Genomic DNA, 72089 nt, shown 5'->3' with positions numbered 1-72089 from the left:
GCATAAAAAGAACGCCCAAATCTGACTTCGTATGAGGAAGTTATGATTTTTCTAAGTTTCAGATCGGCAGTGCACAACCCGGAGTTCGAATATTAGATCGAGCGGTTATTAGCCGAAACAACCTAAAAGAGAGTTGAAGGTCTCGATAGTAGTAGTACAACGGTAAAAAGACAGACGAAAACGGATGTCGGATGAAGAAGCTATGGGTTTTAACGGACTAATCTTGTCCCGGTTTGTTAAGGAATATAAATTTAAAATCGGTTGAGAAATAGCCAACAAAGTCTAAACGAAAGTTGTAGAGTACGGTCCCGTCTACCCATGGATATAAAGAAGGTCGAAAACAGAGCTCGTACGTGAAAGATATGAATTTTTGAAGTTGGAGTGGGAAATTACGAAGGCTGTGCGAGGGGGTACGCCCAACGTTCGCACTACGCTCCGCGTACGAAGCTCGGAACGCCCAGCGTACTTCTGTCTTCTGCGGTCCGAGATGAGCCACGCACCACCACCAAAACATCGCCATGTGTGTACGGCCGAGCTGTACGCCTCGCGTACAGTGAGGGCTACGCCCCACGTTCGTCCGAGACCTCGCCTATAAAAGGAGGCCGGTAGCAGCCACTTTCTTCACTCCAAAATCTTCTCTCTCTCTCACTACTTTCTCTCTCTATGCTGTATGAAAGATTTAAACTTTGTTTTCCAGATCTGAACTGTATATGCATTGTATATCTACAAATATGTTGGGGTAAAACATGGGTAGATGAAATAGTTGGTGTGTGGTGAAATAAAATGATGAGAGGCCTCGATGTTGACATTGATCCAGTCATCTAACGGAGTATGGATGACGACCACGGACTTTTCTAGGAAGTCCAGTGGAACGCTAGCAGGCTCGCAACCTGTAGGTGTTTGTGAACGATATGTTCACCGGTGTACTCCATCCCCCCATGGTTGCCTTACGGACGCATATGGCTGAGGAATCCCCTTAGCAGTAGTGTCCATCCCGATGAAATTCCTTAGGATAGGTCCCTTATGATAGATGCTTTAGGGACGTAAGGTGAGGATAACGGGAACGGGTAATCGGGTTTAATGATTGTTGAAAATAATAAACTTATTTATTGTGGGTTGAAAACCCTATATTCTCACCAGGCTCCCCAGCCTGACCCACTCAGTTTCTTGTATTACAGGTAGTGACAAAAGCATAGTTGGATGATCTGACGAGGGATTATGGATTTATAGGCCAATATAAAATAAATAGAACGTTGTAAGGCCTATATTTTTTTAAGGCCAATTTTGGTTTATGGCATATGATGTTTTGTTTATGCTTTTGATCTGTATTGACGATGACATCCCAGGTTTTGTAATGTAATGAAAATACATTTCCATTAAGAAATGCTTTGATAAATTTTTATCATATTTTGTTTTGGGAACAAATTCCGCAACACTTTCTTTGAAAGATTACTCTGATTTTATTATAAAAGCATAAACGAAATTGGTTTTTTATGGTCGTAAAAATGGGGATGTCACAGATGGTGATTGTTTATGGAAGGACTTTTGGGCCCGATCGCTACCATTAGGAAGGAGCGGTAGCAAGAGGATGATGATGGCAGTCGCATGAGCTTGTTCAGACAATTGGAAGTGTCAAAGAAATTTCAAAGTCGTATCGGTTAAAGATGGTTAGAATGCATAAATACTCCAGTGAATGGGATGTAGAGTGGTAATCCATCAGTTCCGGTAATGGGATTCATTATTGTTTCTTCCAGTGAGTTTGGCAGTGTTTAGCTAAATCCAAATGGGGGAGAACCGTTTGGATGTCCGAGGATAGAATTAGGTACGGTCCGCTCGGAACCAGGGAGAGTTTCACCTCCTAGTCGAGAGGGAATTTAGCTCAAGTGGAAGTCTGGATAGAGGTTGCGCAAGGTTGGGAGTTCAGAAGCTTTCAACATCAGATTGGCGCATTCATAGTAATTCATAGCATACACGTGGATGGATCCAGGTCGAGGGTTGTGTTAGAGCCTCTCTACAAGTTCTTGTATGATGAAGGCTTTGGGGTTCGTAACATGACCCAAACACCTGATTGGGATATAGTCAACGTGGGTTCAACTCATGATGATCATGGTTGGCTTGGTTGTTAGACAGTAAGACCATGGGGTGGGTCCATGGCAGTATGGAAGTATTCTAAGATTACGAGTCAACCATAGAATTCACAAGGTTGACAGGCAGTATGGAAGTGCTGTAAGATTATAGGGAAACCATAGCATTTACAAGCTATGGACTCCAAGCACACCTTCCAAGTTCTCATTCTTCACCAAAAATACACCAAAATATCACTTTAGGCTTCAAGGATCACACCAAAGGCTGGGGTTTCAAAGTTAGAGAAGGAAAGGGTGGAGGTTGAGCATGGGAGGGCTCTCAAGAGATTGTAGCTTTTAAATAGGACTCACAACCCCACAGTTAGAGTTTGAACTCTGCACACCTACACCCTATGTAACCAAAAGTTACGCCCTGCATAGGGCGTAAAGTGCCCGCATGTCATAATTGATGGGTTTTGAGCATTCTAACACTTCCTAAGTGTACATGCAACCCTAATAACCTTGAATCTATGTTTTCTCTATATACATGCAAATTTCTTTTTCAAGGTTATTTCCTAACTAGCATGGCATGGGGATTACATAAAACATAAAACTAGTAGAAATACATACCTTTGTTGTTGCTTGGATTCCTTCAAGACTTTGTGAGCCTAGCACCCCAAATGTTGTACCTCAAATGCTTCACACAACACCACAAGACTTGGAATAACTTGAGAGAATACTTCTAGCACTCAAAATTGGTTATGCCCTCTCTAGTAACACTATGTCCACTAGGTCCACTTTTTGCTAGCCATAGGGTTCCTTTTATAGTGTTGTCACAATTAGGGTTTACACATGAATGCCCTTAATTGTCATGACTCTTGATTTCCCATGACCCATGGATTTGTAACTCCCATGGACTATCCATGGAGCTCCATATGGTTACATCCATAACCCATAAACCCTGGATCATTAATCCACCATAAAAGAATTGATGATTGTCATAATCAACCCTATATATTTAATTAGTCTCACTTTGATCACCAAATTAATACTAGATTAATACTTGATCAATACTAATTAAATAATACTATTATTAATATATTAGAACTTATAATATATTAATAATCATAAGTGCCTTATTCTCTCATTTAGTCTATCCAAGTATTGCAATGCCATGCAACCCAAATGGACCATGCCGGGTCGGGTCAAGTACATACCAAATAAAGTTATGGACTTAGACACTATATCCAACAGTCTCCCACTTGGATAAGTCTAATAACTATATTTGCAAATATGACTTCAAAATCCGACTAGCAATCGTAGCTCTTTCAAAGTCTCTCGGAACTGAGATGATGATGATACACCATTTAAGATAAGTGATCATATAATCCTCTGTTCTCATGATATCAGCCGGACAAACACATGGAACATGGTCTTACTTATTATCCAGCATTTGTTTCTCGATCTCTGATTTGTTTCGACATAGAACTAAATTGAACACATCAATTAGGTTCTGACCGGGCCCGGTACATAGGTCAAAACCAAATCATCGAGGGGCCCAGATATCGCTTCTATTTCGAGAAGGAACAGATAAACTTCGACTGATATGCTTGTACTAACTACTTGTTGAATTATTCACAAAGGCACGTTTTATGACATCGAGTTACCAATGCGTTTTCGTGCAATCAATGAATAACCAACTCATAGTCAACAACTCATATCTCTAGGTTTGAAGATTTATATGATATTACCATCTCACGATCACTCGAGATAAATTCCATGAAGTGATGCAAGTGAGCGTGGGTTGGATCCAATACTCAGCCCTTATGAGTACTCATGAATGTTGTAGCAACCATTGCATTGTCCAAAGCACTTTTAGACAAATCATACAAGCCAAATTCATGACAGTCTTAAATCAATACTTACTTCCAAAGTTTGACTGACTGTGGATGGTTTGAATAATTACATAATTATTCTGGAAGTAAAAACATGCAAAATTGAAACATAGTAAACAATCAACACAAGATAGTAACACCTTACTCATAAATAAATAACAACTTTTATTTATCATCAAATGTCAATTACATTTTACAAGTTTCAGGAATCTAATTATTGAAACTAATATCATCCCTCAGCCCAATGCGCCTCGCATGCTGTAAATGCTTAACCCTGCTCAGTCCCTTCGTGAGGGGATCTGCCGGGTTCTCATTTGATGATACCCTCTTAGCAACGAGGAGTCCTTCTTCTATTCGATGTCTGATGAAATGGTATTTTCTGTCAATGTGCCTAGATCTCCCGTGATCTCTTGGTTCCTTAGCCAAAGCAACCGCACTTTCATTGTCACAGAAAATTTCCATTGGCTCCTTTATAGCTGGTACAACTCCAAGATCTCCGATGAAGTTCTTTAGCCATATCGCCTCCTTAGCTGCTTCACTTGCTGCTATGTACTCTGATTCACAAGTAGAATCAGCTACTGTCTCCTGCTTGGAACTTTTCCAAGTAATTGCCCCTCCATTTAGGATAAAGACCCAGCCTGACTGAAAGCGGAAATTATCCCTATCAGTCTGGAAGCTAGCATCGCTATATCCTTCCACTCTCAAGTCATCACTGCCTCCGAGGGTAAGGACCCAATCCTTAGTCCTCCGCAGATACTTGAGAATGTTCTTTACCGCTGTCCAGTGTGCTTTGCCAGGGTTCCCTTGATATCTACCGACCATGCTCAAAGCAAAGGCCACATCAGGGCGAGTACAAGTCATAGCATACATGATCGAGCCCACAGCGGAAGCATATGGTATATGACTCATTTCAGCTATCTCAGCCTCTGTACTCGGACTCTGAGTCTTACTCAGCTTGGCATTACTCTGGATTGGTAATTCTCCTTTCTTGGATTCTTGCATGCTGAACCTCTTCAGCACCTTATCCAAGTAAGTACTTTGACTAAGTCCAATTAGTCTCTTACTCCTATCTCTCAATATCCTTATCCCTAGGATATAGGCAGCTTCCCCAAGGTCCTTCATAGCGAAACACTTCCCAAGCCAAGACTTAACCTCCTGCAAGGTTGGGATGTCGTTTCCTATGAGAAGTATGTCATCCACATACAACACCAAGAAGCTAACTATGCTCCCACTAGCCCTGACATACACACAAGACTCATCCTCACTCCTAGAAAAGCCAAACTCTTTGACTTTCTCATCAAAGCAAAGATTCCATCTGCGAGATGCTTGTTTCAATCCATAAATGGATTTATCAAGCTTACACACTCTATTAGGGTATCTTGTATCGACAAAACCCTCTGGTTGAGCCATATAAACATCCTCAGCCAACTTTCCATTAAGGAAAGCGGTTTTGACATCCATTTGCCATATTTCATAATCATGAAATGCAGCTATGGCTAACAATACTCTAATAGACTTAATCTTAGCTACTGGTGAGAAGGTCTCATCATAGTCAACTCCCGGAGTTTGAGTAAAGCCCTTCGCAACCAGTCGCGCTTTGTAAGTATGTACCTTCCCATCCATGTCGGTCTTCTTCTTGAAGATCCATTTGCACCCAACTGTCTTACGACCTGGTACATTGTCAACCAAGTTCCAAACTCGATTGTCATACATGGACTGAATCTCGCTGTCCATAGCCTCCTTCCATTTAGCAGACTCAGGGCCTGCCATGGCTTCCCTGTAATTATTAGGTTCATCCAAATCTATTAGTGTACTATCACTAATAAATGTATCACCTTCAGTGGTGATGTGATAACCATAATAAAAATCAGGTGTGTTCCTCACCCTAGTGGAACGTCTCGGAGGTACAGACTCATCTATCGGATCAACAGGAGTTTCCTCCTCAAGTTGGTCGATAGCATTTGAGGTTCCTTCACCACTTGACTCTTGAAGCTCTTCAAGGTCAATTTGCCTCCCACTGTCCCCTTGGCTTATGAATTCTCTCTCACGAAAGACTCCTCTTCTTGCTACAAAGACCACATTATCACTGGGTCTGTAGAAGAGGTAACCAAAGGATCTCTGTGGGTAGCCGATGAAAATACACCTCTCACTTCGAGGTTCAAGCTTGTCATGAGTCTCACGCCTCACGAAAGCTTCACAACCCCAAATCTTGATGTGGTCCAAATTGGGAACTTTCCCAGTCCACATCTCGTGAGGTGTTTTGGCAACCTTTTTAGTAGGGACTAGATTAAGGATATGGGCGGCAGTCTCTAAGGCATACCCCCAGAAAGAGATTGGTAACGAAGCTTGACTCATCATGGAACGAACCATATCCAACAAGGTTCGATTGCACCTCTCAGCTACACCATTCAACTGTGGTGTTCTGGGAGGTGTCAATTGTGAGACGATCCCACATTCCTTAAGATAGTCAAGGAACTCAATGCTAAGATACTCTCCTCCTCGATCGGATCGGAGCATCTTGATGTTCCTGCCCAATTGATTCTCCACTTCCTGCTTAAACTCTTTGAACTTTTCAAAGGTTTCTGACTTATGCTTGATTAAGTAAATATATCCATATCTACTGTAATCATCAGTAAAAGTCACATAATAGCGATTAGCATCCCTTGTAGCAACTCTGAAGGGCCCACACACATCCGTGTGTACAAGGTCCAACAAACCTTCACCCCTATCACAAGTACCTGTGAAGGGTGACTTTGTCATTTTTCCAAGTAAACAAGACTCGCAACTATCATCTGACTTGAGGTCAAATGATTCCAAGACTCCAGCCTTTTGGAGTTGGCCTATGCGCTTCTTGTTAACATGTCCAAGACGACAATGCCACAAGGATGCTTTATCCAAGCTATCTGAAGAATCAATATACAACACATTATTTCCTAGATTGTCTACAACATTCACGGCTTCATATACACCATCACAAGGTAATGCTTTAAAGTAAAATACATCATTGTAATAAACATTAATAGCACCATTTTTATTATCAAATGAAAATGTAAAACCTTGTTTGTACAAGCCATGAAAAGAAATAATATTTCTCGCCATTTCGGGCGAGTAACAACACTTATTCAAATCTAACATTAATCCATTATTAAGCAATAAAGAATAAACTCCTATCTTGGTAACAGGTGATGCTTTCCTGTTGCTCATGACTAAGTTTATCTTCCCGTGCTCCACTTGCTCACTTCTTCTTAGTGCCTGCAAATCAGTACAGATGTGAATACCACAACCTGTATCAAGCACCCAAGAATTAGCATTAGATGAGTTATTAGACAATATTGTGTAAATACCTGCATGGGTGGGTTTAACCTTCCCATCCTTTACATCTTGCAGATATTTAGGGCAGCTTCGCTTGAAGTGTCCCTTATCCTGGCAATAGAAGCACTGTGCTTCCTTTGGGTTTGAAGAAGGAGTAATGGGACCTTTCTTTGTCCCACTTGAAGAGGAACCATCAAGAGTCTTACCCTTGGTACCCTTCGAAGGGCTTTTCCTCTTCTTACCCTTTCCCTGCCCAATAGCCAGAACAGGGGCTGTTGAAGGAGTAGAAGTAGCAACCGCTTTACCCTTAAGGCCATTTTCAGCTGTCCTTAAGAGTCCTTGAAGTTTGCTAAGTGTGACTTCCTCCTTGTTCATGTGATAAGTCATACGAAACTGATCATAACTTGGAGGTAAGGAATGGAGAATGATGTCAATCGCCATTTCCTCAGGGAAGTCAACATTTAGCTTCAGCAACCGGTCAACGAACCTTTGCATCTTCTGCAAGTGACCGGTGATGGGTTCACCATCCTTCATCCTTGCGATTATCATGGAGGAGATGATTTCATACCTCTCCTGACGCGCGCTCTGATGGTACCTTTCCATCAGATCCAGGTGCATCTCATAGGGGTAGAAATCTTCATAGGATTTTTGAAGTTCAGGAGTCATGGTGGCCATCATGATGCATGCTACCTTAGTAGCATCCTTTTCATGTGCAACAAACTCCGCAAACTCTTCAGGAGTAGCAGTGGCTTCATTTACAACCTTAAGCTCCCTATCGAGGACATATTCCTTGTCCTCATAGCGGGTAATCATTCTGATGTTTCTGATCCACTCATTGAAATTGGATCCATCAAAGATGACCTTACCACACAAGTTCATAAGGGAAAAGGAGCCTGTTGGGTTTGAGCCAGAAGCATTGTTGGAAGACATCTGAAAGGAAAGAAAGACAAGTTTCATTAGATTAGGAATCCTTAATAATTCACCCAAATGAAATATTAAGGCTAGGATCCAACAAACTATTTATAGTTGGAAGAGGGATGCCGTAATCCATACTATAAAATATTTGAAGGTAGGTAAATGACGATTTACCAATTTCCACCGTAATAACGAAATATTTTATTATTAGGTTTTATTGGTTTTGAAACTCCTAGATCTTTTGAGATACATTGAACTTTTCAATGGCATGTTTGAATCTCGATTGTGCCCTCTCAAGTTTGTGACTGGGATGCCAAGGATCACAAACAAGGTGTGAATAACCATACAAATTGACTTGGTACCCTCAACAATATTACCTAATCGATGTGCCGGTTAACCACACACGCTCCACCGATCTATAATAAAGTCAAGTTACCCTTTGCCACTCTTACTAGTCCATGTTAGTGTGCCGGTTAACCACACACGCTCCACTAACGACTTGGTAAGGTACAAAGTGTAATTTTATGGGCTAGCACCAATTTCACATTTTCCTAAAGTAACTAAGATTGGGAATTTATAATGTATAGTTACTTTATAATTCATTATACTTTTAACAAGTATTTAAAGTCGTATCCTACCCGTTCGGCTAACGACTCTCCACCGACCAAGGAAGCGGTCGGTGAGAGTGGACACCCATTAAGTCACCATTTTATAGGCAACAACCTTATACCCCCCTTATAGACCGGCTTCGTGAATTAGGCCTACTAACGGTAAGAATGACATATTCTTATACATATCTATATAATAAAATTATAATAATAGTATAAGTGTTGATTTTTAAACCTTTTAAAAATCTAAGGTTTAATTTGGAATTAAAGTATTAGAGTGTAAGACTTTTCAAATTCCAAAACTTGAGGGCAAGAATTGAAACTATTCCAAGTCTCTTCAATTTGTAACTTATGAGTTTTAATGGTTCATAAAAATGAAGACTCTTCATTTTATGAAACCTCTTTAGTTCTTTAATCACAATTAAAAGAAGTGACTTTTGGTTATCCATAACTTGAGGACAAGTTATGGACACCATCATAGCCATTAAGATCATGAATTAAACACACATGGTGGTTACACATAATTCCTATGATCTTCTAAAAACTCATAAGAACACAAATTCATGTCAAGCAATTTCAAGAAATCATATAAACATATACAATACTTGAAAATTGATAAAAGTCATGTAAAATGGGTTAACATAATCATTATCATTTTGAAAAACAGATTTTACAAGTCCAAAACAGATTGGGATAATGATCTTAATCCATTTCCAGCAACAAAACTCGAAAAAACTGTCCAGCACGCTCCTACTCGCCGAGTGCACTATTCTACTCGGCGAGTAGAATGAATTTGTTCATGGACTCGGCGAGTCCTCCCCATGGACTCGGCGAGTCCAGTCGTCAGAATGCAGAATTTTTCGATTTTTAAACAGTTTTGCATCAAGTATACAGAAAACAATCCTAGGCTCTGATACCACTGATGGGTTTTGAGCATTCTAACACTTCCTAAGTGTACATGCAACCCTAATAACCTTGAATCTATGTTTTCTCTATATACATGCAAATTTCTTTTTCAAGGTTATTTCCTAACTAGCATGGCATGGGGATTATATAAAACATAAAACTAGTAGAAATACATACCTTGTTGTTGCTTGGATTCCTTCAAGACTTTGTGAGCCTAGCACCCCAAATGTTGTGCCTCAAATGCTTCACACAACACCACAAGACTTGGAATAACTTGAGAGAATACTTCTAGCACTCAAAATTGGTTATGCCCTCTCTAGTAACACTATGTCCACTAGGTCCACTTTTTGCTAGCCATAGGGTTCCTTTTATAGTGTTGTCACAATTAGGGTTTATACATGAATGCCCTTAATTGTCATGACTCTTGATTTCCCATGACCCATGGATTTGTAACTCCCATGGACTATCCATGGAGCTCCATATGGTTACATCCATAACCCATAAACCATGGATCATTAATCCACCATAAAAGAATTGATGATTGTCATAATCAACCCTATATATTTAATTAGTCTCACTTTGATCACCAAATTAATACTAGATTAATACTTGATCAATACTAATTAAATAATACTATTATTAATATATTAGAACTTATAATATATTAATAATCATAAGTGCCTTATTCTCTCATTTAGTCTATCCAAGTATTGCAATGTCATGCAACCCAAATGGACCATGCCGGGTCGGGTCAAGTACATACCAAATAAAGTTATGGACTTAGACACTATATCCAACAATAATGACTTACGCCCTGCGTAAGTTGTTATGTACACTCCGCGTAACCTTAAAACCATCACAAATTAAGCTTAAATAACTTAAAGAAATGTACCTAGGAACTAGGTGTTATATGTATGGAATCATTAACATATTAGCCCTACGCAATTAAACCTGTGCAATTACCGGGTTCACATCAACTTGAGTAGCATGTTCCTTTTTCCTCGCTACTACCGAAGCATAAGACTTTGAAAAACCCTCTTGCTTTACCTCATGTTCCTTTAAAATATAATCTTTACCAGGTTTATTCAAAGTACTCTCATTCATCTTGTTTGGATTATCATTCCTTTTAAATCTTGCATACGAAGCAAAAATGTGATGATTACCAATCCAAAATCTATTAATTTCCTCCACCACATTTGCACGCTCTTTGGATTTTAGAAACCGAACCAAAGCATATCTTATACCAGTTTTTGAAACTTTTCTGGCAATGTACACATCTGCCACATCACCGTGTCTTTCACATAGTCGCCACAAGTCATTATCCGTCATTGAATCCGGAAAATTAGTGACATATACATTAACTGACATGTCATCTAGGGTTTTTACATTGTCCTTATCATTCTTAACTTCATCAGAAGAATTATACAAATTCTCAATTCTAACTTCGTGTTTGCCAATACGCCATTTCCAATTATCCATGTTACTCCTCACTATTCTTCACGTTTCATAAGCATAGAATAGAAGAATCATCAACCAAACAGCAGCAACCTCGTCCTAACCACAATCGTAATAGAACAACCCTTAACCCCACTGGAAAATCTTCGGGAAACGATGGTCAACGTAATCGCCACACTTTTTTGGATTAGGTTGTAAATAGGAGTATGTTTATTTTATTCATTGCTAATTCTTATTTAAAACTAACTGTTATTTAAAACTAATTTGTACTTTTTATTCATTGTTAATTTTAAACTAAAACTAGGAGATCAGATAGGACATTAGAGTTGAGGAGGTTTAAACTTTAAAACAAAATCATATAAAAGTTTAATATTATGACGTATGAATAAATGTAAATAAGACAATTAATATAAAAGGTGCCCATGCTTCCAATTTCTATCGTGGTTTTCTAAAGTATCAAGTTTAGTCCCTAACTTTTTTCGGTCTTATGAAAGGTCCCCGTGGTTCCAATTTCAATCGTGACAAAATTATCATAATTAACAATGTAAACATTTTATAATTTGAATAAACTAAAACCATTTTAACCCACCAATGATCATTTTTCAAAGCTTAGAAAGATAAAACATAACTAAAGGAAAAAAGAAGTTTGCAACCTTTAAAGACTTTGGTTCCTTTTGACAATTAAGAAGTTGATGAATTTGGCATTATAACTCCAAGAAGAATCCATCTCTAATGTATCCACCAAAACAAGAATAAACTACCATAGATGCTAGTATTAACTTGTTTATTAGTTGTTCTTAAGCCTTAGAAGTTTATACCAAATATACCTTCAGAGGAGAAGTAACTAATGGTCTTTAATCTAGCACCAAATTCAATACATAGATGAGAGGAAGAAAAGGGAGAATCATGAAATTTGGCAGCCCTCTAAGGGAGAAATATATGATAAAAAAAACTAACTCAATGCACTTCTAGGGCTTCTTTTATGTACATATTATGTATACAAAAGTTAAGACCATAAAGCAAAAAGGTAAAAGCTTTTCTTACATGTATGGATGTTATAATAAACAATACAAAAGGAAATACCATGACATCCCCATATTTTCGGCCATATGTATGAAAGGATGGGATAAATAAGTGTTTTACACTCAAGCATGTAACTAGTACTTGGATTTCAACTAAAAGACTTATTCTAAGTGTCAAATATGTTGTACACAATATATATAATCATCCATTATGAATGTGAGTAGTTTTGTTCTCTTTTATTATTATTTTCTAGAAACAATAATTTTCAGTATGTTGGTAAAATAGCATTTTCACAAAATAATGTTTTTCCAATTAAATACAAGTGTTGATATTTATTAATAATCAAAATTACTCTAATAAATAATTAATTAGTAGTAACTTGCTATAAAGTGTGACCATATAGGATCATATGTTATTAGCAATATCATTCTATAATGACTTTTGGGCATATAAGATCTTTCAATCTCCCACTTGTACAAGACTCATCATAGATTAATATAGATAGTGGTGAACGTCTAGCAATATTTCACTGCCCCCAATAACACATGACGAAGAATTCCAGTCATTAAAATCCCATTCCCAAAAGCTCAAAGCTTAAATTGATGTATAAGGTAAGTTTATTAGTTATCCCTTTTTACAGACATCATGTAAAATATGAGACTTGGATCACAATAAATCTCATTTAGTGTTCAACTTTGGGTAACTCAGGTTAGATGTCTAACTCACAACACATAAGAAGAACAGATCCCATATTGACTAAATAATCCTCTTTCATAGTTCAGACGTACTATTCTTGAAAATGGATTTTATAACTACCCCGATTAAGGATCAACATTTGACCATATCAAAGCACAATACTCCCTACACTTAAGTACCGGCATATATCTGGTGTTAAGGATACAAATATAGTACTCCATCTGTCCCAAATTTATTGTCCACTTTTGACTTTTGAAGTCTTTTTTCTTCAACTTTGACCTTAAATATTTTTATTTGTTTTATATATTACTTGATGAAACGTATAACAATGAAAATACATTTAAAATAGAATCTATTAATATATTTTTCATCAAGTATTATCTATCAAAAAGAAAAATATTTAAGGTCAAAGTTGAAGAATAAAGACTTCAAAAGTCAAATGTGGACAATTAATTTGGGACGGAAGTAGTAACTTTTAATCAAGTATCAATCATAACAACAATATATGAGGTGACCTTGATGCGAGCCTGTTTAATACCAGTTCGCTGAAAAGTACCTATGAACCTTGTTACAACCACTTTCCTACTTTCATCTGGTGAGAGTCAACCAATCAAATTAATATTAGTCTTACTTCATAATTTCTCCCATAATTATAACCAACTATGAACTTTTAGAATAATAAGATTATTCATGGATTAAACATGTTAATATAGAGCACAACAAGTATTGATGAGATGATCATAGCCTAATATATCACAACAATATAATAGTTGTCTTAATGTTACAATATCTAAATATTAAATTCAAATCAAAATCACTTTTCTAGAATCATGAAGTATTATAGTTGAGGTGTAACCATTTATATCTAGCTTGAAAGAAGGACTTTATTAATGCGTCTGACTAAATTTAATTTGTGTGAATTCTGCAAATACTATCATCTTCATATTTGACTTTACTCTAAGAATAGTTAAATATCTTTGAGAATATGATTGGTGTTATGATGTGACATAGAGTTTCTTAGCTTGATTAAGTATACTTTATAAGTCACAAAATATTTATAATTTATGCCTGAATGGAAGGACTCAACCTAGTTTTTTAGTGATCTTGTTCATCCAATCATATTTGATTTCAACTTATGAAGTAGCAATGTATTCTTTTTTAATAGATTGTATAACTATGTTTTGATTGGACCTTATTCCCACAAAACTTACTCTTCATTCCATAATGAAGTCATAACCCAATTATAATTCATAATTATATCCATCTATTTTGAAGCCAACATCTTGTGCAGCTCTTTACACAAAGATCATCTTCTAAACTGATTATATCATGTACATTCTCTTAGTTCTTCTTAAGTACTCTTATAATGTTCTCATAGTAATCCTGTGACTTACCCATATATCCAATTGGTATCTAATGATATGTTCATAGCATGATCATATACCTAGTCTTGTGCATAATATGACATAAATGATGGATTAATTTTCCAAGAAAATAGAATGTAAATCATTTTATCTAGCTCAAACTTATGTGCTAGGTCCTTTTGAGGCGGGCTCAACATGGTGTCATGTGACAATACCAAGAGTCCTCCAAGTGAATCTTGTATCTTGATCTCTTTCAAGATATTGTCAACTTATGCATAAAGATTTCAAACTCTTAACATTCATCTTTATCTGTCTCCATAAATTTTATACGAAATTTGAATTTTGAGTATAGAAGGAAACAGATGAAATACGTGAATAGTCAAATACATGAATAGTCAAACTGGCTTTTTTGAATATAAAAATAATTGTGATATATGCGTGGCAAAGAGATATTGAAAGAAACTTGCCAATTTTGAATTATGTACATTAAAATAAATATACTAAAATTTGAAAATATAAGGAAAAAAAAATTAATGACACATTAATTATTTTCTATGATCTGTAAATTATAATACTTAATTAAAAAATCGAAAATTACTACAAAATGACAAGTGAGAATTAATTTCTATGAATTAACCACAAAATTACATGTGTTAAAATGCATGATAATGTGACAAGTGACAAAAATGATTTTAATTTGTTATAGTAGATACATAATAGCCATCGAACCTAATCTTCCATGAAAATATTACTCGTAAACGTTAATTGGAGCTTCGTTTTAACTGCATGCGCTATTAGCAACATTACACATAGAATAGATTAAAAATATTGTTTCCATCGATTGGATAATTGAATTGTTATACTGAATTAATAATTCTCAAAGTAAATAAAAGTTTTTATAAATTCAATGAAAGTGACAATCGAATTGAGGAACTAATATCAATCGAGGCTTCCTACTAATTGAAATATCTAGGATCAATCAATAACAGATCCAAAATTGAATAGGAATTAAAAATCGAATAAATCTTAACACGAAAGAATTAGAAATTGAGTTTGAATTCCAAAGATCCTAAAATATAAATTGTAATATAAAATGAATATGATTATAAAATCGAGTTTGAATTCTTAGAAATTAATTTACCAATTTTGAATTATGTACATGGAAACATATTAAAATCTAACAATATAAGGAAACAAATTGATGACACATTAATTACTTTCTATGAATTATAAATTAGAATAGTTAATTACAAAAATAAAAAAATTTCCACAAAATAACAAGTGGAAATTAATTTCTATGAATTAACCACAAAATTACATGTGTTAAAATGCATGGAAATGTGACAAGTGACAAAATGATTTTTATTTATTAGAGTAGAGGGTTGACATTTGATCATCCAAAATGGTCTTAATCTTCATCTTGTTATATTTTTATAAAAATAAATTACTTTTAAAACAAATCTGTTACTTACAAAAATAAACAAAATGAAAACTATTTATTTAATTATTACATACCATATAAATAAATAATTTATTACAACCATTTTAAACAAATCAACACATACAACAACAAAAGATGTCCATGACTAGTTTATGCACATCTTACACACACACACACACACACACACATATATATATATATATATATATATATATATATATATATATATATAGACACACACACACACACATACATACTCAAAATTATATAAAACAACACTTTGTTTTTCTAAAATAATTTTTGACTAAAAAGATACATGTAAACTTCTAGTTAAAAATAATAATTACAAACATTTTAAAGTGGTCATAAAAAAATATGTATGGATTTTCTAGAAAAAAGAAAACCATAAATGTTTTCCTAAAACAAATATAATATCAAAACTGTCACACCCCCAAACCAGACGGCGGAAACGTCCGGGGGTAGAGGACTTCATTTGTAGTATCACAACACATGCATCATAGTAATCAAAGTACAAACAACCATTGTATTTAAAAAGTATAAGTATTTGCATGTGTTCAATCTTTGTATATTGAAACCAAAATAGTTATACAAAAGAAGAAGATATGACTCAAAATAGCTCCGTCTTCTCAAAAAGCTCGGGGAGTACCAGTTTATTGTTTCCCTGAGAATAAAAGTAATTCGAAAAGAGAGTATCAACATAAAGTTGAGTGTGTGCATAAGTATTTATGTTTAAAAGGGTGTTTCTGTATCTTGAATATGTAAACTGTTCCAGAAAATCCTATATTTTCTGCTGTATATGAAAAGTAGTTTTATTCCCATACAATTGTTCTGTTTGTAAATGAATGTTCTGTAGTTGTATTTCTTTGTGTAAAACTTGTAACTGAGAGTGTGCGTGGTTCCACCAGCTGTTATTGAAAACTGTAATGTACTATGGTAGTTTGTATTTTGTAAACTGGTACTTTGAAGATGTACTTACGTTTAGTTGATTATACACTAACCTATTGTTAATATCTTTTAATGAGTTATTATAACCATACTGAGACTAGATGGCCTGAAACAAACGCTTTGTAGGCGTTTAAACTGTTGATAACAATTGTCACTCATTGGCGTGTATGCCTGACTGTAGCTAGCAGCCTGAGTGAGGGGTTGTCAATCCCATTATAGATCTACACACAACTTGTTTCGATCCCCTGACTGGAAACTCTGGTTATAATATCAGGACTTTAACTATGTTGTTTAAAGGAATTAAACAACCTGAATTGAATAACTCATAAAAAAACATATAAATGTTACATGTATAATAGTTATGAAAACCCAATCATCCTGAAATAATGATTGATTGTATATGCATGAATTAGTATTCTTAACATGTATTTGAAAATTGCAAACCTTTGATTTGTTTTTTCACCAAACCTTTGTTTCTTGTAAAACGGTATATTATAGTATACTTGAATCATGAATTATTTTTCTATGTAACATAAATTATACCTATTATAATTTATATGTACTTTCTGAATTTATTTTGAACCAAACCTTTGTCGAACAGATCGTCAATGCGAGGGAGAGGATATCGATTCTTGATAGTAAGTTTATTCAGCTCGCGGTAGTCTATGCACATGCGGAATGATCCATCCTTCTTCTTTATGAAGAAAACTGGTGCTCCCCAAGGTGAGAAGCTTGGTCTTATGAAACCTTTGCTTAGGAGTTCGTTAAGCTGGCTAGATAATTCCTGAATCTCAGAAGGTGCAAGACGATAGGGGGATTTGGCTACAGGGGTAGCTCCAGGGATTAAGTTGATTCGGAATTCGACTTGTCGTTCGGGAGGCACTCCTGGAAGATCATCGGGAAATATATCGGGAAAGTTGCAGACCTCGGGAATGCTTGTGATGTCTTTAACCTATTTCTTTTTGTCTACCACGTGAGCTAAGAAAGCACAGTACTCCTTGCGAAGGTATTTCTGTGCCTTGATGCAAGAAATGATCTGATGGTTCGTTCCGGGTTTGTCGTCGTAGATAATAAGAGTTTCATTAGTTGGCAAGTTCAAGCGAATAGCTCTTTCATAGCATAGGATGTCGGCATGGTTAGGGCACAACCAATCCATACCTATTATGACGTCAAAAATTTTGATAGAGACCGGCATAAGGTCAATTGGGAAAGCCAAATCATTCAAGGTAAGGATACATCCTATGTATATATCGTTGGTGGATTCGGATTTTCCGCTAGCCATTTCGACTGTGAAAGTTTCATTTAGTGGTTGGGAGTTTTGATTTAGTAGATGTTTAAAATTATGGCTCACGAAGCTCCTCTCAGCACCACAATCAAATAGAAGGCATGCATAAGTATTGTTGAGAAGGAACGTACCCGTGACCACTGCAGGGTCTGCCAGCGCTTCTTCGTGACCCAAGGCTAAAATTCTCCCAACTCCACTGGCATTTCCAACTTTTGGACAATCTCTCTTGAAATGCCCCACATCACCGCATTGGTAGCATGCTTGACCTACTCCAGCGGCAGGTACTTGGTTAATTGGTTGGGGTGGTGTTCTACAGAATCGGTCAGTATGCCCTTTCCTGTTGTAGTTACGGCACTGGATTTCTCGGTAATTTCCGTTGTGGTGAAAATTGCACTTGTTGCATTTAGGGAGGTTACCAGCATAGGGCTTAGTTGGTGCTGGGTTATTAGGGACAACAACATGTACAGTAGCAGGTATGGTATCAGGTACAGTAGCGGCATGGACTGCTACTACTTGTTGCTTCTTTGAAGGTTCCAGAGGAGATTTGCCCTTCCTTTTGCTCCAACCATTCTTGTTGTTGTTCTCCTTAGGTTGTTCTGGGGAGCAACCACAGAGTTTTGACGATTTCCGTGGTCAATAAGTGACTGTGCCAGCTCCTTGACACTGTCAAAGGTAACAGGCCTAGAGGCAATGACACTTGCCTGTATCTGGGGAGACAGTCCCCAAATATACCTTTCAATCTTTTTGCTTTCCAGAGCAAAAATTTCTGGACAAAGAATTGCCAGATCACAGAATCTACTGGTGTAGGTTGATATGTCAGAACCAACCATTGTAAGACGCCAGAGCTCTTGCTCAAGTTTTTGAATTTCCCCGCACGGACAGTATTCCCGCATTAGCATGGCTTTTAAGTTCTCCCAGCTTATCGTATTAGCCACTACCAAAGTCAGTGACTTAACATGTCCGTTCCACCATGTTAGGGCCTTATCTGAAAAAGTACAAGAAGCAAATTTAACTTTGCTACCTTCTGGACAGGAGCAAATTTCAAAAATTGATTCCGTCTTCTCAATCCATTGCCTTCAAACCATCACTCCTCCAGTTCCATTAAAGGTCATGGGTTTGGCATTCGAGAAGTCTTTATAAGTGCACTCTCGCGAGTGCTCATGACCCTTGCCATGGTTAGAAGGATGTGCACCAGCTCCCGACCCACTAGCACCAGGAGTATTGATATGAGACATGGCAGCCGCTACAGCCGCCGTGACCGCTGCTTGAAACATAGCAGCGTCGAATTGAGGAGGTGGCGTCGGTGCTTCATTGACATTGTTACGTCTTGGATTTCTACGAGGAGGCATCTTTTTCTATAAAAGTCAATAGATAAAAAGATAGTGAGATATCAAGAATGAATATGAATTTGATATCTCTGAACTAAACATTTAATTCAATATGAATCTTGTAAAGAATTGGAAATAGAAGTCCACTGCAAGTACAACTTGCAACAGGATAATATGAAATTGAGTGGTTATTTTTCAAAGAGTATGAATATACATGTCGATTGTATTGGTATATTAAGTATATGTAATCTGGAAAACTTGACCTTAAAGCAGGTCTATAATATACCACAATACTGAGAAAGTGTCGACATCAAACCGACCTACCGAAAATAAAATTTTCGCGGTCGTATTGAGAAACATGAAAAATAACACTAGACATATATGTATTATAACCAAAACTTTGAAACAGGATGTTTATGAAAATTGTAATAACTCTTGTTGAAGTAAAGTGCTTATTATTTTATTGATACACGGTTTTGTACATATCGTGAAAAGTAGTATATACATTCGATATATAGAAAGTAGAAGTATTGTAAACACTACTTGCGGCGGTTACTACGGTGGTTTCTGGGTCCCGCTTCATCTTGTGCTTTCCAGCGCCTTTCTTGGGCAGCTTGATGCTCTCTCAATTCTCTAATCTCAGATTGAGCAGCATTGACTTGCCTTTGAAGGGCTTCTGTATGATGCTGCGTGTCGTCCTTCATTTCATCAAGACGAAGGATATCTACAGTGTTAGCCTGCGCAACCGTATTTACTTGTCGGATTCGATTGATCGAAATCCTTGCTTGATCGGCTTGACGGGCTATTCGATTTACTATAACCGGAAGAGCTCTATCAGCTGATCCTCCTCTAGAGACATTATAGAAACCTCTTGCCATCCCGTAAGGAGGGCGTTGGCCATCTTGCCGACTCCAGTGGGTTATATACTGGCCCCATTTTGGTATAGGTTCTGCTTCGCCTTGTCGCAGGAGATATTCCCCTGGATTGCAGACTTATGGTTCTGTGTCGGTACCACTTGATTCACTCTCTTCAAAAGGTTCTTCATCTGAGTCTGAATTCCAACCCGCATCTTGTTGATTGTAGGGGTTCCCAGGTAAATTGTGTTCAGCCATATTGTTTGTATTAGAAGTAAGGATAGTAAAACACTCCCATAGTATTTTAATCTTTGTGTTCTGTTCTATAGTTCTTCTGAATATGTATGGTTGGTAAGTTTTAGACATGTCGCAACACTACTATCACTCCCAAACACATGTTGGTCATATCTCAAATCAATATAGTTGATCAGGCTATATTAATGCCACATATGATTACATAACTACCCAGGTTTGACTATAATGTTCAACATTTAAATACTTTTAAGCTCTTATGATTGTGATATTGTACTTGTAGGTATGAGTGTTAGTATACTTCTTGTAAAAATACTTAAAGTTTCAAAAAGTATACTTGTAGTCAGAGCTCTTAGCCCCGATGTATTTATAGTTTGTATATCTTTTATGGATTGATATACTGAGTTCACTATAAACAATGCTCTGATACCAATCTGTCACACCCCCAAACCAGACGGCGGAAACATCCGGGGGTGGAGGACTTCATTTGTAGTATCACAACACATGCATCATAGTAATCAAAGTACAAACAACCATTGTATTTAAAAAGTATAAGTATTTACATGTGTTCAATCTATGTATATTGAAACCAAAATAGTTATACAAAAGAAGAAGATATGACTCAAAATAGCTCCATCTTCTCAAAAAGCTCGGGGACGTACCTTTTATTGTTTCCCTAAGAATACAAGTAATTTGAAAAGAGAGTATCAACATAAAGTTGAGTGAGTGTATAAGTATTTATGTTTAAAAGGATGTTTCTGTATCTTGAATATGTAAACTGTTCCAGAAAATCCTGTATTTTCTGATGTATATGAAAAGTAGTTTTATTCCCATAAAACTGTTCTATTTGTAAACCAATGTTCTATAGTTGTATTTCTTTGTGTAAAACTTGTAACTGAGAGTGTGCCTGGTTCCACCAGCTGTTATTGAAAACTGTAATGTACTATTGTAGTTTGTATTTTGTAAACTGGTACTTTGAAGATGTACTTACGTTTAATTGATTATACACTAACGTATTGTTAATATCTTTTAATGAGTTATTATAACCATACTGAGACTAGATGGCCTGAAACAAATGCTTTGTAGGCATTTAAACTGTTGATAACAATTGTCACTCATTGGCGTGTATGCCTGACTGTAGCTAGCAGCCTGAGTGAGGGGTTGTCAATCCCAATATAGATCTACACACAACTTGTTTCGATCCCCTGAATGGAGACGCTAGTTATAATATCAAGACTTTAACTATGTTTTTTAAAGGAATTAAACAACCTGAATTGAATGACTCATAAAAAGCATATAAATGTTACATGTATAATAGTTATGAAAACTCAATCATCCTGAAATAATGATTGATTGTATATTCATGAATTAGTATTCTTAACATGTATTTGAAAATTGTAAACCCTTGATTTGTTTTGAACCAAACCTTTGTTTCTTGTAAAACGGTGTATTCTAGTATACTTGAATCATGAATTATTGTTCTATGTATCATAAATTATACATATTATAATTTATATGTACTTTCTGAATTGGTATTTAACTATTTTTGCATGTAACCCCTTGCTCAACATGTTACAAAGGGTATTTAAAATGATGAAATAACTTTTATATTTATATACATATACAATTATATATACGTAAAATTTAAACGACATTCGGACAAATAACCGGTACTATAAGCCCACATCCAAACAAGGAAAAGGACCCAGAATGAGTTATCAGTCCTAAGCCTTTTAAATCTTATTTATATAAATACATATATATAAATATGATTTTTGGGGAAAAATATAAGTTTATAACAGAGTTTAATATTTTGAGTATTTTTGATGACTTAATTTCATTTTATCACGATTTGAAATCATTTATTTGTAACACAAATATTCTTGTGTTAGAATTGTATTCTCCCCCTTAAAACAGTAAAAATTATGAAAATACGGGGGGTATGAACTCACATGATAGGTGGTGATTTGGATAGCGTTTCGTTTTCTGGAAAGGAGTTTATTTGAAGAAAAACCGGCTTTATTTGGACAAAGTTTTGACTGGAGAAGGTTGTTTTTTAAGGGGATCTCGGGGCTTCGAGGCTTGCTGGGTATTAGACTTCATACCGGGGCTTTGGGGGTTGTAGGTGAGGTTGTGGGAGTGAAAGATATGAAAGTGTGTGAAATTTGGGGTGAAAATGTGCTTAAAACCGGAGAGTCTCGCATGCCTTATATAGACCGAAGCCTCGGATCCGAAGCAAGGAGAAGGAGACGCGTGTCTCGGACAGGTGGCGAGGGGGAGGCTTCGCTTCGGACATCTGGCGAGGCGCATCAGATCATGAGTGGTCGCGACTTCAGTCGAATTGGAAGAGGACACGGGTCCGAGCTCGAAGGCTCCACCGTGCGAAGGGCGTGTCGGATGCGCACTAGACCGCGGCTTCGGTCCAATTAGAAGATGACACGAAGCGATACGCGGCAGCCTCGCATGCGAGGTGACGTGACCGGTTCTCAGGCTTGCGATTTTTCCCGGTTCTCAACATTTTTCGATTTTTGTGCCCAAAACTTGCGAAATTCATAACTTTCGCATACGAGCTCCGTTTTCAACGTTCTTTATATGCACGCGTAGGTAAAATTATACTCTATGACTTTCGTTTAGACTTCGTTGGCAAATTTTGACTTTATTTTTAATATTATTATTTTTAACAGACCGGGACAGAAAAATCCGTTAAAAATCATAACTTCTTCATCCGACGTCCGTTTTTGTCTGTCTTTTTACCGTTGTACTACTATTGACGAGACATTAAATTCTCGTTTAGGTTGTGTTGGCTAAAAATCACTCGATCTTTATTTCGAGTTTTTAGTTGTATACTGCTATACTATACTGAAACTTAGAAAAATCATAACTTCCTCATACGAAGTCAGATTTTGATGTTCTTTTTATGAAAGTTCTCGGTTTAACATATTTTACAACTTTTATTTAGATTGTTATGGTTAAAAAGCTTTTTATTGACAATTCACTTTTTACACTGAACAGTGTTTTGCCGGTTTTGTCGCGGATCTTCGATTGGTCATAACTTCTTCGTTATAACTCGGATTTTAGTGTTCTTTATATTTTTAGAAACCTTGTTACAATCTCTACCACTTTGTTCATCCCAATCGAGATTGTTTAATACTTTATTTTTTAGGGTCAATTATGTAAATGTACAAAGTATGCTAAAATTTCTCTTTATTATTTTAAAAAGAACTACAAATTGACCTATATTATTACATAGGTTTGAAATAATGGTTTGTTACAAAAACTTATCAAATAATCTAACAAAGCTTGCAAAAATAGCTCTAATATTAATTGTTGGGTTTTTATTACAAAAAAAGTCTAATTTTTATGACAAAATTGACGTAATTAACAGCGGAATCATTATAATTTGAATAAACTAAAATCGTTTTAACCCACCAATGATCATTTTGCACAGCTTAGAAACATTAAAACATAATCAAAGGAAAGAAGAAGTTTATAGCCTTTGAAGACTTTGGTTTTTTTTTTTGCAATTAGGAAGTTGATGAAGATGACATTATAACTCCAAGAAGAATCCCTTTTTAATGTGTACACCAAAGTAAGAATAAACTACCATAGATGCTAGTCTTCACTTATTTATTAGTTGTTCTTAAGCCTTAGAAGTATATGCCAAATATACCTTCAAAGGAGAAGCAACTAATGGTCTTTAATCTAGCACCAAATGCAAGACAAAGATGAGAGGAAGATAAGTGAGAATCACGAAATTTGGCAGCCTTCTAGGGGAGAAATATGTGATAAAAAAACTAACACAATTCACCTCTAAGGCTTTCTTTTATGTACATCTTATGTATACAAAATTTAAGACCATAAAGCAAAAAGGTAAAAGCTTTTCTTACATGCATGGATGTTATAATAAACAATACAAAAGGCAATCCCATGACATCCCCATATTTTCAACCATATGTAAGAAAGGATGGGACAAAGAAGTATTTTACACTCAATCATGTAACTAGTAGTTGGAGTTCAACTAAAGGACTTACTTTAAGTGTCCAATATGTTGTACACAACATATATAATCATCCATTATGAATATGACTAGTTTTGTTCTCTTTTATTATTATTTTCTAGAAACAATAATTTTCAATATGTTGGTAATATATTATTTTCACAATATAATGTTTTTTTCTAATTATATACAAATATTGATATTTATTAATAATCAAAATTACTCTAATAAATAATCAATTAGTAGTAACTTGCTCTAAGGTGTGATCCTATAAGATCATATGTTATTAACAATATCATTCTATAATGACTCTTGGGCATATAAGATCTTTCAGTTTGTGCATTAGCCATATAAAAAGACTTTAATACCTTTTTATTTTATTTTACATTTTTCTTTGTTGTTAATTTAGAATTTATATTTAAATTTATATTTATATTATTGTTAAATCATGGCTTCCACCATCACCACCGCCGTCCATCGTCCACCACCCTATCCGTGTGTTCATTAGACAACTTCTTCAAATCTTATTCAATAATTGAAGTAACAAGAATATATGCTATTGAAGGATTATGACAATTAAATTTAGTTTATGAAGTGAAACATGTGTATAAGAATATACCTGAACACTACCAGGAAATGATCTTTCCAGCAAAATTCAATAGATTGATATGGTGGGGTGAGTTTTGATCCTTCCGGTGGGAACCGTGTTAAAAAACTTATCTTTTTGGTCAAAATCAGTGGCTTTAAGGTCTCTTATGGTGGAAGCATGCTTCCCTACTGAATACATGATATACCCAACAAAATTTATGATGAATAAGGTGAAATGTGAAACAGATTGAAGAGGTTATTTATGGAATGATGACCGGATTATGTTTTTTTTACCTGATATACAATTGGAGATTGAGCATCAATTTGTAATTCTTATTCCCTTTTGATATCATATGGCTTGGCTTCTTTGCTTCGCCACCCCATCTTCTTCACCACCCATTCTCACTACCAGTAACTAGTAGAAAATTCGTCACCATGAAACCTTCTTCTCCTTTCTTTATCTCTTACCTGGAAAATGATAAAACATAAATACTTGTTAAAACTAATTGAAGTAGATTAAAACATATCAAAACTGAAATAAATCAAAACCTAAAGAATGAAGCATCTTCCTGATGAAATCATGAAATCCATGAAATCGAAACCTGAAAATCAAAACTTACATGGGAATCCAAGAATAAAAACGAATGAAATCGATGGATGGTGGTCACCGGACGTGAATGAGACATTGTTTGACGATGGCTGAAACTAAATGGTTGAGAGCTTTCCTCCAACGATGATAGATTTTCCAAAAGCCGAAGCGACGAGATGCGGTGGCTTTACAAAGGTTTTCGACGTAATATAAAATTGATGGTGGATGATCAGCGATTAAATTGATACTGAGGGTTGCGTCGAGATGATCTTGATGATAATGTTCTTAATTGATGATGGATTGGTTGGATTATATGAATGGTTTTGGATAGTATGGATAGAAGGCTCTGCTATTCAGAAATAGACAAACTATTTCAACAGAGGGCTCTGCTATTCAGAAATAGATAAACTATTTCAACAGAGGAAGAACGTTGAGAGTTAATTCAAGTCTTAAACACTCAAAACACCTTGTTCATTTCATATGGGCAAATGCCCTATTTATAGGCCCGAAAGAGCCGGTTACAATTATTGATTGCAATCGTATGATTGCAATACGACAAACTATATTTACATTTTAGAACCCTAGACTATGGAGGGTCTTACATACTTTATGTCACTATACTACCGACACTTTTTAATAATACAAACCTACCGACACGTAATAATAATTACATAACAAATAATTACAATCTCTTCCACACTGAAAGGACATGGATCTCGGATATCAAACCACAAATTAAACAAAACGTATCAAAATTAGATTAATCACCGCCCCATATTCGTTCAGTGGAGTTTGGACCTGGTTTCACCATCACTGCAATCAATCACCCCGCTCCACCTCTGACCTCTCACCAGTCACCACTGTTGGTCGCTGCAATCAGGAGAAAATTCGTCACCATGAAACCTTCTTCTCCTTTCTTTATCTCTTACCTGGAAAATGATAAAACATAAATACTTGTTAAAACTAATTGAAGCAGATTAAAACATATCAAAACTGAAATAAATCAAAACCTAAAGAATGAAGCATATTCCTGATGAAATCATGAAATCCATGAAATCGAAGCCTGAAAATTAAAACTTACATGGGAATCCAAGAATAAAAACGAATGAAATCGATGGATGGTGGTCACCGGATGTGAATGAGACATTGTTCGAAGATGGCTGAAACTCAATGGTTGAGAGCTTTCCTCCAACGATGATAGATTTTCCAAAAACCGAAGCGACGAGATGTGGTGGCTTTACAGAGGTTTTCGACGTAATAGAAAATTGACGGTGGATGATCATCGATTAATGGTGGTTTTGGAGAAGTATTTTGGTAGTGGCAGTGGTATATTGGGGTTCAGTTTAGATTTTGGTGAAGAAATAGGGGGGGTATATCACATGGGTGGTTGGGAAGAAGACGTGATGGGGGAAGAAATAGGTGATATTTATTTATTTATTTTTAAATAATTTTATTTAAAAATGTATATAAAATAAATAAAAATGGGTATAAAAGTCTTTTTATATGGGTGGAGGATCAACCATGATATAAATTAAAACCATATGGACCTTTTATGAGACCGAAAAAATAGAGAATAAACTTGATATTTTAAAAACCACAATGAATGTCCATTATATCACTAAATGTTACATAGTTTATCCTCTTAAACATGAAATGACTATATTGCTTTTTATCTTTTATTTTTTATTTTTTTAGTATTTGATTATTATTTATAATTTTAAAAAATTGAATCAATATGATTTATAGATTAGTGGTCCCACTACCTCACACACTCCCTTTTTCCCTTCCCCTCACCCTCCGTCCTTCAACACAATGTTTTAAAAAATCGATTTTTTAGTTGAACCGGGTATGATGATTGGTTTTCGGTTCAACCGACTCGACCGTCGGTTCAATTGGTTTCTATAATTTTCATCTTTTTTCCTATTTTCCTATACACACATAGACATCCACAAGTTTAAACATAAAAAATACACATAAATACAAGTTGAAGATCAATCTAAATACATTAAAAACACATAACTATGAGTTTTACATCAATCAACGTACATCAAAAATAAAATAAAGTATAATACATAAACAAAATATAGTTTTAGATAAATACAAACACATTAAAAAACTTTATAACATTACCATGTGTTTTTATTCAAAGAAATATAAATAGATGTTGAACAAACTAAAATTTGTTATAAAAATTATTCATTTTCATGTGGTTTTATTTAATTTAACCAGTTCAACCGGTTTAATTTAACAGGTTCAAGCGGATTTTTGTAAAAACTGGTAGGTTCATTCCGATTAAAAAATAAACATAAAACCGGTGCTAGTTGAACCGCTCACTTCTCTGATTCTCAGTCCAACCGGTTCGACCAGCCGGTTCAAATCAGTTTTTCAAACACAGCTTTAACATCACCACCACCCACATATTTTTGTAAATTCCACTAATAATAATAATAATTAATAGTAAAATACAATCATAATTTAACTTATGTTGCCTTACAAATTATATTTCAAATAATCATTATTGAAGTTTAAAAAAAATCAAATAAATAAATTTTAAATTAATTAAACATAACATTTTTTTAAATAACACTAAATCAAAAAGTATTTTAAATAATATATGTTATTAAGTGATGTAATTATATATACATATTAAACTTGGACAATGCTAAGGAATAGTGTCCTCATGCTAATTTGTTATAATATATATTTATATCATCAAAATTGTTCGAAATAATTTTTGGTAGGAAAGTAAGAAATTTTTTTTTCTATATATTTTTTTGACGAACAAAATAAATGAATCACTAGATGATTCATTTGTAAGATGATTCACAAGAAAAAAATTCCCAAAAAAACATCTTTATGATTCATTTTTAAGTAAATTAAGAAAAAATTCATTTTTATGACAATTTTAGTGAATAACAACAAAATCATTGTATAAATGAATCATCGAGATGTTTTTTTGAGAATTTTTTCTTGTGAATCATCTTACAAATGAATCATCTAATGATTCATTTTGTTTGTTCGCGAAAAAAATATGTAGAAAAAAAACTTCTTACCTTGCTACCAAAAATTTCCTTCTTATTTGATCTTGACTCTAGTGTCCTCATGCTAATTTGTTATAATATATATTTATATCATCAAAATTGTTCGAAATAATTTTAGTTTCATATATCAATTAGAGTAAAATTTTATTTTGGGATAATGACTTAAAATGGTAATATATTTTTCGTTTTGTACATATTTGGTCACTGAGTTTTTTTTTTCGTTCACATTTACCCTTCAACTTGTTAAACTGTACACATTCAGTCATTATGACCGGCTACTCTAGGTTAGCCGGTAAAAATGACTTAATAGGGTAATATATTTCTCACTTGGTACACATTTAGTCATTAATATTTTTGTACACATTTAGTCCTTAATATTTTTTTAGTTGCAAAATAAGTCATTTTTGTTTTTATACTTATTCAGTACTTACTTATGAATAATTTCTTTAAGTTTTTCTCATTACATCTTACATGAGACAATCATTAATGAGGTGTTTGGGGCTTTTGATGCTTATGTCCATTACCATATCGACTACTTGGTTGCTTAGGTCATGTGTTCTGAACGTTATAACTTCTTCATACGATCTCGGATTTTATCGATCTTTATATCCATGCGTTCGTATTTTAGTCTATTATATTTTTACTTACGATATTTATATCTATACGTTTTTTTATGAATGCATGTGTGGATGTTTTTTTTAATAAAATCGTAAGTAAAAATATATTATATTTTAACGGAAGTAGCTTAACGAAAGTTGTAGTAGACTCAAAAAACGAACACATGGATATAAAGATCGTTAAAATATGATATCGTATGAAGAAGTTACGATGTTCAGGACACAAAACCTAAGTCAAAGCACAAGACCTACGCAACCAAACAGTCGAGATCGCGATGAACATAAGCATCAACAACCCCAAACAACGCATCAATGATTCTCCCATGTAAAACGTCGTGAGAAAACCTAAAGAAATCATTCATAAGTAATGAATGAGTACAAAAACAAAAAGGACTGATTTTGAAACAAAAAAAATATTAAGGACTAAATATGTACACAAATATTAAGGACTTAATGTGTACAAAATGAGAAATATATTATCCTATTAAGTCATTTTTCCCGGCTAACCTGGAGTAACCGGTCATAAAGATTGAATATATACAGTTTAACAAGTTGAAGGGGTAAATGTGGACGAAAAAAATAAACTCAGTGACCAAATGTGTACAAATCGAAAAATATATTACTATTTCAAGTCATTATCCATTTTATTTTATATCTAAAGTCAATGACATAGTTTTGTCATTGATATATCAAAGTTTTAACTACCTAATTTTAATCTCAAAATACATGGATATTCTTCTCGTTTATAATATAAATGGTATAATAAATTAAACAAAATTAATGCAATTAACATTTTTGTATATGGATCGATAACTAAAATAACTAAAAAAATGAAGATCTCATGAAAAAGCCAGTATTAATTTCATGACTATAGAATATTATAGCTCCAATGTAAAGTTACATGTCTTCTATTTGTAATTTAAAAAGAATATATTACCTTAATTTCTAGTTGTGTAAAGTTATTTTTTTTTAAACTAAAAAAGCCAAAACAAAATTAAAAAAAAAGAAAATTGGGTTAGAGATCCACATAATTGGATAGCCTTAACCGGATGTGTGGTAATTGGATAGCCTTAACCGGATGTGTGGCAATTGGTAAGCCCGAAGGCCGTTCCCGTCCCTGTCAGGGGAGATGCCAACCATCTCTCCTTCTTACGAACACGTTTTTTCTCTCCAATCTTCCTTTAATAAACACCTCCACTTCTTATTCATCTTCCGATGTGGGATGCTTCCAAAATTCTATTTTTCTTTCTTCTTTCTCATTACTTATCCATAAGATTAAGTTTCATTATTGACAACAGATAAAAACCTACAACAAAACAAAATATAAGAGAATCTGCGTCTCACGATATCATAGTTTTATTTGAATAGTAAAATTAAATATTATACATTTTTAGGGTAAAAAATATAATACTGAACATTTTTACTATTTTGTGGTTTTAACCGTTTCGTTAATAAAGGACATACAAGTTTGACAATTTTTTTAGGAAAAGCTTTAGAAAAACTCAATATATTTTCATCAAATTTTAAAATAACCACTATATTATTTTTTAGTACATTAAACTCTTACTTTTTAAAACTATATTTTTTTTTAGCACAAGTGCTAGGTAATCGACTATCAAGTGTTTGTTGGTTACAATTGATTAGATTAAAAAGTTTTATAAAATATATGTGTTTTAATGCACTATAAAAATAATATAATGGTTTTTTAATGCTTTGATGAAAATAGATTGAGTTTTTCTAAAATAAAAAAAGTCTTAGATAAGAATTCATAGAATATAAAGGTTTTAATGCGTTAAAAAATATAGTGGTTTTTTAAAAATTAAATGAAAAAATGTTGAGTCTTTTTTTTTATGGTGATAATTTTGATGGTTAAAATGGATAAAATAGAATATTTTGTCTAATTTAGTAGTTCTAGTGAAAATTTTAACCAAATTTTTTTTTTTTTGTAACAAATTTAACCTGCAATATAACAGGTCAAAGTGGTGTGCATAGAAAAAATTATTAAATTTGGATGATTTTTAATGACGAAACTAAAGTAGTGTTTTAAACCACAAAAATTACCAAAATATACTGAAATTTATATTTTTTGTCCATCATTTTTATGATAAGTTTGATCTTGATTTTGATTACTCGATGAATCTTTCTTATATAAAAATGACTAAAACTTGATTCAAAAGTTCAAATAGTTGGAAAAAATATATACAAAATATACTCGATGAAGCAAATTCGATCCAAGATCTTGAAAATACTATTAGAATTTTGTTTGATAAAAAACAAATTTGAAAAACTTGATAATCAAATTCGTGTTTGTTCCATTAGCTTGTGTCTCTAAATAAAACAATTACAGAAAGGAAGATGTATTGTTGTCATACTTGACGTAAAATATTCTCTAAAGTCTACTTCCTCGAAACATTATTTAATCCAAATGCATGCAAAAGAATATCATTAAGGTAAAAAAAGACTTGGAAATTAATAAGTCGACATGGACAAACAAATACCAACTTAATTTTGGACTCTATATATCCTTCTAGAATTCAAATTTGCCTTTAATTAGTCAACTATGTCATCTTTCCAGAATCCAAACTACAAAAATAATATTTCTTTTCAACAAGAAAATCAAGCATCAACAGTGACCCTGACAAAAAAAAAGTAACGAAATACCCAAAATACCCTTGTGAGGTTATCCTTTTTTTCTTTAAACTATGGGATCAATGTGGTTATTCATTACCACCCTAAAGGAACACTAAATAACTATTTTACCCTTATCTCTAGATAAGTTTGGAATGAAAACTAACTATTTTTAAAGGAAATTCTAAATTACATTAAAAAAATAAATATAATAAATATTTTAATAAAAAAAATACTTGATATAACATGTACAAATCAAGAATAAACAATGTTAACTAATAACAATCAAGAACCAGAGAGTTGTTATAAAAGTATGGATGTAAAGAATTAGGAGACAAGTTGCCAAGGGTAAAAATGGGTTAATAGAAAAAAAATAATAATAATAACCCCATAACTTATCAAATTAAGACATGGTTTTTCCTATTAAGTCCATTGAGTCAACACAAAACGACACCTAAATAAAAGAGAGCCTAAAGTTGTCATTTCATGGAGGGCAAAATTGTCAAAAGTAACGACGACGACTTTACAGTACAAATGAAGTGTACGCCATAAGTTGAAATCTTCACAAAAAGACAGGGCCTACAACTTACAACTTACAAGGGCAATAATGTAATATACTAACAAAAAAAGAATAGCAATAAATAGTAATCAGCTTGCACCAATAATTTGAGAAACAAATGTTGCAATTGCTTGAACAGCAAGTCTTTCTACTTCTTCATGAGTGATTCCCGCCATTTCAAGATTCTTTTTTCCAATTTTGAAAGAGTGATCGCCATTTTCAACCACATAAACCGTATTCAAAGCTTTCATCTTCTTTCTAACAACTTCTAATGATGCCAATGGACATAGCCCATCTTTGGTACCCTTCAAAGAAAAAGCATTGATAAAAAGTTGAAGTGACAAAAATACCCTTTCTTAGTTAAATCCTAACTTTTACAAATTTGCCCTTATTTATTATGAATCGACACTCACTAGTCACCTGTACAAACATGGTAGGAATTGAAAGTTGCATTAGGGGTTCATCTCGAATGGCTCCTTTTGTGCCCTGCAAAATAATATATTTAACAAATTTATTATCACAAGACAAAACTGTGTACTGCGTACTGTGTACTATGTATACTGTGTATTGATGTCAACAGGACAAATCTTTCTCCCACTCTAAAAATGTAAAACAAGATGTAACAGAGGCTTGTTCCTGATTTATTGTTAGAGGAAAAGACGTAAATGCCCTCATATTTACCTTTAAAGGGTACCCAAGGCAAACCACAGCAGAAGCCTTGATATCAGTCTCAGCAGCCACCATACAACTCACTCTGCATGTAACAATGAAGCCTTTTAGTTTTGTTTGATGTTGTGATTTCAAAAAAAAAAAAAAAAAATCCTCAAGATTTTATTGGTTTATTAAGTTTGATCTTTTATGCGAATCTATTGAAATACTGAATTTCCTTGAACTGCATATCAGCTTCGTTGAATAACTTTTACCTTGAACCCATGGATTTTCCGATCAAAATAAGAGGATGTTTTGGGTATTTGGCAGCAGTCTTTTTGACAACATCTGTGTGAAATTCAACTAGCTTTTCTGCTTTGGGAGGAGGCTTTCTTCCAGCAATGTCTGAGAATAGCTATTTTTAGACAACCTCATAATTTCATAAGCATTCAAAGTTGTAAAAAGCCCTAAATGAATTTGATTTATGAGGAAACTCACATGGATAATCGAAAGTTAAAACTTCGATAGCTTTTAGTGCATCAGCCAATAAGTTCTTCCATCTGCATAAAACCAAACATCTGATTATTGTAGCCTGCATAAACAATTTTCCCTCGTTAGGGTTTGTGGCATTCTAATTTGTTCCTAATCGGATTGAATCTTATACTAATTTGTTCCTAATAAGACTCAGATTTTAAACCGAAAATTGGCAATGATGTGAGAATGCATCAAAAACTAACACACAATCAACAACAATAGAAGATTTGATAGCTCTTATTCAACCTATATTCACGAAGGATAACATGAATGTGCATAGAGAGAGAGAGAGAGAGAGAGAGAGAGAGTTAAAAATTGTAACCTAATCATCCACTCAGAAGATGAAGGAGCACCAGCGCCGTGAGCGAAGACGACCACCGGCGAATTATAATTATTTAACTTCACCGACGAACTCCGAGCTCTTGTGATCCTTGAAGAACAATTTTGTACTACTGGTTTGTTTTCACTCTCCGTCGTTCGCCGGCGTTTTGGAGCCATTTTCCAGATTGAATTACGCGAAACTCAGGCGTGTGTACTTATTCGCGCCAAATGACATCGGCCGGGTCGACAGCAAGAGAGAAGGCTTGTATGGGCTTACAATGAGAGTTTGTTTAGCCCAATTGAAAGCTCGAGGTTTTTAATTTAACTTACATGTCCACATTATCAAAATGGGTCAAAACTCTCGTTTTAAGGCCCTAGATTAACCCTTATTTACAAAATGTCAATTTTAGCTAGACAAAATTACAAAAATGGTCCATGTGGTTGGTAAATTTATATGTTTTTGGTCCAAAACAAAATGTTGGTGCACCACTGGTCCAAAATTGGATCTTTCTATCATTTTTGGTCCTTATGGTTGGCATTATTGTATGGTTTTAGTCCATACCCTACCTGAAATGACAAAAATGCCCTTAATTAATTCTTTTTTTTTAATTTCTTTCTATTAATTTCTTATTATTTCAATTAAAAACCAAGAAAAAAATGCAAATTACCCAACCCACCCCTCCTAATTTCTTTTTAATATTTGGAACCACCACCACCAACGGACCGCCCTCCTCCTCATCGGAACACCATCGTTCTCCTTTGACACCTAATATAATACCTTTACAGGAACCTCCATAAACCACCCTTATACCGCTACCAACAGCCACCTACATCATGTACAACCACCTACACAACACCAGCCGAACAACCCCCAACAGCCTCCACTTATTTTGAACATTTTATTCCAGCCATCTATATCATCACCACCAATATGAACCCTAATGTAAAGACGATTTATTCAAGTATATGGTGTGTAGGTTTGTGTACCCTAGATTTGGCGAATGCATGGGTGAATCGGCAACCTGAAAATGTTTCCAAGTCCATAACCTTCCCTTTCCAAGATCTAGAAATCGAAAATTGTTATAAAAATCATATCATCTGTCAAAATCAGAGGAAGGGAGAAGTATGGAGGGACTGTAGGTGGGTCAATCAACGTTTGGATGAACACAATTTTCTAATGGAGAACCATATGAGAGGTGATGGTTTTTTATAGCAATACAGGTGGTGGTAATTGATGATAGTTGTCGCCCCTCTGCACCACCGGCGTTCATCTCCATTAACTTTGTTTATGCACAGATCTGGTAGTGGTAACAACATAAGAGACAGAAAAGAGAGACGGAGAACTTCTCAATCAAGATTTGTATCTCGAATTAGATGAACTCTGGTGGGTGGCGATGTTGAAGGTTGACGGCGAGAATGGAGGTTGTGGAAGACCATATTTGTAGCAGAGAAGTGGTGGCGGTGTTGAACCGGATACCGCCCATCGAGATCGTTTTTCCGACGATTATGGTTGTCGACTACGAAAAGGGAGGTGGCAGCATCTGGCGGCGGGCGACGATAGTGACTTCCCAGTGTGGAGGCTGAAAACAAATTGCCAAAATCACTTTTAGGTTTTAGTGGTGGTGGGTTTTTTTTTTTTTTTTTGAAAAAAGTAGATAATATAAAAATGGAAAAACAAAATATAAGGGCATAATGGTTTTTTAAGTAGATAAGGACCAAAAACGATACAAAGATCCAATTTTGAACCAGTGGTGCACCAACGTTTCGTTTCGGACAAAAAACACATAAATTTGCCAACCATAGGAACCATTTTTACAATTTTGTCTTTTAACTACTTGTAAGTCAACTAAACTCAAAATTACTATACATTATCCATAGTTACATATACAGAGCTACTTGTGAATGAGTCATTAAAAGGTTGATTTGAGTTTGAGTTGGCTCAGGTTTACTTTGGGGCACAACGAGTTCGAGCTCAGTGAGCTAAGCTCAATTAGGCTCATAAGCCAAACTGGCTTGAACTTAAACAAATATAAACAAACCCCGAGCCTAAACTAGTCTCAATAATATAATAATATATATTTTTTTTGATATCACTATCTTATATAAACGTGCTTAATAAATTTGTTTTTAATTGCAAGGTATATAACTTAATCATCACTTAAACCATATAAACTAAAATATGTTAAATATGCCTAAAATCATTAGTTGCTTGAAGGCCACGAATATCATTAGATTGTTTCTAATAAAGAGTAGCAAATAATTTATTATTGTAGTAGTGGAACAATTTGATGTAAAATGATGTGGAACTAATTAATGCATAATTTGGTCTAATTGCAGTGATTTTGATGATCAAATGCCGGGGAGTTAATCTTCATGGGAAAAGGATATATAAAAGAACGTAGGATGAGCATATCTAATCATCCCACATCGCTTGGTGGTTAAAATAGGAATAAAGATTAGCATGTATAAAAGTGAGACAATAGATTACTTTGCAACGCTTATTTCAGTAGCATCCCACATTACTGAAAGTTCAAATGGAAAAACCCTAGGTTGCTGGGTGTCGACGGAAAGAGGGGAGAGTCATACTTTGAACAGGTTACATACCTCACTACCTTTCATGCTTTGGTTATTTATAAATCACTTGTTGTGGGTTTCATACCTCACTACCTTTCATGCTTTGGTTATTTATAAATCACTTGTTGTTGGATGAGGAAGATGAAATAGAATTCATGCTTTGGTTATTTATAAATCACTTGTTGTGGGATGAGGAAGATGAAATAGAAAGGAGATAGTAAATGGTAATGATATAACAAGTAGGTTGGGATAGATGAAAGTATGGATACATTTCACCGACATAGAAGTTAATACTTAGTCGAGCTCAAGCTTGTTTAGGCTTGCAAGATAAACAATTTGAGTTCGGGCTTTATAAATGTTTGAAGTTGAAAGAACAAAAAAGTTGTTGAAAAAAAACGAAAAAGAATGGAAAGATGATGGATGCTCGATTATGACGGATGCTTGGTCCGATCGAAAGAGGAGAAGCATTATGAATTTATGTGTTAATTCGAAGATGGGTACCGTTTTTTATCTTCAAAAGAATGTTCCAGTGAAGAACATACAAGCCAACACATATATGAGTATGTGGAATCTTGTATTCAACAAGTTGATCCCGAGAATGTTGTTCAAGTTGTGACTGATAATGCCACGAATAACATGGGGGCGGCGAAGTTGCTAAAAGAGAAAAGACCATCTATTTTTTGGACATCATGTGCGACACATACCATTAACCTTATGCTTGAAGGTATTTACATTATTTTATTTATTTATTTTATTGTATTTATTATTTTATTTATTTAGTACTTTATTTAGTTTAAAAATGTTTAATTATATACTATAATTTGTTATTTAATCGTGTTTATTTTTCAATGTATCAGAACACTCCCAAGGTTTAAGAAAATCCTAGATCAAGCAAAGAAACTAACCATATTCATTTACGCTCACCACAAAACATTGGCGATGTTGAGAAGTTACACCAACAAAAGGGAGATTATCCGACCGGAAGTCACGTGAATTGCTTCCACCTTTCTAACATTACAAAGTTTTTCCGAAAAAAAGGAGCAACTAAGACATATGTTCTCTAGCAACGAATGGGAGAAATGTAAATTTTCCGGTTAGCCTAAAGGGATTGCCTCATATAAAACAATGATAAGTGTCCTATTTTGGTCTGGTGTGACACAATGTTTAAAAGTGTTCTCCCCTTTGGTGAAAGTCCTTCGAATGATTGATGCGGATTAGAAGCCCTCAATGGGTTTTGTTTACGGGGAGATTAAAGTTGCAAAAGAAGAAATTATCAAATCTTTGGGTGGTAACGAGAAACACTACAAGCCTATTATAGATATCATAAACACAAAGATGAAAGGTCGGCTACATTCAACTTTACATTTAACATCTTATCTTTTGAATCCGTATTACCATTTATAATGATGCACAACTCCAATTTGATCCCGATGTAATGGATGCAGTTCTTGATTTTTTTGATACATTATTTCTTGGAGATTTAGAGATGCAAAGGCAAGTCGTAACTATTGACTCGCCAAAGTACAAGAAAAAAGTTGATATATTTGGTTCTGATCTTGCAATTAAACATTGTAAGGTGAATGATGCCGACTTTGATCCCGGTAATTCGTTTTCCTTTTAGTTATCTATTTATCTATTTTATAAAATTTTGATATTTATCGATTAATAATTTGTTTTTGTTTCAAAATCACAGCTAGTTGGTGGGACTATTTGGTGGCACAACTCCTCGTTTGACAAAGATTGTAATGAGGGTTCTTTCTTTAACTAGTAGTTTATCGGGTTGTGAAAGGAATTAGAGCACGTTTGAAGGGGTTAGTAATCTGAAGCATTAAATTTATATTTTATAAAATTTAAATATTAAGCATGTTTAAACTCTTTGTTGTCTTTAAATTTATAGGTACATACAAAGAAACGAAATAGATTGGAGATAAGCAAATTGAACAATCTTGTTTATGTTCAATTCAATGTTAATTTAATGGGAAAAAAAAAAAGAGAAAAGATAGAAACATGGAAGTGCTATTATCAAATCATTCTCTCTCTGCTCAAGAATGGATTGTTGATTGCGACGATTGTGATGTAGATGAAGTAGACCCCAAAACTATTGATGAAGCTCTTGCAACCGATGTTAGTCAAGCACCCCGAGAAAGTCCAAAAACGAGGGAACTTTTCGATGAAGATTTCGAGTCCGAGAGTGAGGAGCAAGTGTTAGAAGAAGACGAATATGAGTCGGATAAGGTTTAAATAATGGAAGTATGTGTAGAATATTAGAAGAAAATTGTTGTGCTTGTTAAACTTATTATTAAACTTTTATGGACTTGTTGGATGATGATTTTGTGTGTTTGTTAAACTTATTATTAAACTTTTATGTTTATTTTGGATGATAAATGGTTGTACTTGTTAAACTTATTAAGTTATTATTAAACTTTTATGCTTATTTACTTATATTCTTAGTATTAAAGTTAGATTTATAAATTTTTGAATTATTTTTTTAATAATTACTAGTCCCCGATTAATTCCTAGACCCCAATCCACCGCCTAGCTAACGTGTAGCGTTTTCTGCAACCTTGATATATATATATATATATATATATATATATATATATATATATATATATATATATATATATATATATATATCAAGGTTGCAGAAAACGCTACACGTTAGCTAGGCGGTGGATTGGGGTCTAGGAATTAATCGGGGACTATTATATGAGTAGGATCAAATGAGAACACCTAAAAGGTTGAGAATGTGAGAACAAATTTGGATCATTTAAATATTTAAATCCAATGTTATTATTAAAGGGGCGATTTATGAAAAATTCTAAAACTGTTGGGATTAAAGTGTAACATTTAAATTGTCAGAAGGACATAATAGGAATTGCAAGTTTACCTATTTCCTATAATCTCTCACTCTCTCACCTCTTTCCTTTCATCTTCTCGTATCTATATTCCCCCCTCTCTAGGGTTTCATAATAATGTCGTCTCCTTCTTAAAATCCTCCTTCTCACATTTCACAGTTGTCGACTCCACTCGTCCTATACACGCCTCCGAAGACGGGTTCCCCTGTTCGCTACTTCGTCGGTGATCCCATTGATTTCTACTCACCGGCGCAACCTCGCCTTCACTCCGGTGCAACAAGGCATCGACGACTTAGGTAACCGGTTCCCTTGTTCGCTAGTTCGTCGGTGATCTCATTGATTTCTACTCATCGGCGCAACCTTGCCTCCACTCCGGCTCAACAAGGTAGCGATGACTCAGGTAAGTTTCGATTCCTTTGCCATTGTTTGAATGCAATGTCTTTGTTAATTTTTTTTGAAACTGATTTCATAGTTATGTAAAATCTGTTCTTTGTTGATTTCATACACAGTCGATGCATTTGTTGATTTCATTCAAAGTCGGTTTCTTTTCTTAAGTAATCTGATTCCATACACAGTCGATGTCTTTGCTGATTTCATTACAAAAATTCAAATCATTTTGAACTTTTTTTTAACTGTTATGCACTGGAATTATATGGAGTAAATTTTTATTAAGGTTTACTTGTATTGGGTAAAATTATAAGTTCAAATAAATTTTATGGATGCACTATAAAAGATAAAATCATCATTTTATTAATTGTCCATGATTAGAACTATGTGTTTTAGATACAAAGATCAAGAGGTAAGCTTTGTGAAACATCCCAAAAATACAACCCAAAAATTTCGTTTTCAAAATCATTTAACAAACATGAATATCATCGCCATAGTATAAGATCATAAAACATGTATCTCAAAATCTCATAAAATCTGTCATCATAACACAATCTCATATAAATTATCAGAATAAACTCCCAGGCTAAGAAAACTGTGGTGTGTGCCATGCCATCATCCCGAGCCCTTTCCCTTGCTAGCTGAAGTACCTGAAACCAAAACTGAAACTGTAAGCACGAAGCTTAGTGAGCTCCCCCAAACTACCACATACCATACAATAACACATATAACAAATACTGGGCCTCGCCCACTGCATCGGGCCCCGCCCGGCATCGGACCGAAGTCCGGCATAAATTGGGCCCCGCCCACTTTATCGGCCCCCGCCCGGCATCGGACCGAAGTCCGGAATAAACTGAACATAACATAAGCATGAACATATAACATAATCACATATACTGCATCGGGCTTGCCCGACATCAGACCGGAGTCCGGAACATATACACATAACATAAACATGCATGAATCACGCATACATCAAGCATACATAACTACTTCTCGGGACCACCCCGACATCGGACCGAAGTCTGGAACTACTATCATCTAAACGGGCCGGCATTGTGGTCGTAGACCCGTTCCTACTGGAAGGAAACTCACCTCGTATGGCTGACTGCTAAAAAACTGGGTGAGAAATCTCTGTCTGCTGCTCCGACGACTCTCCGGCTATCAATTTCAATAAAGGTACTTAGTCAAAACTGATAATTACTCCTAGGGTAAAATGGCTAAAGTCAACATCCTGGTCAAAGTCAACACCCAGTTGACCTCACTCGCCGAGTTGGTTCACCGACTCGTCGAGTCCCTACTCTTTCATCTGTTCCCAACTCCGACTCTACTCGTCGAGTCTAGCAAGAACTCGACGAGTTCTCCTTCAATCATAACATCGGGACCATATTCATATGGCTCGCCGAGTTCTTCCTTGAACTCGTCGAGTCCATCTTAATCATATGAGTGTGACAAGTCTGTGACTCGCCGAGTTGTATGAACAACTCGTCGAGTCCGTCTTCAAAGGTTGGGAGATTTCCTTGGACTCACCGAGTTTGCTCAACCACTCGTCGAGTCCCATGATTCCCAGGTCCCTTAAGGGCCTAAACAACTGAGGGACCTTCCACACTATCATCTGGTCCATCGACAAAAAGGATTTGGTGGTCATTACACCCTGGCTCGCCGAGTCCCAAGAACGACTCGCCGAGTCCATCTTTGACCATTACTATACAGTCGATATAAATGGGTTTTAACACACCAAAATCATAGATCTGGCCCCCTTATGTCCATTTTACACGTAAAGTTCCTAACTTGGTGCGCATGCACGGGATCCTTGGCTCAAAAGCCATAAAAAGTGGTCTACAAGATGCATGGGGTGTTCATGGCAACAAGGTGGGCACCTTTATGCCATAAAAACCCTCAATAGCCCTAGATCTGAAGCACAAACTCATTCCTTACACTAAATCCCGAATACATCCTCACTAGGGCTTAGAAAATGGAGGAAAATGGACCAAAATCAAGATCTACTCAAAGAATAGATAAGGTTCAGCTTTATGCCTCCAATAACCTGGAAATCTGCCCAAAGCTCTGGATCTTCCTAATTCCCCCTTGATCTCACAAGCCTCCTGCTTCTTTTCAAGCTTCAAACACCCAAAGTAACACCTCAAGGCTCAAAAACACACTAATAACGGCTAGGGTTTCGAGATAATGCTTTCTGGGAGTAATAGGGACGATGGAGGCTGAGATAAGTTGTTTAAATAGGGTGCAAACCCTCAAATTTAGGGTTTCACTCAAACAACACCTACTCGCCGAGTCGGTCTCCCGACTCGTCGAGTAGGCCACTTAAACTTCCCGCGAATCACGACTCTACTCGACGAGTTGGGCCACCAACTCGTCGAGTCCCAGAGGAAATACATGAAGTTCTTGAATTTAAATACGTACCAGGAATCGGGTGTTACACTTTGAGTTTCAATCATTAATGATTATAACATATCGTTAATGATTATAACATTTGTTGTAGGTTTTGGATGCTCTGCAGAAGAGAAAAGCAACAATTTCACCAACAGACAATTTTTGAAGAAACGGAAGCTTGATGTTTCAATTTTGTATTCTTGTATTCTGAATAGCTAATTATCATATTGTAATTTCTTTTATGTTTTGAGTTATTCATTTATGATTACATGTATAGAATAGTTATTTATACTATGTATTGTATTCATTTGTGATTACAACTATATGAGATTTATTTTAGAAATTGTTCTTATTCATTTACAATTACAAATGTATTGATTTTTTTAATTTTATATTATACTTTATTCAATTAAAATTATGATTGTATTCATTAAAAACTATAACATTTTATATTTATGAATGAAAATGTGAGTTAATGTATGAATACATGGTTTTTAATCATTAACTACAATTTTGTCAATATTAATGTACAATTTCAAATTCTAATATAATCATTTATGATTGATAGTTTATTTACCATTGACGTATGATTTATGTGATATATTAGAGAAAAACAAATTGATGTTTTTAAGAAAAAAACATTAATTTTTTTTTAGTTTTAAAATATGTTTTGGTAAAAATGATTTTTATATTCCATTAAAAAAAATCGAATTGAATTTGGTAACCGATCCTAAATTTAAGGGAATTTGATTGAATTTTAATTTATTTTAATTTTAAGAAAATATATAATTACTAATATGCCCTCAAATATTGATTGGTCTAGAACTTTTCTCGCGTTCTCAACCTTTTATGTGTTCTCATTTGATCATTTCCCTATATATATATATATATATATATATATATATATATATATATATATATATATATATATATACATACTAGGTTAAAACTCGTGTGCTACACGGGTGATAAATTAACATAACTTAGATTTTAGAAATAAAAATTAAAGAAATAGCAACATAATTTCATTTGTCTAATGTTGAATGCATGATTTTATGAAAACTAAAAAATCAAATAGAAATGTAGTGGATTGTTATTTCTGACTATATAAAAAACCTCATCATACCTATCTATTACCCATGTTTTACTAAAAGTACTAACACATATCAATATAACTACAAAGAGCTCTTTATTAATAAAAAAGACAGAAACCTCTATAAACACTGACAAAAAAAAACATATGGTAAATCAGTGTCAAAGCAAACTCTCATGTGCAAAATAACAATTATGGCATCCATTTCCATCTTAGGGCAAGAACCTATAAAATTAAGTTCTAAATTATTGATAGAATCGTATGCTAGGTGTTGAATATGGAGAAAAAGAGAACCATGAATCTATTGACATAAACCCACCTTGGTATAATTAATTAAAATTAGCAAAAAAAAAACATATGATGCATCCGTATCAGGTTGATTAAAATACATATAAATACTAAGGAGACATGAACACAGTCACATACATATACACTATTCTTCTTGCAGATGGTAGTTATAATAAGCTTCAGTATTTGAATGTTTCTTGTGTTTACTGGTGAGAACTTGAAAATCATGACTATTTGAGAATGAAACTCAGTTGTCCCTGTTTAAAAAAATGAAACTGATTTGTTTCAAAATTAATTTATTTGTGCTTACACACATATCAAAAGGCAATTTTAATAGTATTAGCTAAGCATAAATAATGTCATTTTTGTCCATTTTTAAACATGGAAGGTTTATAAGACAATTTTGATAATAATGAATAAGCACAAAGAATGAAACTCAGCAGCAACAAAGAAAAACTCAAGGCTCAAACTATGTAGCTTCATTTTGTAAAAATAATTTAATTACCATAGAACATTTTCATCACACACACAAAAAAAAAAAAGAAAAAAAAAAAAAAAAACTAAAAAAATTCACCGCTACAATGTAAGAGAAATTTTTAAGAAATGGTCTATGTACAACATTTTTGTCACAAACAAAAGAATTTTAAAAAATAAATATTTTTACAAAAATAAAAAAGATTAACAACCAAATGATGCCATTTATAGCATTGTACTTAGAAAGTACATTGTTATAATTGGGAGTAATCAAGGAACCTGATGCATTTTAATGTCGAAAAATTAGTTTATTCTATAAAACAATCAAGGAAACCGACACATGAAATGGTTAATAGGAAGTTGGTAGGTTAAGTTAAATTAACCTTGGAAGCCAACATTTTATCTTCATTTTTCAACTAAATGAACATATATATATATATATATATATATATATATATATATATATATATATATATATATATACACGGGCAACAATTCATGAAAAATATTTAGTAAAAACATTTTTCTTTGAAAGTACAATGCAATTAATTGTCATTTTAGAAAGAAAAAAAAAACTTAAAAAAGCTGGCATCACACCTGACTTGCTAACAATAGACATCAAAAGACAACAACTTCAGGAAGCAAGCCAAGATCACATATTCCCATTCCACTCAAATGATTCCAATTACCTTTTTACCCTTGGGCAATCTGATAGTATTCTACAAGGTCAAAAGAAGGTGTTTCTTGATTACAAAAAGAAAACAAAAAAAGAAATCTTTAGCTTTACCTCATCAAATATGTTTCAACTCAAGTTGAACAGCAACCTTTCTTTGTATTATTATTCCCAGATGAATCAGGGACATTAATGGTGGTTCCTTGACCAGGTAAAGGAGTAGGACCTGATGCTTCTTGAGCTGCTAATGCTTTTTTGCTAACGATATGATATATATTTGTCAAAACAGTTTGAAATGCTTTCTCAACATTATGTGCTTCAAGTGCTGATGTTTCAAGAAATGAAAGCCCTTCTTTTTCAGTGAGAGATTGGCCATCTTGTTCAGCCACTGCTCGGAGATGATTCAGATCAGACTTGTTTTCGTCCATCATTATCACAATGTTGGAGTCTGCGTGGTCTCTTAACTCACACAACCATCTTTGAATGTTATCAAAGGTTTGGCTCTTGGTTATGTCATACACCAGAAGAGCTCCAACTGCACCTCTATAGTATGCACTGGTTATCGCTCTGTACCTTTCTTGCCCTGCTGTGTCCCAAATCTGTGCCTTTACTGTATTTCCATCAACCTGTCTTCATGTCATTTAGTCAAATCTTGGTGAAAAATAAACTCATAACACCCCTACGCATTCTATCAAATACTTGGTGTGCCAAATTGGATTGGACACTTTAGATACTTGAAATTTGGTTTATAGAAAAATAAGGTGTACTGTATATAAGTGGATACTAAATTAACCTTCAGTGTAATCAAGTCGTAGTGTAATAACAAACATTTAATTTCTATTGCAGATGAATAAAAACAATAAAATCATAAGCATATAAAGTATAAAGTATTGTAGAAGCAAAGGTTCAACAAACTTACAAATTGTGTCATGTCCGCAGTGCTCTGCTTAGCATCTCTTGAATCTTACCCGTCTTGCTAATAAAAGCAATTCAATTGTTTTCAAACTAACAAATGATTAAGACATGATTCAAATGTATTCCGATTACTCTGAATAAAGTTGATAGGATTGGGAGACTAAAGATTGAAAGCGAGAGGTAGACAATAACAGGCGTTCTAAGTTACTGAAGTACCATCGACGAGGACAAAAAAAATTACACAAATCCATACGAATTTGAAAGTTTAAGTTATTTGACATAAGAAATCAAAATTTATTTTTTTAAGGTTTAGGTATCAAGTAGAACAAAATGTGGTGTTAACCAAATTATTTTTTTTCAACATAAAAATTTCACAAAATAGATTTCATAAGAAACCTGAAAAGTGTAGCAAACAATAAATCAACTAATTAAAAAATTTGAATATCATACCTTTTATATACATGAAGCTTTGATCAGATCAAAAAGTAGCAAATGTAAGTTTTCAGAAAGTGGAATTTCTCACCTAATCCCTGAAGAAGCTACGAAAACCTTAAGTTAGAAAATGAAATGTAGATATTAAATGTCTTTTACAACAAATATAAATCGGACATATAAACATAAAAGATGATATAACAGTCACCTGAGTTGGACCCAATAGTCGTTCTTCAGACACATCAAAACCCACAAGATGTACTTATTTCTTCTTCCCTGGGTTGTGAGTATCCCCAAATCGGTCTTTTTATCATCTTAAATAAATGAAAAGGAAAAAAATGTTAAAATCAGTATATCACAACAAAATGTCTTTTACACCAGATGCTAATATCCGTCCCCAAATGAGGCCACATATCCATCGAGATCTAGAGGTAAAAAAGGGGAATTTATGGTTAGAGAGATACATAGATCGCCTTTAAGAATCAGACGATGGAAGTGAAGGAAAGGATTCATGGAGGTTTGTTTGAAATTTCAACTTTGAACCCAAAATGCATCAGAACTTCACAATCTTATTCTTAAGATAATAAATGGAGATGATTCAAGGAAAGAAAATTAGAAAAACTTACAAATTTGAGTGTTCCTTCCTTCTATGCATAATAAATTTAGGAGAGTACCGATTTGGTTTGTTTGAGGATTTCAAAAATTGGTTCTTCAATGCATTTAGTTAATAGGATAAATCCATAAAGAAAAAGGAAGATAAATGGTGGCGGTAAAACGGTGGTGGTGGCGATTCACCAAAATCTCAATTCAATCCCTAATCGATGGTGATTGACAAACCAGATAATCAAACTTAGAATATTTTTGAAATCGATGGTGATAACTTATTTGTATTTGAGGGTTGGAACAAATATTCCAAGTTAGGATCATCAAGAACTAAACAATGGAAGAACAACAAATTTTAAATCCACGGGAAGAGTATAATAATCCCAGAAACCACCGTCTTTATCAAGAAGAAAAATCTTAAAAACCTGTATTAGGGTTATGTAGAAAAAAACATGATTTCATAAATTCCTCGTTCTATTGTAAGCTATCAATGATTTCGGAAGAAAGGTAGAGAGAAATCGAAGGTTTCATCCGATCAGATGAAGGATTTGGGTATTTAAAATTCGTTTCCAAAACTAAGAAGGCGAACCAAAGGAGATACAGGCGTGATTTTTGGGATACTATTGATTAGTCATAATATGTTTGACTTTAAGGGCAAATGTGGAATTTCAGTTTGATGTTTTGAGTGGGAAAATTAGCTTGGGAGGGGCTTAGCAATTGCCACATGGCAAAAATCTACTTATTTATTAGATTAGGGGATATATATATATATATATATATATATATATATATATATATATATATATATATATATATATATATATATATATAGTATACTCTTTGATTGAAAAATGACTTATAAGGATAACGAAGTCTCGATATTTTTCCTGTTTAGTCACTTTCCCTTTTTTGTACACCATTTACCATTAAATTTATTATAGATGTTCAAAAAATACCATTATTACCAGGTATTGAAGGTTTCCGATGAATATGCCATTCTGTTCTTCGTCTCCGACGAGTTTCCGACCACCATGAGTTTTATGACCAGTCTCCGGCCAAATGTAGATAAAGATCTGGGTTGGGTTTGTTTCAGAGGCTCAGACATGTTTGTGTGTTCTTCTCCTTTATCTGTTCAACAACACATATTGATGAACTCAACTGATCAAAAACCAGAAATTCGATGAACTCAAACAAGATAAGATTAAAAAAAAATCTGATGAGCTAAAAAAACACCAGCAATCTGATGAACTCGTCTTCATGTGTGAACGATTTTCGGAAACGTTTTGCTTTGCACATAAATCTTCAAAGATACAAACGACATTAGGAACAATTTCAAATCTAATGATGTGAAATCGAAAACTAATGGTTAAAAGGCGATTTGTGTGTGAGAAATCTGATTTAGTAATATTCAAGAAAATTTTCCAAAATTACCAAGAACTAGGACTGATCTAAACCAATTTGAGGCATTAGGCAAAATAAAAAAACAACACCCTTATAATAAATAATTGTAAACGAGGATAGCTTTTTTGTTTTGTTTTTTATATTAAACGAGGCTCTTGTTATAAATTTATCATCGTTTTTGTAATAGTTATAGTTGTACGTTTTTTTTCTTTTCACTTTCTCACTAATGGATAAATGTTTTCAGGGTAACATGTTATTGTTTTAAATTTATAAACTAATGAGAAAAAACAAAAGGAAACGAAAACACCTAGTTATGAACTTGTGATGTTGAATAGTTTTCAGAATTGTTTTCCAACAAGGATAACAATTTTTGAATCTTTTTCTAGACTCCAGCAACAAAGATTTCAAAACTTGTGATGTTAGAGTTCAAGTTATCAACGAAAAATCGGAAAGAAAGCACATAAATTAAATTTTTATCAGAAAACTAACATTAAAAAAGTAAAGAACAATAACTAAATCTTACAATTTAGATGAATCAGAAATCATAAATCTGAATACCATGAATCATAAATTATAAATCAGAGTCGTTAAGGCTGCCTAAAATCAGATTGACACAAATACACGATCGATTTTTTTATAGGATGTGTGAATCAGATAATCACAATCGATATAAAGAAATATTGAAATCAGAAAACTGAAATATTCATGTTTAGCCGGAGAAGATGACCGGAAAGTCTCGTCGGAAATGGCAGTCACCAAAAACCTTTAATAACAAATTATAATGATACTTTTTAAACAACACAAATAAGTTAAATAGTAAATAGTATACAAAAAAAATGACTAAACGTCAAACGACTAAACGTAAACAAAAAACTAAGTTAGTTACTTTGATAACTAATTTCCCCATTCTTTGATAGTTATTATTAAGATAGTACTTGTAAGACTCCAAAGTTGAATAGTTACTATGTTAATAGTTACTTTAAAGGTGAAGTAATTGACTAACAAATTAATCTTCACGTTAAATTTAAATCATGATATAAGTTATTTATAAGTGTCAAATTAAGGTCTATTATAAGGTATTCATTTTTTCATTTCTTTATGTATGTGAGACGGGTATTAGAAAATAGGGAAATCTCCGGAAAAGTCCTAATATTTTACCCTAATTTACGAAAAAGTCCAAAACTAAAATTTGTTTATGAAAAAGTCCCAATTACCGGTAAAAACGACGATTTGGCCCTATTTTCCCGTTTTACCGGTTTCATTAATTATCGGGTTTTAATAAAGTCCCATTATTTTACCATAATTTACGAATAAGTACCAAATTATAGTAAAATAATGGGACTTTAATGAAAATTTTGGTAAAATAATGGGACTTTAATGAAACCGGGTAAGTATTGAAACCGATAAACCGGAAAAAAAGGGTCAAATCGTCATTTTTTCCGGTAATCGGGATTTTTTCGTAAACCAATTTTAGTTTGGGATTTTTTCGTAAATTAGGGTGAAATATTAGGACTTTTCCAAAGATTTCCCTAGAAAATATATGCAAGCATTGAAGTTTTCAAATTTTTTTTTGAGTTCTCTAGTACACAAATTTAAATATTCCATGAGCAATTGGTGAGATATAATTTTTTTATATTGAGACAAGAACACATAATGTATGTCAACCTTTTAAATTGGGGGAGGAATGTCAAATATGCAAGAATAGATATGATTTTGGGATGCTTATATTCTTTGTAAATATATATCATGATAAATAAAAGACTAGCTAACTTGTCCAATATCTCAAATAATAATTATTCTCCTTTTAAAAAAGGTAAAACAACTTTAGATCTTATATGCAATTTAATAAAATATCTAGTCATTAAAAACTAGAAGATAAAGCAAAAAAAGCGATTTGCTAATCGAATTCGTATTCGAAATTTTGGATACGTATTCAAATTTTGGAATTTATGTAAACTAACAAAATAACTAATAGATATGAAACCTTGGATATTCCGAAATTTGAATTGGATTTTTGGATCCGAGTCTTTTCAACATCCGTAAACTGAATATTACTCTATACTAAATAACTATGAAAATGAAAAAGAAAACGTTGAACGTGATCTTGATCTAGCAAACGGATTATTTTATGCGTTTTGGGTTGTTGTGGTATATATGATTCGATATAATAGGGTTGATTAAAGATGTTTCTCTTCAATCAAAAGATTAATATTTTATAAATAAGATAACTTATCACATGTGTGGATCCGATGTTGCCCTCCCTCCTTGAGGTTGAGGGTTCAAGTCCCGTCGTGGACATAGATGAATTTAAGATGTAGTTTAGAAGTAGATTGAATTTGCCGTTTCAAAAAAAAAAATTGTTTGTAATTTTTAATCAAATAAAAGGTAATTATATGAATGAAACATTTCCAAAAAATCCGCATCATGATATAAATTCATATAAAGATCATTAGTTAAAAAAAAACAAATATAATTGTTTATGAAAAACTATACACCTATCATCATTTGAAACTAGTAATCCTGTTATTAATCCAGTTTGTGTAATCCAATGATTGGCTTGGTTTATCTTTGTACTACCTGTTTGGTTGGTTTCTCAATAAACTTCTTCATGCCATATGTGCCGAAATTTGCATATGGTTAATTATCTTTAACTTAAGGTAAACCCTTTCTTTTTCTTTGGAACAAGATATTAAAAGTTAAAACCCTTGATCCTATACTTTTCTTTACGAATTGTGCTCATTATATAGGAGAGGATTAAACCAGATTGAATTGAAAACACTTCCTAGTGCTCTGCTTTATGATGAAAATAAGTATATTCATGTCTTTTATTATATCAACAACAAGTCCTTGCCTCACCTTGTTGAATGGGATATAAAATGTAATTTTTGTTAGTTTTATTGTTTGTATTATATTAGCTTCAATCACATTTCAATACACGCAAAATTCAACATATTATCATCTAATTTTGTACCCTATTCCATAACACACATGGGAAATAAAATAATGGACATCCTTTAAACAGTTAATAATATTGTCCCAATATAAAAAAAATATGCTAATCGTGCTTGTTTGTAAATTGATATGCCTTTAAAGCTCAGTTCTTATCCTTATAGCACTAGCAAGATATATTTTGACACTAAATGTCAAAAGGCCAAAGATATGTAGACCCCATCAAAATGGATATGATTTATTATAATACATTATACTTTTTTCAACGATCAAATCTTTTGTTTGTTGTTGGCTTATAAAAAGGAGTTATCATCCAATAAGTTTTGCCATGTTTTCAAGACCAATAGGATAAGAGCAAACTAAGAAAGGTTTTCAAGGCATTGATTGTTTGCTCTCCCTCAAGGGCTTCTGCTTTTTTCCCCTACAATGTCCTTAATCTTAAGGGTATGTTTAGGGTCATGTCAGAAGCCTTTTGATGGAGAATAAAAAATCAGTATCTTGATTGTGTTATTCAGTTGATGGCTTATAAAAAGTACTTGTCCACTAAGGTTTCATGGTTTTAAGACCAATGGGATAAGAGAAACTAAGAAAGGTTTAAAAGGCAATGATTGTTTGTTCTCCCTCAAGGGCTTCTAATGTTGGTTGTATGATGCCCTTAATTTCAAGTGTATGTCTAGGATCATATAAGAAGCTTCTTGATGGAGAATAAAATTTCATTGTCTTTATTTGTGTTAATGATACAAAAATGAAGATATTTAATGGTTTCTAATTTCATAATTTGGACAGCTACAAATCGATCGCCACCTTCTATGGACTTACTAGCCACTCCAAGTAGCCATGATCCATGTATTATGAACCAACTCATTTTGGCCACCTGTTTTCCACTCCAGTTGGCGATTTTTGGTTGAAATGGCCACGTGGTACGACAACCTGAGGTGGCAGCCAAGTATCTATTTGCCTTTGATGGGTATTCTTTAACTATGAGATTGTAGTTATTTTAAGGCTAGCCTTCCTCCCTCCCTTCATTCTATCTATTTCTTTGAAGACGAAGTTTTGTTTCTACATTTTGTTCTCTTGTAAGTGAGTTGTAACCCCCTTTTGTGTTAATTGGTATATACAAGTTACATGTTAATTGGTATATACAAGTTACATGTTTCACCCTGTTGATATACACAATCACCCTTGATTGTGAAATGATGTTAATACATGTGTCTCTTAAGTTTATTTGTTTGTAATTTATATATTTTATCTTGGTATGTGTTACTTTTATTATTAGACATTGTTATCGTATTTTTGTATTCTAGTTTATTATCCGTTTTGTTGTTGGATTTTATATGTGTTTATAAGACTAAAGCCCATTTGATATACATCTTTCCAGGTCCATACAAATCTTTCTGCCTGAATGGACCAGAAAGACTGTTTGATATGCACAAAAAATGGGTCTTTCCCGGTAAAATATGTCTTTTCCAGAAAGCTTTAAAACCATATCTTTCTGGCTGAATAGACTGGAAAGACAATTGTACCCTAAACATCGTCTCTTTCTTTCTTGGATTATTAATTCCTTTTAAATAATTTTTTTAATTTCTTTTTTATTGGTTTATTATATATTAATAAATATTATTTTTAATATATAATATTTACTTATTAATTAATATTATTTTAGTGGATTATTAATTTCTTTTAAATAATTCTTTTTTATTTTCTTTTTATGCATTAATTCTTTTTTATTGGATTATTATTATATATTAACAAATATTATTTATAAATATAGAATACTTATATATATATATATATATTAATAATTATTACTTTATTGGATTATTAATTTCCTTTAGTTAATTTTTTTAATTCATTTTTATTGGATTAATTTTTTTTTGGACAACACCACCATCATCCTAATATATTTTAAAAAAATTCTTCCATCCCACCACTATCATACATAAACCGGATCAAGAATCATATGTTGAGTTATAAAAAAATTAAATTGCTTGATAGAATAACAACGTAACATTATCTTGAAAAATAAAATAAACTAAAAACAACTTAATCGACATTCTATTTAGATTTTTAAATGATTATTGTGTAATTTTGATTTTGTATGATAATTGGTATGTTTTTATAATTATTCAACAACTTCATCCATCATAGTATATATAACAGTAGGGCCATATTGTCATTTTTTATCATTCAGCACAGTCAATCATATTTACAATCAAACAATATGGTTTCTTTCCCAATCAGAAAACTTTCTCATACAACACTTTCCAGACAACACTTTCCCAAACAGAAACTATCAAACATGACCTAAGTGTTCCATATTGTTTTCGTATGTTTATTGTATAAGTTGAAATATATTTTGATTGTCTTTGGCATTCATTTGGATCATCCATTGGATCCACCCTTGGATCCCCAACATGGAAATGGTGAATATTCAATATTATAAGGCATATTTACAATAACAATAAAAATCCTTTGTAATAAAATCAAATTTGATTGATTTATGTTTTCGGACACAAATGTGTTAAAAGGGTGTTCTGCATACTGCAAATAGTAATGGATCTTTATTTAACAATATATATTATATATGATGTGTAATAATATCAATATTAAACTAGATCTAAAAATTCAAAAAGCTTTTTTAATGTATGAGAAGTGTATTACTTGCCTAAATGTAAGAGTATATTCTCTATTGAAGGCCTAGCATCATTTGACCTATTTGTACATGCCAAGGCCATGCTCCAAACTTTCAAAATCTTTCTTTGATCCTTCCCTTCAAAAGGGAACTCAAAACACTCACATTCTTTAGCTTTAATCTCTTCTTTTCTTTCGAAACACCATTTTACCGACTCAAGTGCCTTTGATCCTCCTAAAATGTCCAACATAATTATTCCAAAGTTGTATATATCATTCTTTTGTGACAAAGGTTCACAACGGAGTATTGGTGATGGTGGTTTTCGTTGACCAGTGTCGGGAACTTCCATTGCAAGTTGGGTAAAACCATAATTTGATAAATAAGCATTAAAATCAACATCTATCATAATGTTGGAGGTTTTAAGGTTGCCATGGATATTCATGATCATGTTTCTATCTCGTGCGGGTGCTTGTGAATGGATGAAACGTATGGCTTTTGCTATGTGCAAGATTATCTTTAGCCTTTGCTTCCACGTTAGTGGGGTGTGGTCATGTTCTCTCGCGCCTATAATAATGGAGCCCATGTGAAATTGTCAATGCGTTTATATGACCATTAATTAAGCATATAATAGAAGAAAACACAATTTCTTTTCATGTGTTAACATAAGAGTCCTTGTTAAGGAATCATTGTGTAGATTTTCGGATTAGAACTTGCAATATCTAAGATTTTAGTAAGTGTTTTTTAGGATTTAATGTGTATTTTTCCAACAAAGGTTAACTTTTTTTCTTTCTTTCTTTCTTTCTTTCTGTCTATGCAACAAAGTATGTTCTTATATGTACAAAATATGCAAGGATATTCTATTATGGGACTAAGGCTATGTGTTTGACGGACTGACCAAGCTAGCTAATAGCTTAAAAGTTAAATATTAAGCTGAGAAATCTCATAAAAAATGACGTGTGGGCTAACTAGTTCTTGATTGGTGTATTTTTTTTTTCTTAAAACATTTTTGTATATTTGGCTTACAAAACCATGTGTTGCATATATCAACGAAAATGAAGAAATTTATGTATAAATGCATATTTAATTATATAATAAACGATTGTAGTTACAATTACTATTGGTTGTTTGTGATGAGATAAAAAGAACATACCTGTAAGTAGATCGTATAGACTACCCATCGGGTAGTAGTCACAAACAACAAACTTGAACCTCTTAGAATAAAGATAGGCTTTCATTTGAACAAGATAATCACAACGTCGTCCGATTGCTGCCAATCGAGATACACGTCGCCCAAACTCCCTCCTTCTTACACAAACCATTCTAAACCTTTTCAACACGTTATATGTACCATCCAAAAACACAACTTTCTCTATCAAACCTAACGATGTCTCTCCAACAACCCCAACAGATGCCCCCATCAGATCTTTCAATCTCCACTTATACCTACAATCTTCATCTGTTACATCACTATCACACGGCACAAGTGGCTCATTTTCCATGCAACCAATGAAGATCTCATCGTATTCACATAACGAGAGCGATGATCGGCAACTTCCTTCATTATACCTAACAAGGAAAAAAAGAAAATAATGATAAATTGCAAAATGATTGATGAAAATTATCTAATCAAGAGATGAAATCAAGAAACCTAGAGGTTCTTTTGGACTTCGTGTTTAAAGCTCTCGACAACATTGCTGCCTTGTTTGAAAGAAACTAGGATGTGTGTGGTGACCCCTTTTGTATAAAGATTTGGATCTTTTAATTGGTTTCATTTTAATAAAATATTTAGTTTCTTGAATTTATCAAATTCTTTGTTGTCTATTGAAATTATTAATTATTCATAAACGTCCAAAAATTAGAATATGCAGTTGAATCTAACAATTTTTATATATTCATATTTTGAGTAATTATTTTCCTAAAATTTTATAAAAAATTGTGATTAGTCTATATATATTTTTTTATATATTAAAAGAGTTCAAGAAATAAAAACTAAATTACACAAATGGTACATATGGTTTCATATGAGAATGTTTTTGTGCACCGGATGATCCCATAGTTTGAAATTTTTTCGCAATAAGTCCTTATAACTGATGTCGTTAGCAAATAAATGTTAAGTATTTGAGGCATAACAAATACTATCATTTTTGTTTTCCTTTTCTTTTTTTTTCTTCTGTTTTTTTAATGATTTATAATTTTAAAAAAATAGACCTCTCTCTCTCTCTCTCTCACACACACATTGCCCCTTTACTTTCTTCTTCTCTATTTTGATCAATCAATGTTATGAAAATCGTTCGACGGTAGTTCTGCGGTCGACTGACGTTAAACGATTAATTGGAATAGACAGGGATTAATCGGAGACCCTAAATTATTAATAAAATTATGTAAAAAACTAATATATCCTAAAAAAATAAGTATTTGAAAATTTAAAAATTTAAAATTTTGAAAATTTGAAAGCTTTATGAAAGAACCCCTTTCTTGACTTTCATATTTCTGAAAGACCCAAACTTTCATACTTGACAATATAGTTACTCCAAAACATGCTACATGCATATTTATAAAACATTATCTTACATTGATAAAGTGATTACAAAAGATTGGATACAAACCGACTATGTTTTAAGATTTTACATAACTACCAAGAATATTGTAATTTTATACAAACATAAACTGAAGTACAAAAGTACTATTACAAACTATTCTAAGTCTTCCAACTATACTGGGTGCTTATTGCCTGCATTATGTTAAAACATTGGGAGGGGTAAGCGATAACGCTTAGTGAGTTCAATAATAGATACAATATAATGTTATGCCATATATATACTTCAATATGACAGAGGCAAAAAGGATCAAGGAACAACAAAGGCATAATGCTAAAAGCTTTCCATATCAATCAATGAGACATAACAATTTCCATACTTGATATAAAATCAATAAAGTTTCAGCACAAATGGCACAGAAAATACTCAGGAATATTATTTTGCTAGAATATTTAGGCTTTCAGCCTTATCTTAGCATACTACCGAAGCCAAAGTGATGCCTATGTCATACACTTCATGGTCAACGGTTCATACCAATACCCAAGTGATGCCTATGTCATACACTTCAAGTCAGAGGTACAGCCTTGCTATAAAAATAGCGGAAACAACAACTCGAGATGATAACATGGAAAAGCACATAGAACATATAACACATAACATACAATTGTTCCTATGTATTAAACTCACCGTGAAATAACCGGGGGTCAAAATAGTAATTTGGGCAGCACTTCGGCTCTAAATATGACTTTCTTCGTTGAAAACCGGGAGTTTTCTTGAAAACCGGGCTCTGCGAAGGTAGAGCTTCGAAACCGAAAAGATAAATTTTTCGGGCTTCTCGGGAATCTCGGGGCGCGTTTCGGGCTTTGGAATAAGTACCGGGGCTTCGGGGGAAGTCGGAATGTAAGAAAATGTTGAAAAAGGGTGAAAAAGGACAAATTTCAAACATCTAACCGGGAGGTCTCGCACCCCTTATATAGGTGCGAGCCTCGGATCCGAAGCGAAGGGAGGAGGGCACGTGCATGCGAGGTTCGGACCAGGTGGCAGCAGGGCGAGGCTCGGACGGACAGGTGCTCGCTTTGCATTGGTCGGATGACGCGGCTTCTGGCTTCGGATCGGGTCGGCTGCATCGGTCGAATCAGGAGCCAACACGCGGGTCGGATCACGTGGGGCACATGCGAGATCACGTGGCTTATTCGGACACCTGTGCGACACGCGTCGCTTCTCGGATATGCCACGCATCAGCTTCGGACACGTGGCCATCTCCGAGCGAGGGTGACGTGGCAATCACTATTCATGCGAAATTTCTCGAAAAATGTGCCCAATCTTGTAAAATCCATAACTTTCTCATACGGGCTCCGTTTTTGACGTTCTTTACATGCACGAGTAGAGAAAATTATGCTCTACAACTTTTGTTTAGACTTCGTCGGAAAATTTTGACTTTATTTTTATATTATTATTTTTAACAGACCGGGACTGGTAAATCCGTTAAAAATTCATAATTTCTTCATCCGACGTCCGTTTTCGTCAGACTTTTTACCGTTGTACTACTAATGACGAGACCTTCGATTCTCGTTTAGGTTGTGTCGGCTAAAAATCACTCGATCTAAAATTCGAGTTTTTAGCTGTCTACTGCTAAGCTGAAACTTGTAAAAATCATAACTTCCTCATACGAAGTCAGATTTTGGCGTTCTTTTTATCGAACTTCTCGGTTTAACGAATACTACGACTTTCATTTAGATCACTAAGGCTAAAAAGTAGTTTATCAAAAACTCACTTTTTACGTCATTCGGCACCGTGCCGGTTTTATCGCGGATCTTCGATTGGTCATAACTTCTTCGTTATAACTCGGATTTCGACGAGGTTTTCGCCTACATGTTTCTAACTAAATTATCTACAACTTTAAATAATAGAATTTTACTTATTTCAAATTTTATATTTTCGCTAAATTTCACTATTTGGCTTTTAATTGGAATCTAATAAGACTTCCAATATTTTATGAGTGATTCTAAACATAGTTTTACTTTATTTCTAGTAAAAACTATCTGTTAGAACTCAATACTCAATTTCTCATAATATTTCATAATATTATTAACTTATTAATTTACATAACACGATTTCAAAACGTGTATGTTACAAATACCTCCTCATTTTGAGGATTTCGTCCCCGAAATCACAACGATTTAGACAAATGAGGATATGTCGCTCTTATCTCATTCTTATTTTCCCTAGGTATAATTTGAATCTTATCAGTGGTGTCTTGAACCATTTCAGGACCACCAAGGATTTTCTGTCCTACATTATGCTAACATAATGGTGTTCACAGTTACTACCGAACTCTAAGACACATGCACGAAGCATATCTTCTACTGTTTGGATTGTTCTCTCTGTCTAACCATCTGTCTGGGGATGATAAGCTGTGTTGGGAGCAACTCGAGATCCCAATTCACTTTTCATACTTGCCCAAAAGTGAGAAGTGAAACGAGTATCACGATCGGAAATAATCTTTAGTGGCACTCCATGTCTCGCCACAATTTCGTCTAAGTAAACTTGTGCGTATTTCTCCATTAGAACCGTTGTACGTATACCGAGAAAATATGCACTCTTAATCAACCGGTCGATAATTATCCAAAGGCTATCATTCACAGTTTTCTTCTCCTCTTTCAAGGTATTAACTATATAAGCCGGATAAGTAGAATATCCCTTCGATATAAATTTACGAGTTTTTAAGAAAGAAATTTATTATTTTCACCGTAGACATAAAAGAATCCTTCCTTTCGATAGGGATGCATATCATCTCTTCGTAGCACAAGAGATCTGCGTAGTTCTTTGACAATCGATTCATGTCGAGAATAATATCAAAGTTGGGAAAGAAGATAGGAATTAGGTTAGCAGGAAGATTATAACTTTCAATTCCTATGACACTATTTCTGTAGACTTTGTCAGCAAGTAATGATATATTTCCTATGTTATCTATATGAAATGATTGGACAATTGCGTAACAAGCAATTTGAAAAGAATGTGCGAATTTATAAGGCACGAAAGAATCTGAGGCATCACAATCAAATAAGATGTGAGCAGATCTAAAGTTTATGAGAAATTACTAGTCACAACATTCGAGTCCTAACTTACTTCTCTTGTGGTAATCTAAAATGTACGATATTTAACTTTTGGTTTGCCAAAAGATTGTCAAACTCTTCAAACTTCTTAATTACTAGCGGCGCTCAAACCTGCACCCGCTCATCATTCTCTATTGGGCCTTCGATCCAAATCTTTGAGTTAAAACTCAATTCTCATTGCAGACTCCTGCTCCTTCTTGGTTTATAGACTAAACCCAAGATAACGCCTTTACTTTTGCTATAACAACAACTCGTATGGTCTTATTCTAATGACCTTTGATTTTATAATGCACAAGACACATAACGAACCAAACTCTTGTATTAGAATCAGATCGAATAAATCAAGCTGATGGAATAAAGAAAATGAAAAGAGTTTGATCAACACGTGGATGCTTTGGAACAGAAAGAATAGCACCACGTATCTCTAATTCGTGCTTTCGGACATATACATCTTTTAGCTTTTGGCACCTCCTCCTTTTTAGTTGGAGTATTCTTTGATGGTTGATCGGAAACTTGACTCCCCGCTATTTGACTAGTAAGAGTAGGGCGGAAACATTTCTTGTGGCCAGTAACACCAGATAGCAAGTCACATCTCTGGCTAATGATTGCTCAATCCTTTAATGAAGATTGTTATATTTCTATCGACTACCTCGACCATTTACTTCTTCAGTATTCCTACTGAAGTTTTGTCACTATATAAGACATGGTTCTCTGAACCAATCAACTCCTTTCGCGGATTTATACTAATCGGACTCGATTCTTTATGACATTAAGATTTGAACGATAATTATCTTCTTCGTCATTAACGAAACGAAGGTAACGACACACATGAATAAAATGGAATCATTTACTAGCTTCTTGGTAACCTTGTGACTTTGCCTGATCCAAGTGTGAGTCATGTGCTTCCAGTAGTATAGGCCTCTACTACTATTCACACCTACTCATACTCGTCCCAAGTATTGTCTCGCAGTTCCCAAGTCACCATTCAAAAATTTTCACAAAGCAATTTTTCACACCTAAGTGTGTTCAAACAAGTACATACAACAATTTCTCCTAGACTCAACTAGGGTTTTCGCGTTTCTATCAAACATATCTTGGATTACTTATACTCGCCTTCTAAAATTCTTCTCATGCATATGCTTGATTTAATATATCCTAATACTTTTCCATAGGTCGATAGAAATTTTACTTCCATTTCTTCATATAAATTCTTTCTCGGGTAGTGTCTACTCTGCAAGACATACTACACCCAAAATTTACTCTAGCAGTATGGAGACAAACAGTCTTCAACTTCTTGCATCTACTTCTAACTCATGCAAACCATCATGCACATTAGTTGGTTTCATTATCCTTTCATGACATCGTTATTCTTGTATCTGAGTAAGTCTAAGTCTACTTCATAGGGGTCTATCCTAAGAAGTTTGCATTATAGCTGTATCTCAGCAAGCTCTACTAGCTTCAACTTGGTTCTCTGTCATTCCTAACTACAACATTTCTTCTCATATAATAATATGAGTGTATATCTTCTTCAACTAAGTACTCTACCTTACTCTAACAAGTAAGCCACTCAGCCTTTTCACAACCAAATAACCTATTTCACCATCCTAATCATGTATGTTAAAGTCGGCTTAACACACAATGGAACTTCCATTAGGATGTGATAGTAGTCAATTATCACTCAGTATTATTAAATACTAAGTCTGAGCATCTTGTATAGGGTTACTACTCGAACTACATACTACATCACAAAGTCTTGGCCTATTGAGTCTGAAAACTTCATTAGCCTTTCCTTTGATCTTCATTTAATTCTTCTAAATCATGTACCACATAAATTTCGATACTGTCGAAGTATTTATCACCAACTTCGGTTCTTCCGACTCTATAAACAATCACTGCTTCAATCTGGACAGTGGTGGAACAACTTCATGGATTTGTACCAACACATTTATCTCATCCAAACGTGTTTCAAACGCACATCTTTCTTCCAAAGATGTTATTATATATCAAACATACTTTAAATGTATAATACCACTCTATTGGTATTAATACACTATTTACGATAACACTTCATATTTATTATTTTACGATATCCTTCGATCGTTTATCAATAAACTTATGAATGTCAACTATCATAAGTATCTTTATTACTTTGAAAAGTTTTATGTAAATTCTATTACGAAAACTCTTAGAATTCTGAACATAAAATTTTCTAAACCAAGGTCGGCAACAGACCTTAAACTTTCTCAAATAATAGCAATATAGCTAAGCAACTTAAGGCATGCTATATTTATTTATCCTTTAGCACATCTTAGAATATAAGGCATATCCCCTCTTAATATTCTAGTGCTTGTGTCCATTAGGTATCCAACCTAAAGTATACCAGATACATATTGTATCATCACTTAACAATTTATGTTTAAATCTAGAAATTCTCAAAATTCCTAGTTCATATAAACTAATTTTCTAATTTTTTTTTGAAGTGACTTAATATCTTAGAATACTAGGGTTTATCACTACCCAATACCCCACTTAAGTATTTCCTATGGTTTGTATCCATATATTTAGAATGATTCAGTTCATATATTGAACTTCCAATAGTTTAAGTCTAAATACCAATCCATGGAATTTAGTTCACTTAAACCACTGCTCTGATACCATGATTGAAAGAACCCCTTTCTTGACTTTCATATTTCTGAAAGACCCAAACTTTCATACTTGACAATATAGTTACTCCAAAACATGCTACATGCATATTTATAAAACATTATCTTACATTGATAAAGTGATTACAAAAGATTGGATACAAACCGACTATGTTTTAAGATTTTACATAACTACCCAGGATATTGTAATTTTATACAAACATAAACTGAAGTACAAAAGTACTATTACAAACTATTCTAAGTCTTCCAACTATAGTGGGTGCTTATTGCCTGCATTATGTTAAAACATTGGGAGGGGTAAGCGATAACGCTTAGTGAGTTCAATAATAGATACAATATAATGTTATGTCATATATATACTTCAATATGACAGAGGCAAAGAGGATCAAGGAACAACAAAGGCATAATGCTAAAAGCTTTCCATATCAATCAATGAGACATAACAATTTCCATACTTGATATAAAATCAATAAAGTTTCAGCACAAATGGCACAGAAAATACTCAGGAATATTATTTTGCTAGAATATTTAGGCTTTCAGCCTTATCTTAGCATACTACCGAAGCCAAAGTGATGCCTATGTCATACACTTCATGGTCAACGGTTCATACCAATACCCAAGTGATGCCTATGTCATACACTTCAAGTCAGAGGTACAACCTTGCTATAAAAATAGCGGAAACAACAACTCGAGATGATAACATGGAAAAGCACATAGCCCATATAACACATAACATACAATTGTTCCTATGTATTAAACTCACCGTGAAATAACTGGGGGTCAAAATAGTAATTTGGGCAGCACTTCGGCTCTAAATATGACTTTCTTCGTTGAAAACCGGGAGTTTTCTTGAAAACCGGGCTCTGCGAAGGTAGAGCTTCGAAACCGAAAAGATAAATTTTTCGGGCTTCTCGGGAATCTCGGGGCGCGTTTCGGGCTTTGGAATAAGTACCGGGGCTTTGGGGGAAGTCGGAATGTAAGAAAATGTTGAAAAAGGGTGAAAAAGGACAAATTTCAAACATCTAACCGGGAGGTCTCGCACCCTTTATATAGGTGCGAGCCTCGGATCCGAAGCGAAGGGAGGAGAGCACGTGCATGCGAGGTTCGAACCAGGTGGCAGCAGGGCGAGGCTCGGACGGACAGGTGCTCGCTTTGCATTGGTCGGATGACGCGGCTTCTGGCTTCGGATCGGGTCGGCTGCATCGGTCGAATCAGGAGCCAACACGCGGGTCGGATCACGTGGGGCACATGCGAGATCACATGGCTTATTCGGACACCTGTGCGACACGCGTCGCTTCTCGGATATGCCACGCAGCAGCTTCGGACACGTGGCCAGCTCCGAGCGAGGGTGACGTGGCAATCACTATTCATGCGAAATTTCTCGAAAAATGTGCCCAATCTTGTAAAATCCATAACTTTCTCATACGGGCTCTGTTTTTGACGTTCTTTATATGCACGAGTAGAGAAAATTATGCTCTACAACTTTTGTTTAGACTTCGTCGGGACTGGTAAATCCGTTAAAAATTCATAACTTCTTCATCTGACGTCCGTTTTCGTCAGACTTTTTACCGTTGTACTACTAATGACGAGACCTTCGATTCTCGTTTAGGTTGTGTCGGCTAAAAATCACTCGATCTAAAATTCGAGTTTTTAGCTGTCTACTGCTAAGCTGAAACTTGTAAAAATCATAACTTCCTCATACGAAGTCAGATTTTGGCGTTCTTTTTATCGAACTTCTCGGTTTAACGAATACTACGACTTTCATTTAGATCACTAAGGCTAAAAAGTAGTTTATCAAAAACTCACTTTTTACGTCATTCGGCACCGTGCCGGTTTTATCGCGGATCTTCGATTGGTCATAACTTCTTCGTTATAACTCGGATTTCGACGAGGTTTTCACCTACATGTTTCTAACTAGATTATCTACAACTTTAAATAATAGAATTTTACTTATTTCAAATTTTATATTTTCGCTAAATTTCACTATTTGGCTTTTAATTGGAATCTGATAAGACTTCCAATATTTTATGAGTGATTGTAAACATAGTTTTACTTTATTTCTAGTAAAAACTATCTGTTAGAACTCAATACTCAATTTCTCATAATATTTCATAATATTATTAACTTTTTAATTTACATAACACGATTTCAAAACGTGTATGTTACACTTTAGTATAATATTTTAAAGTTTGAAAACTTAAAAATTTGAAAATTTAAAATTTAAAATTTTGGTGAAAAATTTGTAAATTAAAAAATTGGAATTTTTTAAATATTTTCACGCCTATGACCGCCAAGGACCGCCAAGCCCGATTTTGACCAATTTCCACCAAACACCCTAATCGTAATCACTTCAAGGTCGCCAAAAGATTAATCAGCCGCCATGGCCGATTTCTGCAACACTGATTTTGATGAAAAGGAACACAAATAAAATGCTAACTAACAAACTTCAACACAAAAAATGGTATAAACATGTTTCAAGGAGTTCTGATTTAAAATGGATTTAGCTACTTAAGGAATAACATGCTTCAAGCATCGCGATCTTCATCAATAATGAAAGAAATCATCGCTTTTGTTGCTTAGGTTTCAACCTTCTTCTTGCATTTGGAATCGAGATCTTCATCAAACACAAACAAATGATATAACTCGAAGCAAATCAAAGAATCATGATCTTCATCAAAAACAAACCAAGGGTTTGACCTAGAGCAAATCAAAACAAATCCGATGATTGAATCATTAACATGTTCATGTTTATCTTGCATTTAGAACATTTATAGGTATTCATATCCATTTCCTTCCTAACATCAGTGAAACCATAATGAAGATTTTGATTTAGGATTTTCCTATCTTCATCCTCGATGTGACGAAGATGAACCGAAAGTATTTAGGATGAAGACTAAGAACATGTTAGATAAATATGCGAGTTTTAAAACCTAATTATTAGTGTATATTAGCCCAGTCATTATTTAGTCCATCAATGTATAGTATAGGCCCAAATTATACTTGTATGATGTATATATTCTTTTATACTTGTTAATGAAAAGGCAATCAAATGATTATTACAATCCAATATGGTATCAGAGAATTGATCCCCGTAACCCTACCTGTCATCGTTCCCCCATCTCTTCTTCTTCTCCACTTTCATCGATTCTTCTTCTTCTTTTCTCTCATGACAGACGGAAATCTCAAACCATGCAACATCAACAATATCAAATCCTTTGTTCCCTTGATTCTTGACTTGAATCAATTGAACTATGACTATTGGAGAGTTCTTTTCGAGACCCACTGTAAAGCCTACGGGGTTTATGGTCACCTTGATGGCACCTCCCGTCCGAAGGATAACAAAGACGAGCCATGGCACAATCTGGAAAATATGATTGCCATGTGGATTTATGGCACACTCACTCAGCCTCTTCTTACCATGGTACTCAAAATGGCTACAAGGCACGCGACGTTTGGAAAGTACTTGAAGACCTCTTCCGAGACAATAAAGATGCACGTGTACTAGAACTTGACAACGAGTTGCGTTCCATGGTTCTTGGGGATCAAACCACTATCTACTATTGTAAAAAATAAATGAATGTTGTTGCAGAATTATTAGCCAACATCGGGTCACCCGTTCCCAAGAAGACCTTGGTTACACATCTCCTTAACGGTTTGGGTCCCACGTTTGACAATATTGCGACTCTTATCCGCTACCGTGAGCCACTTCCAAGCTTCCTTCAAGCATGTTCCATTCTTGTTCTTGAAGAACTACGTTTTAATTGAACTCGTCCCTCTCAACCCATCCAATCAGACCATTCTTCGGCTTCTCAGGTTCTGCATACCACTACTGATGGGTCCTAATTTCAGCTCCAGGGAACTCCACCCGTGCTCCAAATTGCAGCAACAACCACCGAGGACCACCACGCGACAACCGCCGCAACAACAGCCACGACAGTCGCCACCAGCAGCCCTCAGTTGGCCTTCAAGAGCAACGGCAGTAGCAACCTAATTAGGAACTTCCTTGCCTCACTATCATGCACCGTATGGCCTCCTTCCCCATGGTTCAATTACCGATCACCACAGCAACATCCTGTCTCCGGTAGCCTGCAATCATCTTCCCACCATCAACCTGGGATTCTTGGATAACCACCTTCCTCACCAACTCCTGATTCATTCTATGTCTCTCAACCATTTCATATGTATCCTCCATGGAATTGGTTTCCTCCTGTAGCAAATGATCAAGCCACGAATATTGGTCAAGATTTTAGCTCCATGTCTCTCTAAGATCCCAATGATTGTACCTGGTTTATGGACACGAGTGTCACTTCTTATTTAGCCTCTGACTCAGATATACTCAATTATTTTAGAAATAAAAGCTATATTAATTCAGTTTTAGTTGGCAATGGTTCATATATTCTTGTTACTCACACTGGTCACGCCTTCATTCCTTCCAAACACAATCCCCTTCATTTACATAGTGTCCTTATCACACCCGACATTATCAAAAACCTTGTCTCTATCCGTAAATTTACTAAAAACCACAAAGTTTTTATTAAATTTGATGAGTTTGGTTTTTCTGTGAAGGATTTTCTGACCAAACAGGTGCTCCTCCGTTCTGATAGCACCAATGATCTCTACCCCGCCTTCATGAAGCCACCTGATCCAGTTGCCCTTCTTTAAAGCAGCCCCACCTTGTGGTACCAACGTCTTAGTCATCCAAGTCCTCGTATTCTATAAAATTTAGTTTCTAATAAATGTATTCCATGTAATAAATGCTTCAATCATTTTGTTTGTGATGCATGTCGTTTAGGCTAACATGTTCATTTATCTTTTTCTACATCTACTCCTGTTGTTTCATACCCATTTGCTATCAGACACTCGGATTTATGGACATCTCCCATACCGAGTATTAGTGGAATAAAATATTATGTTCTTTTCCTAGATCATTACTCTCATTTTCTTTGGGTTATCCCTTACGAAATTGTAACATCCTGTTTCCTGTCATTTCTGGGTCGTGGGTCGAAAATCGATTGTGTAAGGATTTGGGCCTTAAGGAGGCAAAGTTTAGTCCTTGTGGAGGGAGGTAATGTTAGTTAAGAGATTTAACCCTTGAATTGTGTTTTGGGCCGAAGGGTAGAAAGGGAAAAGTCATAGGTCGGGTTCTTGCATGAAATATGGATTTTTGTTCGAGAAGTTTTTAGTACAAGATATTCAGATAATATTTTAGAGCTCTTCAACACCTTTTTTTTGGATATAAAGAACGTCAAAAATGGAGTTGGAACGAAGAAGTTACGACCATTTGAAGTTAGGCGATTTTTGGGTTAGCCTTGTATGATGGGTGTACGGGGAGTACGTTGGGCATGCTAGGGCATCCCTAGTATGTTGGGCGTACCAGGAGTACGCTGGGCGTACCAGATTAGTGCCCAAACCCTATTTTCATGGTTTCAGACCTATTTAAGCTCCGTAACTTCCCCAAACCCATTCCATTCTCAGGCCCCACCTTTCCAACGCCCTCTATTGAAACCCTAACCCTAGTTTGAGCCTTGTGAGCAAAAAGAAGGTGTTTTTAAGTGCTTTAGAGTGTTCTTGGTGCACCTTGGAGAAGAAGGAAATCATTGAAGAAGCGTTGGTTACATTGAAGCTTGTAGATCCAGACCTTGTTCACCTTGATCTTTCTTGTGGAGGTATAAAGATTGAATCTTGATGATGAAGTTGTTAGATCTAGCTAGTTTTTGGTGTTATGAGCTTTTGGTCACTTTTAAGTGCATAAAGTTTAGATCTTGAAAGTTTGTGACCTTGTTATGGATAAAGTTGGAAGCTTTATCCATCTAAACATCACATTGATTCGGAATCTGAAGGTTGGAGACGTGGACTTAATGGATTAAGTTGAAAAAGATGCACTTTTGGTCCCTGTGAGACTTAAAGACTAGATCTTGTTTGTTGGGACCATTCAATTAGATAAAGTTGGAAACTTTATCTATTATGGGGCTATTAGGAACCATAAAAATGTGATCTTGGTGATTCTATCCCTTCCATGCAAGAGTTGTGATGTCTTAATGGATTAATAAGTTAGGGTTTTAGCTTTTAGACCTTCCCTAGCTATGGAAAAGTCATAAAGTTGTAAACTTTATGACTTAAGACAATGTTATGAGGCTAGATCTGAGTTTGGGTGAAAAGTCCTTAAGGGATTAAGTTCTTAATAAAGGAGTGGGATCAGGATGTGTACGATGGGCGTACGTTGAGTACGCTGGGCATACTTGTAACATCCCAAAACTTATAGCCAAAAATTTCATTTTTAATTAAGTAAGTATAAAACCAGAAGTCTGAAATATCAATAGTGTTAACCCATTTCATAATCAAAAACCCGTATTTCAATTAACTAAAACATTTCATAGAAAAGTATTATCAGAGTACAACTCCCAAAGATCTCGTAATGCAGAAATCATAGTGTGATGCGTTGCGATCATGCTGGCTCCTTTCCTTTTCAAAAAGAAGTACCTGAAACCAAAACTGAAAATCGTAAGCACGAAGATTAGTGAGTTCCCCCATCATACCACACACCATACAATACACATACTGCCTAGCATATCCGGGTGCCAGCCTACCCCTTCGGTCTCTTTCAACCGGTAACTGCCTAGCATATCGGGGTGCTGGCCTACCTCTTCGGTCTCTTTCAACCGGTAGCTGCCTAACATATCAAGGTGTTGGCTTACCCCTTCGGTCTCTTTCAACCGGTAACTGCCTAGCATATCAGAGTGCTGGCCTACCCCTTCGGTCGTTTCGACCGGTAACGGGGACTATTTCAACCCTACTACTACCATATATCATTCTAGTACACAAACACATAAGTCACATACTGCCTAGCATATCAGGGTGCTGGCCTACCCATTCGGTCCTTTCGACCGGTAACAGGGTCTGTCCTACCCCTCCTACCACTATCACATAATATCATAGCATACTAGCACATAAAGCATAACAGATATTGGCATACCAGACAATTATCACAAAGACAATCATCTCTACTATAATCTCCTACTAGTGGGCCAACATTGGTGCCTTAGACCTACTTCTACTGGAAGGTAACTCGCCTCATGCCATTTAACTCCACTGCAAGAAATCCTTAGCTGTTGTCCTGGTATCTCCTCGAGCTATAAATAGCAAAACATCACCCAATTAACAATTGGGTTCTAAACCATGATCCATAATCCATACTTGGGGTAAAATGACCATTTTACCCCTGACCCACAAGATACTTAACTAAGGCCCAAGTCCAAAACTCTAAAATCCATAAAGGCCCACTAATGGCCCAATTTTCCAAATTAGGCCCAAACCCTTACACGGGCCTTTCCCTAAAGCCCATTTACTTTTCTGAATCATTATACATGTCCATAGCTAGCCCAACGAAATCCATGTACTTACAAGCCCATAAGAAAGCCCGAATCTGAAATGGCCCACAAGGCCCAATAAGGCCTAAATCCATCATGGACCTACCCAAGATGGCCCAATATCCAAAAAGGCCTGAAATATTAACTGGGCTACCCCAACCAACTCCCGGTCCATGGTCCAAGTCCCAAAAGGCCAACAAATCAAAGTGAAGCAACCAGACCAAGTACGCCCTACGTACTCATCTGGTACGCTAAACGTACACCTATTGGGGCTAGTACGCGCCGCGTACCCAGGTGGGTACGCCCAACGTACTCCTCTAAAGTCCAATCCTCTCCAAATAAGCACTTAATCACTTCATCCCTTGCTCCAACTCTCCAGTCTGACTTCTATAGGTGACTTTTGAAGTAAAGTTGGCAACTTTACTAACATGCATGGCTTAATGGGACTCTAGAGCTCAAAAGAGCTTAATGGATGGTCTTAACTCATGCTTGGACTCAAACACTTCACAAATCTTGCACCTTTATGAGAGAGGGGACCTTAGAATGTCCAGATCTATAAGTTTGAGTCCATATAACGACCCTAGCTCACCAAGACCAAGCAAAAGGCTAAAAATGGCCAAAAACCAACCCAAAAGAGGATCTATGAAATGGAAAGTCAAGATCAGAGCTTTTTACCTGCAATGGGTTGCAAAATATGAGAACTTTTTGGATCTACAAGCTCCCTTCCATGATCAACACTTGAACACCACCTTTCTCTTCTTGTACACACTAACAAGTCTTCTTTTAAGCTCCAAGCTCCATCCAAGGCAATCTAGGGTTTCATGGACGTGAAAAGGGGTGGTGGCTGACTTGAAATGACCTAAGGAGTGGTATAATGTTACTTATATAGGGTACAAGATGGGGAAATTAGGGTTTTGGTCTGGAAGGAGTACGCCCCGCGTACCTCTTTGTACGCCCGACGTACTCATGACCCACCCGCGATCATTTATTCTTTTATGCTGGGCATATCCTAGCTTACGATGGGCGTACCCAACTAAACACGCGCATGCAAATCCTTGCATGCATGGGACTCATCCGCCACATCTTTCCATTAGGGGCTAATTCTGCCAAAACCTTCAAAGTGTCATAACTCACTCGTCCTAAGTCAGTTTCCAACGAACCTTATATCCACGAAAAGGCGGCGAGAAGCCCTACGCTCCTAGCAATACACCCGAGCCTTAAAACCTTCTGATTACAACCCAAAACCATTAAAAGACCAAGATATCAATTTACAGTGATACCCTTGGCTTCCGAAGACATAATCGAATACATGGTTCACTTAGACCCTGGCATTTACATCTGATATGGGCTAAATCCTTCCTTGCCCAAAGCTCATAACCCCCATGACAACTGATGACTGGGCCGCAACCCCCAGCAACGAAGCAATCCGGAACCGGGTGTTACAGTACTCAACTGCCTTGGACTTTGAATTTTGTTGACTTCCATTGACCGTTGACTTTTTGACCAAGTTTGACCTTGGGTCATGTAACACCAGTCAAAATAGGTCAATAACAATCACATGTGATTATGCCAATCATGTAATGTGATTTTGTTAAACTAGTAATGTGATAAACTTACTATGTAATTCATGTTAAAGTATGAACTTTCATACATAATTTATGATACAACTCAAAGTATACATCCATACGATTCCAAAAATGTAGAGAACATCTAAATCTGACTTCGCGTGAAGAAGTTATGATAAACCGAACACTATAAATCTCTATAATAAGAGGAATTTAAAATAGACTTAGAATTAGCTATTGGAGTCTAAAAGAGAGTTGTGGTTCTCGTAAATACCTACGCGTGGATATAAAGAACATCAAAAACGGAGTTCGTATGTGAAAGTTACGTCCTTCCGAAGATTCAGCTGTCAGAAACCCTAATTTGACTGAACTCTCGACGTGAGCATAAAAACTCACGATGTGAGGAGTCAAACCGCCACGTTTTGAAGCTAGAAGTCTACGGAACGATAACCCAAAAGCTCACGACGTGAGCAAGGTTTTCTCACGACGTGAGGACGCTGCAGGACACGAATCGAGGCTAGAAATCACCTGGGAAGACTACGGGATGACTCTTGCCATGGCTCACAACGTGAGTCTTGATTCTCACGACGTGAGAGGGCCAAAATCAGCCTATAAATAGCAATCGATACCCATTCTTTCATTACACCTTCTACTTTCTTTCTCTCTCGTTTCCGAAGGTCGTTTTCCTTCCCGAGCCTGACTACGACGAGCCTCTGACCGTTTAGATTCTATAGATCACGCTACTAGGGTGAGTTTCACGGCCCCACTTTCTAATATTTTTGGGGGAAAACACATGCTAAATATTGTATATATGTTATTATTATGTCTATATGATAGTATATTAGGGGGTGTTTGGTACAAAGAAATAAAACCAGGGAAAAGGAATTGATTCCTTTTCTCTTGTTTGGTTGATATAAAAAATAAGGAATTGAGAAATAAATCAATTCCTTTTCCATCAAAACAATTCCCTGTTAAAAATAGAGAAAAGGAGAGAAAACAACCATCACTTTGGGTCGAGAATCAGAAAAAAAAGCGGAGAATTCAATTACACCTCCATTCGAGCCCCTTTGTGTGCAAAATTAAACCATCGTTCCAGAAAAAAAATCGATCGTGTATGGGATTTCATGCAATCGGCTCTTCTTCATTGGCCCTACTTCCGTATACGCATCACAATCGATTCTTTTTGCGATCATAGACTCACGATTACACAATTCTGGGTTGCTCTTGTTTTTCGATTTTGTCACCACTATCTTCCAATTAAAGGTATGTTTATCAATCTTCCAATA

The 72089-nt window shown here is 34.7% G+C and overlaps 3 protein-coding genes, 1 long non-coding RNA gene and 1 other non-coding gene across 8 annotated transcripts; 1 reads left to right on the top strand and 4 right to left on the bottom strand.

The window, feature by feature from the left end:
• Positions 1 to 30198: 30198 nt before the first annotated feature.
• LOC145122902 (U6atac minor spliceosomal RNA) lies at positions 30199 to 30354 on the bottom strand. Its single transcript, XR_013714799.1, has one exon. It is a non-coding gene; the product is annotated as a U6atac minor spliceosomal RNA (small nuclear RNA).
• A 1893-nt stretch (positions 30355 to 32247) lies between these two features.
• On the bottom strand, positions 32248 to 34074 carry LOC145121092 (uncharacterized). The gene is made up of 6 exons (XM_079056868.1): positions 33887 to 34074; positions 33529 to 33590; positions 33306 to 33435; positions 33064 to 33136; positions 32803 to 32868; positions 32248 to 32687 (listed from the first exon to the last, which is right to left on the bottom strand). The coding sequence occupies exons 1-6, from the start codon at positions 34060 to 34062 to the stop codon at positions 32472 to 32474; spliced, it is 723 nt and encodes a 240-aa protein (XP_078912994.1). The 5' UTR covers positions 34063 to 34074; the 3' UTR covers positions 32248 to 32471.
• Positions 34075 to 44682: 10608 nt separating this feature from the next.
• LOC145120643 (ras-related protein Rab11C-like) lies at positions 44683 to 47083 on the bottom strand. Of its 4 annotated transcripts, none has more exons than XM_079056446.1 (5): positions 46597 to 47083; positions 46179 to 46284; positions 45989 to 46077; positions 45543 to 45628; positions 44683 to 45249 (listed from the first exon to the last, which is right to left on the bottom strand). In XM_079056446.1, the coding sequence occupies exons 4-5, from the start codon at positions 45552 to 45554 to the stop codon at positions 44758 to 44760; spliced, it is 504 nt and encodes a 167-aa protein (XP_078912572.1). In that variant the 5' UTR covers positions 45555 to 45628; positions 45989 to 46077; positions 46179 to 46284; positions 46597 to 47083; the 3' UTR covers positions 44683 to 44757. The 4 variants fall into 4 exon arrangements, with proteins under 4 accessions (XP_078912572.1, XP_078912573.1, XP_078912574.1 ...); XM_079056447.1 differs by having other exon boundaries at positions 45543 to 45599; XM_079056448.1 differs by having other exon boundaries at positions 45989 to 46068.
• A 4166-nt stretch (positions 47084 to 51249) lies between these two features.
• Positions 51250 to 52147, top strand: LOC145120732 (uncharacterized). Its single transcript, XR_013714332.1, has 2 exons — positions 51250 to 51367; positions 51710 to 52147. It is a non-coding gene; the product is annotated as an uncharacterized LOC145120732 (long non-coding RNA).
• A 1433-nt stretch (positions 52148 to 53580) lies between these two features.
• Positions 53581 to 65013, bottom strand: LOC145122204 (putative inactive receptor kinase At5g58300). The gene is made up of 3 exons (XM_079057845.1): positions 64973 to 65013; positions 54706 to 55121; positions 53581 to 54119 (listed from the first exon to the last, which is right to left on the bottom strand). The coding sequence occupies exons 1-3, from the start codon at positions 65011 to 65013 to the stop codon at positions 53581 to 53583; spliced, it is 996 nt and encodes a 331-aa protein (XP_078913971.1).
• Between the last annotated feature and the right edge of the window lie 7076 nt (positions 65014 to 72089).

Source organism: Lactuca virosa, chromosome 6 (genome assembly GCF_052849685.1).
Source record: "Lactuca virosa cultivar CGN04683 chromosome 6, Lactuca_virosa_CGN04683_v6, whole genome shotgun sequence".
Taxonomy (NCBI): domain Eukaryota; kingdom Viridiplantae; phylum Streptophyta; class Magnoliopsida; order Asterales; family Asteraceae; genus Lactuca; species Lactuca virosa.
Note: the sequence above shows the minus strand (reverse complement) of the source record. Positions and strands in the feature narration are given on the sequence as shown.

Bases quoted from the DNA above. Each gene is read 5' to 3' on its own strand.
- LOC145121092 (XM_079056868.1), bottom strand. From the start codon at position 34,062: ATGGCTCCAAAACGCCGGCGAACGACGGAGAGTGAAAACAAACCAGTA. The intron at 33,436-33,528 runs GTGAGTTTCCTC...AGCTATTCTCAG, and splicing joins TTTAACTTTCGATTATCCAT to ACATTGCTGGAAGAAAGCCT. The intron at 32,688-32,802 runs GTGACTAGTGAG...TTTTCTTTGAAG, and splicing joins TTCCTACCATGTTTGTACAG to GGTACCAAAGATGGGCTATG.
- LOC145122204 (XM_079057845.1), bottom strand. From the start codon at position 65,013: ATGAAAGTGGAGAAGAAGAAGAGATGGGGGAACGATGACAG. The intron at 55,122-64,972 runs GTAGGGTTACGG...TTTCCTTGTTAG, and splicing joins AGATGGGGGAACGATGACAG to GTATAATGAAGGAAGTTGCC. The intron at 54,120-54,705 runs GTATGTTCTTTT...CCATTATTATAG, and splicing joins TCTATACGATCTACTTACAG to GCGCGAGAGAACATGACCAC.